Source organism: Eulemur rufifrons, chromosome 15 (genome assembly GCF_041146395.1).
Source record: "Eulemur rufifrons isolate Redbay chromosome 15, OSU_ERuf_1, whole genome shotgun sequence".
Taxonomy (NCBI): Eukaryota; Metazoa; Chordata; class Mammalia; order Primates; family Lemuridae; genus Eulemur; species Eulemur rufifrons.
In genome coordinates, this window is record NC_090997.1 from 91145270 (window position 1) to 91217358 (window position 72089).

Sequence of the window (72089 nt, forward strand, 5' to 3'; positions counted from 1 at the left end):
CTAATAGCTTCTGAATTCTGGAGGGATCAGGTAGGGAAAAAGTAATTGCTTCATCTTTGTTCACAAAGGTATACTTTATCAAATTGTTGTAAGTTATTGATAGCTTAAGGGAAAAGAAAAAAGATTTTCTTAAATCTGAAAAACAAAACATTAAAGGGCCAGCTATATTTCAAAGAAAAAGGCCATAAAAATTAATCATCTGTTTGTTCAGTCTCATGTAATTAATTCTTGTTCTGCTTGATGTTGGGTTAGCAGTTTTATAAACCTATCAATTCCTTCATTAAAATTCTGAAAATTCTTATCCATTCCAATGGTATTATCTTAAAGTTATAAACCTGTACTTGTCAGATTATTTTTCATAAATTTCCTTGAAGATGAAACACTTTAGGACTATAGTTCCTTACAAAGGCTTTTAGAACATCAGAGGAAAACAATTAACTGGGTGACAAGGCTTAAAATGGCCACAGTTAAAGATCTGATGAGAGTTCATTACACTAATAATAAAAATGACAAGAAAATTTGGTTATTTCTATAGTATGCAACATTTTAACACAAAACCAAAATTATGACTGATAACATCAGTACATATCAGATTTTTTTCCATACAATTTCTGAGACAATAACATATCCATATCAATATAATCCAAATGAGGTTAAACATCATTTCTTATTGACGAGGCTTCCCATGCAAATGTAATATATCAAATTAAATGATTCTAATTAGTTTAATATCCTTTTTTTATAAGGAGTGAGAATAAACTTTTTGGTATATTCCAGGAGCTCTGTGAAACTCTCAAAGTTAGTTCAAGGTCAAAAAGATTTAATTTAGGATTTGATTTTAAAGTTTGTCAAAAATATCATAGGTTTAGACAATTGGATCAAAAGAAAATCACAGGTCACTGTGAAACAATAGACATTCATTTAAGCAGAGTGATAATTGAAAGACGTCAAAGGCAAATACAGAAAGTTACATAGTTTTAGAGAAAAAAAATCCTTAGTTCTTTTAATAAAGTGGATTCAGTTTTCTTAAGTATTTAAGGACATAATAACTTGAAGTATAGGAAATTATTTTGATAAAACACAGGAATTTTTTGTCGTAGGTGAGTTACTAGAAAGGTTAAGGAAAGTCTTTCATAATCAGTTTAAAAGGGAAGACCAGATTCTAAGTTTTGCATCAGTGGACCTTTGACAGTAAGGCTCACTATTTTAAAAAATAAGTTGTAAGCTTGACCACACATAAAATTCCTTTTCTAATATTCTTCTTCCAAAAACCTTATACTTCTACAAGTTTCTTATATTCATTCAGGTTTGTTCTATACTCTTCCTCTTTCCCATTGTGGAACAACCAGTCATTCATCAGTTCCACTTATACGTGGGTTTTTTTTCAATGAAACACAGATAAAAAATACAATATTTGTAGGATGTGAAACCTGTGTATATGGAGGGCTGACTTTTGCGGGTTCCACTGGGAGGACTTTGGGATTTGAGTGTGTGTGGATTTAGATGTACATGGGGGTGAGGCTTGGGGTGGGGGAGTGGGAAGGTAGGGGGGTGGGTGGTGATGGTGGTGGAAGCAATCCCTCAGGTACACGGAGGGATGACTGTAGTTCTCCTTTTCTTCTGATGAATCATGTACCCTAAGTTTGCATTTCCAGAGGGATGGTTCTTAGGTAAGACAATGCATAAAATTTACATCTCAAATGCACAGAGCTTAGAACTTGGCCTTAAACATCATTAGTTTTGGAAATAAAGAACTATGTAGGTAAAGGTCTAATTAAGATATGATGGATATGATATCCAGGAAAAGCACCTTAAACAAAGGTAGGGTTTGTTACGCAGATTTCAGCTGATGCCTTTCCATTGTAGTTTCTAGTGACTTAGCCCTTCTCTTTCTGTTGCAAAGCATGAGACACCATTATAAATGCAGATTTCTTTTATGGATTCAAATTTTTCTTACAAAAGAGTCTCAAAATGACTGACTGAAAATAGTCCTCATGCCAGAAAGTCATACTTTGGAGACCAATTCAGCTAGATAGGCTACTTCTTAACTCAGCTTGTGTTTCTTTAACTAGATTACTGAGTTCAGAGCAGAAGCCATTAATGAACAGGGCAAATGAAGCATTTTCTATGCCTGGACTCAGCATAGATAGACTAGAATGTTTTATAAACATTACTTTTAATCTTGCCTTAAAGTCAGAAACTGGTTCATCCCTTTTCTTTTCACAAGATTGAATGACAGACCAGTCAGTTTTGTTTTGTTTTTGAGGAGATACTTTAGGAATGGATTCTAAGAAATTGTTTATTATTTTCTTTCCCCTCTCCCTTTTTGTCCATCCTGAAAGATCAGCTAGTTGGGTCTTTGATACTTTTCTCAGGTATCTCCCATTTGGCTTCAGCCACCTATTTTCAGGGTTTACCAGGTCCTAGCATCATGTGAATAAATTGGTAAAAATGAAAGAGTCTTGAGCGATGTGTTCTGATAAGAATTCTAAACTTCTTGGCAAATATCTGGAGGTTTTCTTTGGGACAAGGAAACATTTCACTCTTTCTCTGATCTCAAGATTTTGATCAACCTGTAACGATGATCAAAGAAGCAGTCCTAACTGTTTTGAAAGCTTAACTTCATAAGGCATTTGTTTAGCTTTATTTTTATCTTTTGGGTGGGAAGGTAACTAATCTATAAGATTAATAGATTCAGAGTAGGCATAGAAGGAGAGAGAGAGAGAGAGAGAAAATGCAGTTGGAGTTAAGTCTGTCGATGTACAATTATTTCTAATCAATTAGTTGCATAAAAATTTCATTTGCCTTTTGTAAGGAATTTTTTAGAGATGTTATTTTTGATATGCTTAGTCATTTAGAAGTCTCTACATGCTAATGAAACACACATTTCATTGTTTCTGAGGTATTTGGTATCCCTTTTTATTCTGTTATGCCTTCCAAGTGGACAATTTTATCTAGGTTAAAGCTTTCACACTGTGTTGACTATAACTCTAAAGTTACATTTGGTAAGGTCCACCAATTCCTCTAGAAAAGTACAGGTTCTGGGTCCACAGTTCTTATACAAGTTCTAGACTTCTTAGATGCAGATGAACACATGATTCCCTGTCTTCTTGTACATTAACCTACAAGAGACCTCCCTGCTGGACTGAGTCTAGTTTCTGTCTGACCCTGTCAGACACCTGAGGCCTTCCTCCTGGACTCAGTTCAGTTTCTGCTGCATCTGTTAAATCTAGTCCAGATAAAATATGCTTGAATAAATTTAGACAACTGGACACAAGTTGTGGAGCTTTTATCTGAGAGGTATGTATTGGTGGTGATCTCTACATGTGCAGCTAGAAGTAGTGAGTGCAAGAGTCTCAGCAGGTTACCTATGCCTGTTTACTTGTTGTTCCTGGGAGTCATCACTGGGGGAGGGCTCCTCCGGATCCCACTTCTGACACCAGAACTGTAAAAAAAAATACTTTAGACAATATAAATTTAACAGAGTTTAAGCAAAGAATACTTTGTGAATCACTCAGAACCAGAAGCATTTCAGAGAATTCTACTGTAGCAGCAGGGGCAGCAAGGTTTTATAGGCCAACACATAAGTAAGATGAAGAAAGTATATTTGATTGCTTAGAGCAGAAGGAGTTTAGGTAGAGGTTAGTCGGCAGTTTCTGATTAGTAAAGACTCTAGTTTCATTTTACTGTTGTGTTGGACTTTAGTTTGTTTATGCAGGAACTTAAAGCTCTAGAGCCACCTCAGCCTAATGGCCTCCCAATTAAAAAAAATTTCAACAGTGGGAAAATGGTTATATAAAATGTGATTGCCTTTGAAACTTGTGCTTGTTGCTCACTGTGTTGCCTTCTAAGTTAGAGGGACAATTAGAAAAAAGTAAGGCTGGTTTACTTACATTCACTTGAAACAAACAAAAACCCTCAAAACATACGTTTGAATTAACATTTTGCCCTGATGATCCTGTTTAGTATGTGAAGAAGGAAAAATACTGAGTTAAAGTCAACATATTGTTTATTAGTAACTCTCTACTATGTAGAAACGTATTTGTTTTCTTTATCTCTTGTCCTGATAAAGGCAGAGGAGAAATTAAAAGCTAATCAAAGATCAAAAGAGTAAAGGACTGAATAAAAGCATAACAAAACTAGATCATAATATTTTGATCTAGTTAATTTTTCTACTTTTGCCATTTGGGGAAACAATGGTATTGCAGAAATCAAAAAGGCAGCACATTGTAGACTGATTTTTCTGGTAAGAAGAAACCCCAACTCTTTTTTTATAGAGAAGCAACATAAACTAAGCACCCCCCCCCCACCACCACCACTACAAATAGCTGTTCTCATCTGTATGTCAGAAAAAAAATCTACACTTCATAGTAATTGGGAAATGTGGGCTTTGAAAGACATTTGTATAGGTCCTTTCTCTGAATAAGAAAGAATGCTCATGCCTCTGCTGTCTCCTCTGTATGGCTGATCTCCTATTTTTTATCAGCTTTAATTTTAATAGGCAATTTTTAAACTCTAACAGAAATTTATTTTAAGGTTTTCCTTGTTTTGTATACTAAACCTATTAGGGAAAGAATGTTCTTCAAATTTTATAGACACATAACTGAGGTACAGGGAGATGAAAGTGTCCATTAATATTAGAAGAAGCTGGTAAGGTGAGCTGTGTAATGAATTTGTCAGCTGTTGGTATCTTTGTAGATGTTTGGGTCTATTTTTGGTGTTTCCTCTGTCTGCTGGAATTCACCAAAATGTTAGAAGTTTACAGACCATGGAGGGGAGGACCCAAGAGAAGCCTATGAAGTAGACAGAAGTATCCACAGACAGGTAGATGTTCCTTGAAGAAGTGAATTGGATTCTGGGGCCCATCTCACTTTGTCAGCTAGTAGAAACTACCCTTAAATATCACAAATAGATAAGGGACTTCTTCTACATTCACTTGATAAGAAGCCTAGTGTTTTGTGCCATCAAGTTAAATGGTTTGTGTGTGCGAAAATTAACTTCAGTCAGAATTAGCTTTTGGATACAGAGAAATTTAAGGTATATGAAGGATATATACCTTGTTTCCACAGCAACAGGATCTGTTCCCCTTGAGGTTAGTCCCTAAATGTCAATTTGATGCTTTCACTCTAAATCTTAAAATCATCTTAGCTAATGCTAATACCATTTATAACTTCAGAATTCTAACAGACATAAACAACCCCAGACCTCAGTGTAGTGAAAAAATAAATGATTAACACTTCAGCCAATTTTGGAAGATATAACTTAAGATAAAAATAAAGAGCTAAAAGATATTTCATTGTTGTTGTTTTCCTTTTAGACCTTCTTTATGCTTCCTCAGAGGCGTAACAGGGCACTTGAATAAAAAATATGGTAGGGTAGAAATGTGCCTAAAAGATAAAATAATCAAGACATTTCTTATGTGTTAGTAATCTCCCAGTCCCTGAGGACTTTGAATCCAGTCACATGTTTTCCTGGGTTGGATAATTTCTAGTAAAATCTCAAATCTAATAACGTGCTGTGTTTAGGACCCTTTAAAAATATGAGTGTTAAAATAGCTCTCCTTATTTTAAAATAACACTCTGTATTTTTTTAAAATATTAAATTTTGGCCCCAAATTGTGCAGACAACTGTTTTTAAAAGTTTTCAGGGAATTTTGCTGTCATTTATACTTGATAATCAAAACCTTAAAATGCCTTTTTTTCCCCCTAAATTCTACAAGATGATGGTGGTAAGGAGGCACTATCTTTTATAATATTACTTCTTGAATATCAAGAGAAGAACAATAACAGTCTTGAAAAGCAAGACAATAAAGATATACCTTCCTTAATTGTACAAATACAGTCATCTGAAGCATAATGATATGTCGATCAATGATGGACAGCATATATGACAGAGGTCCAATAGGATTATAATACAGTATTTTTATTGTGCCTTTTCTATGTTCAGATATGTTTAGATACACAAATACTTACCACTGGTTACAGTTGCCTACAATATTCAGTACAATGACATGCTGTACAGGTGTGTTGTGTAGGAGCAATAGGTTATACCATATAGCCTGGGTGTGTAGTAAGCTATTCCATCTAGATTTGTGTGTGTACACTCTATGATGATTGCACAATGACAAAATCACCTAACAACTCATTTATCAGAGTGTATCCCTATCATTAAGCAACACATGACTATACCAAACTACCAAGGATGGGACTATGTATGGTCTATAGCTCTCCATAGAAATTTCTGTAAACAATTGAAAATGCTACAATATTGAGGCCTGGAGCTCTGAAAACAGCATGTAGCTAATGGCTCCATTCAAGGGAATTGTCACTTCTCTGTTGTCCTTTTCATTAGTCACTGCCATTCTCCTGTTTTGCCAGTTTCATTTTTCCTCCAGGCAAACATCCTGTAAGGCATTAAAAAGAAGGGTGGGAGACTAATTAGTGTGTCAAGGGGAACTAGAGGTTTGGTGAGAAATTCAGAATCTCATTTTCCTTTCCCCCCTTAGAATTGATTTTGCTGTCACCATTTAAAAAATAACAAATGGATGTGCTTCCATTATTTGATGGAGATAAAGTACTTCTTCCTCTCCAAGTATAATTTGTTGCAAATTCCATTAACCAAATATACATTTCATAACCAAAATTATTAAAAATTTTGAATACGTCTTAAATAGTCTAATTATTTGTGACTATGAAATGGATCAATTTGCCTTTGTTTATATGTGTAATTAGGATAAATCCAAATAGAAGTGAGATAAAAGATATATAATCAGATTAGAGTGCTTGCCAGGAAAGTAATGATTTTTTTAAAAGCTATGCATCATGTAGAAAATTTTACAATCTTCTATTTAAAGAGTTCTATTTATATAGTTTATTTAGTTGCAGATTGAATCAGAGATAAGATGTTGCTGTTGTTGTCTTTTAATCCACCTCTAGACTTCTGTCCTTCCAGGTAGAAAGTCTTCTTTATAGTGTGGTTTGTGAATGTTGACAGGAAGGTTTCACAGGTTAACTCTTCTTAATACTATTTTTTTTTTTTTTTTTGAGGAAGAAAGTGGAAAGGCAACAGTTCTCTCCATAGATGCTTTATATTTGATACTGAGAAGAAGGTGAATTTTGATTCTTTCTATTGTTATCTTTTTTTGATTGATATTGACATCCTTCCCATTTGTGCCTCAGTGATATGGAAAAGTTAGACTCTTGCCAGGGGTGTCATCAATCTAAGGCGTTGCGTATTGAGGACCTGACGGTTAACCCTACACTGCAGTTTCACTAGTTTGTAAGCTTTGCTGGTTTCTGCTCTTTTCTCTTGTCCCGTTTTCCAAGTGATCAATTTCTGTCAGCCCTGTTTATTTCCAACTGAATTGCTTTTTTTATACAGTTTTATTCCAAGAGATTGATTTATTCCCCCCCCCCCCCCCCGTCCTTCCTCTGGAATGATATCCTGATCTTATTTTACTATATTATTTTATATTTATTTATTTATTTCAGTAATTTGGTGACAAATAATTCATCATATTCTTCTGAGGATTTATTCCCCACCCCAACACCCAGCTTTCTTGTAGAAAGTTATTTTAATGATAATATGATGTGATTGGTTAACAGCAAACTTATAGGATACATGAAAGAAGATGTTCTATTCTACTTTCTATTGGGAAGTTAGTCTGTCCTTCCTTCCCTCCTTCCTTTCTTTATTCCTTTCTTTTTTTGTCCTATTATATGACCATTTGTTACAGGAAAACAATTTTTAATTCTTTATAATGGGGCCAGGGAACGTGCCAGTGGGTGGGGGAGCATTGGTTAGGAATCAGAGCGAATTCCTACACCCATAAACTAAAAAAGATCAGGTAGTCCTAAAGAAAATCAAGCAGTTGTCCCTTAAGGAATGAGTATAATTTTCCTGAAGTCCCTTCAAGTTCTGGTTTTCATGACCACCTGTGGAAAGAGGGACAAACAAGTCTTTGTCTTCTCATGGGGATTTCAACAACTTGGTTGGAAACCAATGGACTTTATCAATTAAAAATAATTGTCTTCTCCTAAGGAAGAAGTGAAGCGAAATTGTTAGGTGTTAGAAAATAGAAGAAAGACTGCTAAGTACCAAGTGAAGAACCATGGCAGGCAGAGCAAGATTTGGGGGAGAAACTAAGGGCCTTTCCCTGGGGTCAACTTCATCTGAGCTTCACCTGGCTATGTTACTTTGAGCACATTCCGCAAACTTTTTGACTCCCAGTTTTCTTTATTTGTGAATAGAAAAATAATATGCATTTCCTGGGGTTATTGTGAGGATTAAAAGAGTTAGCTTTTTCCATGGACTGTGTCTCCTTGAGGGCAGGAATCTTGTCTTTTGCACTTTCTATGTCCCAGAATCTAATACAGTGCCTGGCACATAATAGGTGCTCAGTAAACATCTAGCTGAAAGGAAGGAAAGGGCAAGGAACCTAAAAGAGCAGATATTAAAGAAGTAGGTCAGGAAGATAAGCAGGAAAACAAAGGAAGAAAAATGGAAAGAATACAAGAGAATAGGTGAAGGATGGAGAGCTGTTTGGCCGTGATGTGCCCTGGAGCTGCCTTCCCATGTCTCCTGGGGCTGGGGGCTCTTTCACTGTTTTTTTCTAAATCCATCAAAGTGGACATTGGAAATATAAGATAAAAGTATGGGGTGTTAGTGCACTGGGGGTAAGGTTTCTTTGTAAGTTTATAAGCCAGACCCCACTTCCCTACTCCGTCAAATGTGATGGTAATTTGTTCAGTATTCCTATTTCAACCTACCTATTCATGAGAACTGCAAGGTCATTGCCACCACTCATACTGATCCACATGTGGCAACCTCTAAAATTATCCAATGTCATTGTCTCATTCAGGCTAGCAAGCACTGAGAAGGAGTGGTGAGTCTTGCTCCTTGTTTTCTCAGTGATTTTTATTAATCTGCATTTGACACTCTGATAAATGCTCATGAGTTGTAGATGGCCAGTTCACGAAGGTCACCTAATGCCAGCTCAGCCCATGGTGCATTGCAAATGAATCCCAACTACAATGCAGTGGCATTTTGGTGCTTTACTTATCATAAGTTTTGAGTGGTTTTCTCACACTTCACCGGTATAAAATACATCATGTCATAGTGGATTTGGGGGACCGCTCTTCTCTGTTCACATCAAGATCAAGAACTTGATGTTATCAGGGCATTTCCTATGAAGATCCACTTTTGGTATTTATTCATGCCTCAGAACTCAAAATAATAAAATCATATATGCTAATCAGAAAACGAAGGCACAGAGATGGACATTTCATAATCATCAATACATGAGAAGGCATCTAATTCAAATACAGCTAAACAAAACAACAGCAAAATTGTCAAAATAAAGTCAAGGTATATATTTTAAAAAGCCGATACTGTAAACTAAATGAAAGACCTGGGCACCTATTGGGAAGAGTATAGTTAAATGAGAAAAAGAACCTTCAGATCCAGCTCAGAGGCACTTGCCTCCCATATTTTGGGGCCATCACCACAGCAGGCTCCCAGCCATCACTGAGCACTGGTTGGTCAGGGACCGTGACCTCGGGGCTCTGACAAGTGATGGCAGCTGCACTGTTTTCTGGTCATTCTTTTAGATCCATGGGAGTAGCTCTTCCATGTGACGCTGAAGCACAGGAGTGATTAAGTGATCCAGTTTGCGGCTTTCCTTTCCATAACACAGATAATGTCTATGTTCAAGTCTATCAATTCCATGCCCTTTGTACATATTAAATTTTCAGAAGATTTCTAGTGTGTGAAGCTTTTTTCAAATGAGCAATAAAATTTAGTCTTTCAGAAGGGACATTTAACACAAGAAGATGGTCAACAAGAGAGGCATAAGACAGGCTTAGTAACAATGAGTTTTAATTGAACACCTACTATGTTCCAGCACTGTGCTGGGCATTATAAAACAGAACAGGGAACATGGTAGCCGCAGAAGGTTGACACATATTTCTGTATCCTGGTCATTGTCAAGGGGATGGTGAGTTAGTCCTACAGTAAACCATGTTGACATAGCACTTCAGACAGCAGGGCCTTTCTTACTTGTTTTCAGTCTTGTGCATTTTGTAGCCTCCTAGAGACGTCAGTGTGATGTTCCATCTTGAAGAATAATTCACTTAGTCTATTAGAGTGATAAGTGGCAGGCCTTTGCTAACACAGAGAGAGCATACTGTCCTTGGCTTCTCCCATTACTCATATTCTTGTGACACTGTGTTTCCTCTGCCTTATAAAACGGCCTTTCCTCATGCTGTTGTAAGAGCTGAAAGGTCATGTAGCCTTTGGTTTATTATTCAGAGCTCTCAGTACAGAGCTTAATATTTTTTAACAGCATTTCCTCCCTACTACATCAGAAGCATGTCAGATTGGAAAAATCAGGCTAGGATGGACTAAAGTGTTTCTTTACTTGTGATGGGAAGCACATTTCCCAATACTACAAACCTTGCAAAACTTGTTAGTTGGAATATTTTCTCTGAAAGATACTGTGTTCTCAAATATCCTTCTATCTGTCCTCACGGCAGCCCTGAGAGGTAGGAGAATGGGGCAAATATTCCTGTTCCCTTCATACAGATGTGACAACTGAGGCTAGGAAAGGTTAAATTTCTTGCTCAAGGTCATTCAAGGGTTTATTTGTTAAGTCTATAAATATTTGTTAGTCATAGAGTAATTGGCAGAGGCAAAAATATAATTTGATTTTTCAGCTCCATGTTTTCCCATTAACGTAGGTTTCCACTACCTTATAAATAACCAGATTCAAAATATTTCTTTGTAAAAACCTGATTGTATGGAGTCTTAAACACAAATATGTGTAAAGTGAAAGAGAATTGTCCCTGATTCAAAACTTACTTTCCTAGATGTTAAAAGCTGAAGCCCCTTCCTTTGGAAACCCATTTCAATAATTTTTAAAAATATTTATTACTTGTCACATGTGGAAATCAATAATGAAATGATAATGTATAAATATACTTGGCTTATATACAAACAACCTCAGAAAATATTTCTTTTGTTTCTTGCATTATTCTAGGTCTTCAGCTTATAAATCTTAGAGAGAGTCCCCCCCCCCGCCCCCACCTCCAATAAGCTTTGTAGATGTCAGCTCATTACTTGTGACAGTTATGGACTCCATGGCTAATCTCAACCTTGGTTCAGCAGCAATGCAGAACTTTCTCATGGTAGGTGATCATCCTTGGAAAGATGTATCTGGGTCAGTGAGTGTAGGTAGATGTGTTCAACTAACGGAATGGCAGCGTACCAAACGGAGAGACTTCTCCTCCTCTGCGTCCGATGCAAGCACCTGTTCATCAAATCTGTTCATGTCTCCTTACTTTAGGAAGTTAACGTAAGGGACCAGGGACAAAACAAGAATGACTATATGTTTTTGAAGAACATTCCTGTTAGTAACTGTGCTTAAATATGTTGTTTGCTTTAAGGGTTTCTATCATCTTGCTCTAGAGAGAACATTGTTTTAATAACTATCCTCTGCTAAGCACCCTGCTAGATGCCTCTACCCATGTGGACAGAGTAAGAGTGAAAAGAATTGGGCGGGAACTGAGGTTAAAAGGAATTCAAACACAGGAGACTTCAAGTACTCAGTAAGCATTTCTATCATCGTTTCTAATAAGTAGAAACTAATATTTGTATAGTGCTTTTCATTTTACAAAAGATTTTCTCACTTGGAATGGTCTTATTATGTTATTCTAATGTTACTCCCTTTTGATTGATGGGAAAACTGAGGCTTGGAGATGTTAAGTGCATTGTCTTAATTCACCTAGCAGGGAAATACCCTGCCTTGATCATTACACATTCTGTGCATGTAACAAAAACTCACACGTACCCCATAAATATGTAAAATATTTTGTACAAATTAAAAAACAGTGGATGGCCGGGTGCGGTGGCTCACGCCTGTAATCCTAGCACTCTGGGAGGCCGAGGTGGGCGGATCGTTTGAGCTCAGGAGTTCGAGACCAGCCTGAGCAAGAGCGAGACCCCATCTCTACTAAAAATAGAAAGAAATTATATGGACAGCTAAAAATATATATAGAAAAAATTAGCCGGACATGGTGGCGCATGCCTGTAGTCCCAGCAACTCGGGAGGCTGAGACAGGAGGATCCCTTGAGCTCAGGAGGTTGAGGTTGCTGTGAGCTAGGCTGACGCCACGGCACTCTAGCCTGGGCAACAGAGTGAGAATCTGTCTCAAAAAAAAAAAAAATAATAAAAAACAGTGGAGTAGAGCCTCTATTTGGTTCTTATTTCTCAGCCACACTTTCCTGCACTCTCCCTTGTCCCTTTCATTAGCATTGGAGCCCCCCCCCCCCCCAGGGCAAAGGCTGTGTCTTCAATATTGTGACTTTCCCTCCCAGAGAATTTGGCAGCCTTTGCACACGGTGGTAAACCAGTAAGTGCTGTCATCTGTCTGGTGGGGAATAATCTTCTGTGAGTTAGCGAAATGGTGTTTTTCCTTCTCAGCGTAGGGTAGCCGGGCAATCGCATCTGCTATCTGCACTGCCTGCTGTCATCACGGCGCCAGGCCCCAGCTAGAGGGCCAGTACTTGTTCAGAGAACCATCTTTCAGTCTCCCAGATACATGTGGCTTTCAACAGAACTGCTGACTTTCCAGCATTGTAGAGGAAGATGAGATTTCCTATCTACAAAAACAAGACAGCAAGTGCTCTGGCAAGCAGACGTCGTAATCCGGCTAAGTTTAGTCTTTATGATGATGAATCATCTAGAGGCTGTTACTTGCTCTGGGTCGTTGGCTGTTTTATTTTTAGAAAATCTGAATTTTAGTTAAATCCATTTGGTGGTATATAATCAGAGTGGATCCAGTCCAAACCAGGTAATTATGGGTCAGCTGTAGGTGATTATCTCCTAGCCCGGGGGTTAGAAGATCTATGCCAGACTTTTAAACCAACATTTTCTTCCTTGTGATCAATTTAGTATAAATGAAGCTCTTTAAGGACATTTCTTGCATCATCTTAACTTGGTTTGTTGTCTTTTTGCCTTTTCTTGGAGAAAATAAATCTTCTGGCCAAAATTTTGTCTGAAACAGTGAGAAAAAGAGATTGTGATTGTGCCGAGCTGATACCCACAAGCATGTCTGCTGCAGCCAGGCCACCTTCATTCATTCTAGGTGTCCTTTTCTGGGATTATTTTGCAAAGTTTTCCAGAGCAACTTCAACCCAACACCTCCAAGATCAGAGATGATATTTCATGGGGATACTCTTTCTCTTTAAATTTTGTAGCTCTCAAAGGAAGTTCTAAAGGAGGATTGGCAATGCACTTTATAGGAAAAAGCCAGTGTGACTACATTAAATGGCTTCATTCTGCTGGGCTGATTTGTGTCTCTAATAGGTAGGAGGAGGCTTGATGTGACAACTAGAATTTTTCCACCCGGCAGGCACCTTTCCCTGTGTTCCAGTTGTTTCTCTGCTGTTGAGCAGCTGTACCTCCCTCATCTGGTTGACTCTAAACTGGGTTTCTGCTTCCTGTGCATCTCGCCTCACTGCCTTGTGATGAAGTCCAAGAGGTCCTAATAAATGTGTCACCAACATCACACGCTTTAGATCTGGTTTTCACCACCCCCTTAGGGGGCTTAGTTGGAAAAAGCAGAAGTGTCTATCATTTAGTCTCTGCCAGAAATAAGTACAAGTTTTCCCAGTAGTGGTTATATATTATTTCAGAAAAAAATGTTTGAAAACTCTTGTGATGACCAGTGTAAGCTCTATGGCCTCCTTCACTGATGCGGCAGACAATTTCTGGTTCATATAACCTAGAAATACAATTTCTATGTCTCTTTCTTCTATTTTTCTCTCTTGCATCCAAATTGCAACAAATGCCATATATTTGTGCCACAGAAAAACGTCATGCTATGGTGAAAGGAAAATAATTTTAAGTTAAGAAGAATATGGTTGAACAAATGGAATAGTCGTCCACTGAGTAATCTGGGCATGTTTCTTTAATCTCTCTGAGTCTCTGTTGCTTCATTTAGGTAATGGGGATAATAAAATGTACTCATAGGACTGTGGAAATCATTAGATATGGTTTATAAGCCAACAAATATTCTGAACTTAATAATTTTTAGACTACCACAAATGTATGCATTACTATGGTTTAATTTTGCCACATATTTGTGGCAGAATTTGGTATTTTGTACTTGTATGTGGCTTAGACTTCTGAGGTGTGTGAGCACAGTGTGTGTGACCATTTCTAATACCAGCAGAGTGACGAATGTGGCTAGCAATTGAAGATATGCCATCTGAGTATGGAGTAGATGAACTAACAACTGAGAAAAAGAAACCTAAAAAACACAAACAACAGCAACAACAAAAAAAAAACCCCAAAACACTCATGGAGTTCTAGAATCATACAGCAGAAAATGACCCTGAAGATGTTGTAATATTTGCCAATTTATGAAAAAGTAAGATCCACAGACATTATAGGACCAGCTCAAGGTCCTCCCACCCCAGCTATTTAGTTGGAGGCCCACAGGCCTGGATCTGGCCCCAATTCTTCTGACCTGACCCCTCAGCCCTTACCCTGCCCTGCACACTGCAACTCTACCATGCTCTTCTTAAGCTCTGCATGCAAGCACGTGGGGCAAACATGAAAAGTTACCAGTTGGAAGAGAGGGATAACCTAGAATCCAAGGTATTTTTGCCACATGGACAAAATATAATGGAACATTACAGTGCCCATCATTCCTGTCCTGCCCCTACCTTCCCCCAAGAGAGGCTGGGTTAACCCATGTTGCTTTCTCCATCCTGTGCCTCTGTCTTTCTGAGATCTCAGATACATTCTTGACTCTGTGAGATGGAAGGAAATACTCTTTTTTAAATTTTCCAATCTGTTGGGAAATGTGCAACATCCAGAATCAGATTTCTGATACTCATTCTAAGAATTTTGAACTCTGGCTTTACAATATACCCACATTTGACTTGGTAAACTAGAGTGAATGGTCAGTAACATGAGGGCCAGATAAACTTGTAGATTGAAGTGAAACAGTTGACTCATTTAGTAACAAAAATAGAGTTCATCCTGTTGTAACCAAACCAACACCCCTTTAGAGATACAGACCATTTCCCAAGGTCTAAATTAATTCCCAAAACATATTTTGAGGAGAAAAACAGGTGCTGGCAAATAACCAAATTAATCTTTTGGGGCCTCAATTTGCTCTGAAAAACAGAGATAATAATCTATCAACAGTGCTGAAGAGGATCCAATGAGATAATGAATTTAATGTACTTAGCTCAGTGCCTGACACATGGTAATTACTTAAAAAAGAAAACATATTTTTTTCAAAACTAGCAGAATTTGAATAAGGGGAAAAAAAATCTCATTTTGCAATAAAGACAAAGAAGGGAATATTTGAAGGGTATATTTGATAGGCTACCGGCATGACTTTCTACCATGTGCACCGTTTTGGACACAAAGAGGACACAGAGAATGGGAAGGTTCCGGACCAGTTCACTGGTTTATCTTGAACTGTGTAGAGTGCCAGCTTTAGATGTCTGAACTACTTTACGTAGGAAGAAGCTGTACAATTAGATCATGTTTCATAGGTGGCGAATATTAAAAACATTTTGATTTCTTAAATTTTTAGTTAGATTAGTTTATGTACTTCTTAAACAGATATTCAAATTCAGGTAACACAGCCTGAATCCAAATGCCTTTACCTCCTGTCCCTTGAATAGCTGAGGTTCTTGTTTCTGAATTATCACTAACTGACTTTTAGTATGGTCTAGCTCAGTGTGGCCTTGGCATTGGACAATGGCAAAAAGAAAATATATAGAAAATCTATAAAAAGACTTCATTTCCTTTATTAGCATGTGTCCTAATACTGTTTCAATTTTAACAGATATAGTGCTTATAGAAACATAATTGATTATATAGAATGGACATTTGAAAAGAATAAGCTATTAAAGAAATAGTATAAATTTTCATTATTTATCAAATTTTTATAAACTGCCTTTTCTGATTTCATTATTTTATTCACATTCATTTTGTCTGACTCATTTTAAACTGGTAGGCATTATTATTTAAAAAGCAAAACCAAAAACCCAGACTTATTCATTAAGGAGCCTGAATTCATAGTTGTTTGAAAATATAGGAAAATGGAAATATATTTTAATTAAGCCAATTTTAGTATAACAAGAGTTACAGACTTGTAGCACCTCAAAAGATGACTGTGTTCTTTTAAGATTATGTTAATTTGAGAGGAGATGGAAGAGAAGTGATAAATTTGAGATAACTTTTTAAACAGTCTGAAAAAATTAAGAAATTGATTTGTTTCTTCCTACTTCTCCCATAGCATGGCTCTTCTTTCTCTCTTTCAAGATTTCGTGATGCTAAAGATGCTCATTTCAGGTTTTAAGCTATTTCCCTTCGGTTTCTGCTCTATTAATAAACACTTGATTTTTTTTTTCTGCTGGCTAATCATCTTGTCCACGTATTTTATTTCTTCATTTAAATTATAAATAATAGGTAATACATCATCTATCTATTTGCTCAACAAAAAGTTATCGAGTGCTTGCTGTTTCCCTTTATTAGGAAGACATAAATTTGAGTGAGACCTATCCCTGTAGTCACAGAGCTCATTTACCTTTAATCACCTGTCATTGTCCAAGTCATTCCAGGGACACATCTCTAGCACATTCAGAATGTCCCAGTAGTCACCGTTTCCAGCTACAATAACTGTTGATTTTCTTTTGTCTTCATCACTATGATCTTTGACTCTTGCTGGTGACATGTTGGTGCCTTCTTTGATTTACTTGACTAAAGATTACTAAATTAACCAGATTTTATTCTTAACAAAGCTGAGACCCCACTCACTGGGAATACGATAGGCAGTATTCCCCCAGAGATAACTCTGGACTTGCAACATTTCCTCCTCATTCTGCTACTATTAATAATTTTTTGTATAACCCCATCAATTTCTTCCACTGCAAAATTTTATTCATAAGTCTGCTGAGAGCTGTTTGATGATTTGCCAAAACTAAGAACAGCCATAAAATGTTCAGCTTTTGAACAAAGTAACACAACTAGGCTTTTTATAGTAGGGTGACTTTCCATTTCCTTCAAATTGTCTGATACAAAAACTCCATTTTCTAAAAATCTAATCAATTTCTAATTCATTGGCAAATCATATGCAAAAAGATCTCAGCATATGATACTCTCATTTTTACATTAGGGGGTGCCTTGATTTTATGTAATGAAATATATTTCCAGTAACAAATCACTTATTTTCCTTGTCATATACAGGAATATGCTCCCAGAAGGAAAGACAAAATATGACAATGCCACCCTCAACACGTGACATATGACCTGTTAACAAGCATTTAATTTTACTTGTTTTTAGAATATTTAAATGATTTACCTTTTTTCAACTACAAACTGTGTCCATGTAATCCCTCTATAATGCCTTTTTCAGTAAGGTAGTCAAACGGCTAAACTGTTGAAATGAAATTTGCAAAGTCATTTAGCACAGGGCATATGTTTAAATGGAGCACAGAATTCCCCTATCCTCAGGAGCCGTCACTGACCCTGGCTTTGAATATTTAGGCAGTCATTCTGGTTATGCCGTTGCTTCATTTAGTAGACCACACTAATTATATAAAACCACTGGAGATGGGATTTAATCAGTTTGCCCATAGCAAATGTTCTATAAAGAATGTGCGATCTATTTAAAAAGACTAGACTTCTAAAATTAGATTAGCTATCCCAATCTTCTACAAGAATCCTTTTTAAGAGAACTTTGAAAGATGGTCCTCCAGCCACTGTTTGTGCATGTTCAAGGAGGGAATGACCCACTACTAGTTTATGGGGTATTCCATGCCAGTGTTGGATAGTGCAAAGTCCCTCACAAGTCTGCTTCCTCTTTCTCAAGGCTGCTCTTAAATATTTAAAGATAGCTATAGGGGTGGAACCAAGCTCCTGGCCTATTATTATCTCCATCTAGACTTTTCCAGTATTTGCATCAGCTGTTCAGAAATTCTGGTTGAAAGAGGTTTCCAAGCCAGTTTACAATGAGGTAAGGGCAAGGTAGAAGGCAAGAACGTGTGGTAGCAGACCTGATTGGTCATTGTTAAAGCAGGCACCTGGTCAAGTGTAGAAAGGTACAAGCCTAATAGAAGAAAGGGTTTAGGAAGCAAAAGATTAACACGGTAGAACCAGAAAGCCCTGGAAGTAGCTGCTCCTACAGCTCCCTGAAAGTATCTGAACCTTGACTAAGAAAAAGAAGCTAGTGGTCAACGATGCTGGTGCTGTGGTCTAAATGTTTATGTCCCCCCACCCAAATTCATGTGGGGAAATCCTCACTCTCCAAGTGATGGTATTAGGAATTGGGGCCTCTGGGAGGTGCGTAGGTCATGCAGTCAGAGCTCTCATGAACAGGATTAGTGCTCTTATAAAAGATGCCTTAGAGAGAGACTCCTTGTCTTTTATAAAAAGGATGAGAAGAGGCTGCCTATGAGGAAGTGAGCCCTTGCCACCAGACACCGAATCTGCTGGGGTGCCTTGATTTTGGACTTCCCAGACTCCAGAACTGTGAAAGATATATTTCTGTTGTTTATAAGCCATTCATTCTATCATATTTTGTTATAACAACCTGAATCAACTAAGACAGTTGAGGAAATCCTGGACTCAACAAAATAAAACAGGTTTCTTTATTGCAGGACCTGTCATTCTTTAACTTACTGTGGTAGATCGTCATTCTCCAATAGAAGGCTGTAGTATGCAGTGTTTCAAAACATTGTTAATCCTGAAATTCCTTTTTAGAAGCATTTTGAGTCTATTGGTTCATCTTCATTCTCGATTGCCAGCTTCTCTGGGCTTAAGAGTCCTTAATAATTTCTCAAACAATTAAAATTATCTGAGGTTGAAAGGAGAATTAGAGTTATTCTACCCCAACTCCCTATGGGAGGTATGAATTTGTAATATCCACAATAGTTGTTATCAAAGCTAGTTGTACATCACAATCACCAAGGAAACTATTTGATAAAATATCTGGGCTCCATCCCAGAGTCAGAATCTCCAGTATGAAGACCTGGGATCTGTATGTTTAGTAAGTTTCCAGGTGACATCTATTCAGCCATACTGTCACTATTGTCTGTTACCTGCTATGTGGCCTTGGATAAACATTGTAACCTTTTCTAAACTTTGACTTCACCTACATAATGATCATTTTAATAATACTTTCCTCGTAGTGTTTTTCTGAGGATAAATTTTTTTAAAAACTATGTAAAGTATTCATGGCACATGCTAAATTCTTACACAATACCTGGGAGCCATTGTTATTATTTTCTTTCGCAACTATGGAATAATTAATTAAATGTAGCTGAAGATAATAAATTCCTTAACATAACTTCAAAGTGTTTTTAGTTAAAAGTAAGGTAGGCCTCCTGCAAGCCAGATCTCTCCTCCTTCCTTTAATATCTGCAGCTCAAAATAGGAAATAATAAAATGTTCTAGACGGTTGACTCGAGGCTTTGTTTCCTTTTCTTTAGAAGTTAGGCTTTGGCTCTGGCAATGGTACAGGTTTAACACAATTTGAAAAATTTCTGCAAATTATGGGATGTGTCATTTAGCAAAAACTAAAAAGTGTATTTATAAATGTGTTTCAAGGATCCTAAGGACACTCTTTGCCACATCCCAATTAAAGTTTTAGGAACTCTGCCCAAGTCAGTATTTACTTGATTATTTCCATTGTATACATGGTTAGGAGCTCACCAGCTTACCAGTTTCATGGTACAAATGGCAATAAATACCATTTCTGGAAAATACCAGTTGGAAGAAAACTCTCTCTTACATTGGGGATCCTAGGTAGCCAGGGCTCTGGAAGAGTTTCCTTCCACCATAGCAGAGACAAACTTCTCTCTGAATTGATGGGCAGTGTTTTTTTCTAGCCATTTTTTAATTCAAGGAATAGCCCTTTTAAGTTTCTGCTTCACGTGAATGGTTCTGTTCCAAACTCCCTGGCTCTCTGGAGCCCAAGATGTAAAAATCTGTGATTGCCTCAGTGTTAAAGCCATTGGCCATCAGGGCCAATTTGTGGATCTAACACTCTTCTTCATCCCATCTCAACCTCACCTGAGCTGACATTCTTTTCCTCTTCATTTCTGGCCCATAGAGAGTTTTCTTTCTTCTTGTAAGCTCAGCTATAAGTTTAACTTATTTTTCAGTTACATTTTGTGTCAAATTTCTACTTGTTTATAGTAGAAGCAGTGACTTGTTATCTCAGTTTTTGACGTTGTAAGAACTGAGAGTGAAAGGTCTACTTTGTATTGAACTAATATCAGCCTCACTGCAATTTCTACCTGCTGGTCTTTCTGCGATGTTCTGATATTACCCAAAAGGTCTTACCCCTTTTTCATGTAACAGCCCTTTATATATTTCCAGATAGTTATGTCATTCCTTTTCCTTTCCACAGATTTAAAATTCACAATAATCCACTCTTTCTATGCTTTTTAGTTTTTCAATTTATCTTAGGCCCAATGCCTAATGCCTCAGGTGTGTTTCAACCAATGGAAATGGCCTAGACTAATGTTGTTCTGTTAATGCAACCTGTGAAGGCACTGGTCATGGTGACAGCCCTGGAATCTGTTGACTCAGATTAAGTTTAGTCAAAGGAAGTTCTTCCATGTGCCACTGTAATACAGGGTAGGACTGATGTTTAATTTTGATGACTGTTTTCAGTCAGTTTAAGGAAATTGAAGATATGTGTTAATTACATTGATTTTTGGAAGACTCAGTGGTTTCTGTAATCTATTTGAAGTGTTTTGGTTAGACTATTGGAGAAACAAAAATATCCACAAGTAAAATCTTTGAGATTAATTCAAAGACACCATAACTTAGTAAGCCTAGAAAGGCAAAACTTTACTAAAATATATTCAACATGTGGCTGACGTGGCCTTTTCCCTGTTATTGACTCAATTTATAGATTTTTTTTACAAAGGTCAGTGTTTAGTATTTTCTATTTCAGTTCTTTTTTTTAAATTTTCTCTTTGCCATTGGTCTTGTGACTATACCTTTAATTTAACGTGCAAAATATTCAACCTACTTTTTTCTGCAAGCTATTCCTCCCATCAGTGAAAACTTAACCCTACAAAATACTTGCAGATAAATTTGGTGTAATTCAGCAGGTTGTTGTCATTTTTAAAAGAATAGGTGGTGCATTTACTGCCATCTGGTGGAGCATTTTAGAGGAAAGAGAAATAGAAACTAGTTAAAAAACAATGAAAATACCTAACATAGTAACATTTCTTCACTAAATCAGTATACTAGTTTAACTGGAGCCATGTGAAATTAATCTGGGCCCATATGAAACTTAAATGAATCTGAACCAAAGAAAAAAGTAGTCTCCAATGGTATTCCCTTCTTCTAGTTATTAATTTATTGCCCTAACATAGATGGCAATGTTTATCTAATTATAATCCAAATTTTGTTGCTTAGACATGGAGGCAAAAGTTGGAAAATCTAAACTAAAAAGTTTCTAGCTTAGGTTTTCTTAATTTTTTATTCTATATATTAATATTGTTTGTTCATATTCCTTAGTAAATTAGCCTGATTTTGGCTTTTTTCCCCTCTCATCTGTGTTGTACAGTTTGATCTATATAACATTCCAACAATGGAAAATAAATCATGTAAAATTTATCTTGATGTTCCTCACCCAAGCTTCTCTATCTTCCCAAGTATTCTTCATTATTCTTCTTTTTTGTTCATGAACAAATTGTGAAGAATCTGGTCCCAATTCTGTTATTTCCCTGCTAAACATCTTGGACAAATAGCTTTACCTTTCATTCTCAGACTACAGATCTGTATAATGATAGGGACCGACTTGTTTATGTTAGATGGTTTCTTATAATTTCAAAACTCTACGAAGTCATGAATAAATTAATTTAAATTTAGATTTATTTGACCAGTTAAATCATACAGAAATTTTTTTTATTTTAGCATATTACGGGGTACAGATGTTTAGGTTACATATATTTCTTTGCTCCACCAGAGTCAGAACTTAAAGCGTGTCCATCCCCCAGACAGTGCACACCACACCCATTAGGTATGAATATACCCATCCCTTCCTCCCCCCTCCCACCTGCCTGACACCCGATGAATGTTACTACCATATGTGCACATAAGTGTTGATCAGTTAATAGCAATTTGATGGTGAGTACGTGTGGTGCTTATTTTTCCATTCTTGGAATACTTCACTTAGTAGAATGGGCTTTAGCTCTATCTGGGATAATACAAGAGGTGCTAGATCACCATCATTTTTTGTGGCTGAGTAGAACTCGATGGTATACATATACCACATTTTATTAATCCACTCATGTATTGACAATTTATTCAGGGCACCAAAAGCTGGTGGATTTGCCCAGACTTGATATTAGATTGAATTATTTCCATTCCCTCAAATCATGCCACATTGGCAGCTGCCTGGTTTATTATTTAAAATTTATACCTTATTTATTATTTCTTTATTTATCAACATTTATTGAATCTATGTTAGGTCTTGGTGATGTAGCCATAAACAAGCAAATAAGCAAACAACATTAGGAAGACAGAAATAAACAAATGATTGCAACATACCTTAATGTTTCATCTGTTTGAATATTCATAAAAATCGCTGGTGATACTTGATAAAATTATGGGCTCTATTAATCCTAATTCAGCAGGTCTGAAATTATAATTTAATTGGTCTGGGGTAAAACCATCAATCTGTACTTTCAGAAGCATTTTAGATAATCCTGATACAAGTGGTAAAACATACCACACTAGAATAAAATTTGACGTGGGAAATGAATGTGCCATAATAAAATAGGTAAGCATAAAGTATAAAGAAATAGAAAGAAGGAGTGTTTAATGCAATTAGAAGGATTCACGGAAGCTAATTAGAAGTAAATTATGAGAAGGAATGAATCCCAAAAGAAATCTAGAATAAGTCTAAAGTTCCAAACAAAAGAATGAAAATTCCTAATGGGAGAACTTGGCAGTTTCAGGTATAACAATAGTTCAGTATTTTGGAAAGGTACAATTTGAGGATAAAAATGACCACTTATTATAGCCAACTGATCTTTGACAAAGCAGACAACAACACACACTGGGGAAAAGAAGCCCTATTCAATAAATGGTGCTGGGAAAATTGGATAGCTAAATGCGGAAGAATGAAACAGGACCCATATCTCTCATCACTCACAAAAATTAATTCTAGATGGATAAATGACTTAAATGTAAGGAATGAAACCTTAAGAATTCAAGAAGAAAATGTTGGAAAAACTCTTCTAGATATTGGCCTAGGCAAAGAATTTATGAAGAAGGCCCCCAAAGTAATCACAGCAGCAACAAAAATAAATAAATGGGACTTGATTAAATTAAAAAGCTTCTGCAGAGCAATGGAAATAATCAACGGAGCAAATAGACAACCTACAGAATGGGAGAAATATTTGCAAGCTATACATTCATAAAGGGCCAATAATCAGAACCTACAAAGAACTCAAGCAAATCAGTAAGAAAAAATCAAACAACCCCATCAAGAAGTGGGCAAAAGACAGGAACAGAAGATTTTCAAAAGAAGATAGACAAATGTCCAAGAAACCTATGAAAAAATGCTCAACATTACTAATCATCAGGGAAATGCAAATTAAAACCACAATGAGACATCATTTTACCCCTGTTAGAATGGCTTTTATTAAAAAGTCCAAAAATAACAGATGCTGGCATGGATGCAGAGAGAAAGGAATGCTTATACATTGTTGGTGAAACTGCAAATTATTACAACCTCTATGACAACAGGTATGGATATTCCTCAAAGAACTAAAAGTAGACCTACCATTTGATTTAGCACTTCCAGTACTGGGTATTTACCCAAAGGAAAATAAGTCATTTTATCAAAAAGACACTGGCACTGGAATGTTTATTGCAGCACAATTCACAATTGCAAAGATGTGGAATCAACCCAAGTGCCTATCAATTCATGAGTGGATTAACAAAATGTGCTATAGGTATATTGCGGAATACTATCCGGCCATGAGGAAGGATGACTTAATGTCAGAACTGGAGGCCACTATCCTAAGTGAAGTATCTAAAGAATGGAAAAACAAATACCACATGTACTCACTATTAAATTGTAACTAACTGATGGGCACACACGTGCCTAGAGGGAAGTAAAACTTAATGAAAATCAAGCAGGGGGGAGTAGGGAGGTGGGGATGGGCAAAAACCTACCAATGAGTACAATGAACACTATCTGGGTGATGGGCACACTTATAACCATGACTCAAGCATTATAAAAATGACCCATGTAACCAAGAATATTTGTACCCCCTATAATACTTTGAAATAAAATAAAATATTTGTGTGCCTCCCCCAAAATGAAAACATATTCAGATGTAAAGCAAGTGTCAATAAATTTAAAAGAACTAGTATAATTTGGACAAAATTTTCTGATCACAATTAATTTAGAAATCAGTAACTTATTTTACTACTACATATGAGTAGAAATGTAAAACTCAGATATTTAAATAACTTACAGGTCAAAGAAGAAATCATTAGAAAAATTTAAAAATGACAGAACTGAAATCTAATGAAAATGCTACACATTAGAACTAGTGGGGAAAAGTTCAAATGATATTTAGAGGAAAAATTAGAGTCTTAAAATATATATTAAAAAATAGAAATGTCAAAAATTAAATAAAGTGGAGGGACATAATTAAAATATAAGCTACCAAAAGTAAAATGCAAATACAACAGAACAAAACCAGAATTATTTTATCAGTTTATAATGTTTTCAGTAATTAAAACATGTACACATGTGTGTATGTATTGAATATTTTGATCTCTGAATTATTTAAACATGTGAGTTCTTAATAATTTGAACTTTGAATTGAACCTATGAACTGTTTGAACATGCAGGTTTTGAATGTCATACATGTGAAGTTTAAAAAATAAGGTTTATATTTTTTTTATTGATTTCTAAATCAAGTATACCACTATAATCCACCATAGTGTGATTCCAGCTATATCCAAGAACATATATATTCTTTTTCAAAATGAATTTTTGTGGGATAAGTTATCAGACAAATGAATTCATTGTTAGTTAAGATGCAGATCTCAGTATGATACGTGAGATGACTCTTAACAATTTTCCTATCTGTAATCAGTGAGAGAGAGAGAGAGAGAGAGAATGTATTACTATCAAGGCTATGGAAAAAGATCTAATCCTATATGTATGTATCATGGAAGTATATTTCTTCATTGTGTGTCAATAATATAAAGAAAAAATGCATTCTTGAAGTAGTTGATCTTTATAAGTAAATGAATGAAAGTGTTATTTTTGTCTAAATCTTCAATCTCAGATGATTAGCATAATACCATTTTCATTTCTAATAGGAATTATAAAAGCAAACATGTTCTGAGTATTAATACAATTGAAATAGAAAGAGACTGCCTAACCAAAATATTCTTTGTGACTACCAAGTATGATCCTATTGCGGTAGGCCTTATCTTTCTTAAAATCTTACCCCTAACGCAGTGATACAGTAAAAAACATATCTGCAGTAACTTGTGGTTCATAAACACGTTGTATTAGTCTGGAATTATAATGAAAAAACAGTGTTGACAAGCCTGGACACTATACCTTTTTTTCCCTTTTCATTGCCTGCTATTAGGAATCTTACTTGCACTGTAGCTGTTGGGAGTTTTGGAGAATTTTGAACAAGTCAGGAAAGCCTTGAAAAGCTAATTTAAAAGCTCAGGGAATGTGACTATACAGAAAAGAATTAACACAGTAGCCAGGGCAATTAAAGAAGAAAAGGAAAAAGCATATAGACTGTTAAAGAATTAAAAGTATCTTTATTTACAAACAACATGGTCCTATACAAAGAAAATTCTGTGTGTACAAAAAAGAGACCTACAAACAAAACTACTGAGTTTAGCCATGTTGCAGAATATGTGACCAATATACAAAAATCAATTGTATTTTTATTTCACAAAAATATAGAAATTGATACTTTAAAACAATACTATATAAAATAGGAAGACAAATAACCCAGTAAAAAATAGGGCTGAAAAATTTGAACAAGCACTTCGTTAAAGATATACAAATGAAAAAATTTTCAACAACATTAATTTCAAATAATGAGATGGCACTAGCATTGCTAATATTAAAAAGACTGACAATAAATGTCTATAGAAAGTTGACAACTGAAATGAAAATTTGAGATTTGTGCATTTTATTACATATAAATTATACCTTAATTTAAAAATGTCTTCATAAAAACTTTTATAATCACTAAGATGTTGTTGGGAAAAGTTGCTTTAGTAACTCATATTTGAAATGAGAACTTTCACCCTTACCATTTAAGTACATTCCAGTGTTTCTATACATTACTAATGTTAATATATTAATAGTAGTAGTAGTAGTTACATATAGTAAAGAGAGGGTGCTGTGGTTACATATAAAATATGTCCTGCAAACTTTCTTGCTGATTTAATCAGTTCTGTTGCTGGATAAGTGAATTATTCTTACTTTAATTTGAGTTGTGGACATTTCCAGGGTAGGTATGGTCTGCACAGGAATCTTTATGCTGCTGATAAATTAAAATGTCTACTCCTATCATAAAATGACTTCACAAGGAAGAAGCAATGATAATTTTCAATTTTCCTCTTTGCAGGGTAAATAAGGTTGCCATTCAAAAGACAAAGAATTAAGTTCAGTGTATGTAACAGAAAACCCAAATTACTGTGACTGATCCAATTAGAGCTTTGAAATTGCTTTTGTTTTTGTTTGTCTCCTAGAGTAAGAATTGCATGAGATAAAAAGTCTAGAACTGGTAAAGTGAATTCATGATACTCCAGTGACCCTGGCTTTTTCTACCTTTCCACTCAGCCTGTAGGTTAGACTCTTCACTCATGTCTCAAGGGTGAAAAATGGCTGCTCCACCTCTAGCGTCACATCAGTGTTCCAGCCAGGAAGAATGGAAAGGGCCAAGGGCTTCTGAGAAGCCACACACAATGCCCTCCACTTACATTTCTTTAGTTAGAAGGGTATCACTGGCCATGCCCACCTGCAAGGGGGTCTGGAACTTTGTCTTATGATCTGGAAACACTGATATTACAGCTACCATGGGGATTCCAATGGTAAGGAATAAAGGGAAGTGGATATTTAGTAGGCAACGGAGTGTCTGTCACATGCTTTCCTTCCTATGATCAAGGGAGGGTTTTTGCTGACCAGCTGTCTCACAGTGAAGACATTGGATATGCATACAAAGGTTAACTTAGATTTCAGATCTTCATGGACCTAGAGAATAATCTAGCCATTTCTACTTCAACTTCTGCTTTTCTTTGATGTAAACTTTGAAGAAAGTGTGAAGGAGTGATTATCTGAGGTTGTAAGATGCCTCTCTGCATCTAGCATGCAGATTGTGTTCCTTCAGAGTCACCCAGTATTGACCCATGAAACATTAAAGAGAGGGTTTTCTTTTTTTCAAGAAACATGTGGATTACCCCTACCTAAGGCTTTTAGATATATGTCTGAATTGTGCCTCCTCAAAATGCTAATTCATCAAGAACTGCACTAGCACCAATGGTAGAATATTACTTTTATAAGCATGTGGGTGCCTGGAAAGTACCATCCCAGGATGTTCATCAATGAGGGAATTTCAATTTAACATGATTGCTCACGTTAGCTCAAAAAAAAAAAAAAAAAAAAAAAATAACTAATTTGTCAGTCAATGAACTGTGAAGTAATTCATTTCCTTTAAAGATACTATTTTTCAAAGCAACTGTGATTATTGAGGAAAAATATAGATATATTTAGAAACAATGGAGAATACAGAAGCATTGTTGCTGAATGAATGAAGCAATAAAAAAGAAAGGTCCAGTAAATCTGGATTTTGTTACTTATTCCTCTATTTTGATTTTCTAACACTTGCAGAATTTTACTTTGATTGACTCTACATGTTGTCAAAAACATCCAGATGTAAATTTAAAAAGGTTTTGAAATCTTTTAGACATAGCTTTCATCTACCTGTACTTCAATTTTTCTACACCAGGAGAAGGAATGCCTGTTTCTTACCCACTGTGAAGAGATTTTTCTTTAAAGTTTGAACGAGCCCAATTGATTTCATTGCATGGAAGATAGATTATACAATTTCACCATAAGAAAAAAAGCATTTTATTGACATCATTTTAGACTCCCTTTTCTGTTCAAAAACAAAAACAACTCCCCAACTGAAATAAGGTTGGAGCCATTATAATTAATAGAAGTTTAACTTGTAATTGATGAAAAGAAAAACAAAACAAAACAAAATGAATACTTATTGAATATGCTAGTCATATGCTAGGGCCCGTTCATGTGTCTCATATAGGGAATGCTGTCTTAGGAGTTGGAAGACCTAGTTTCCAGACCTAGTTATGTCATTAACTAGGTTTCAGATGTTAGACAAACACAATTGATGCCTCAACCTCACATTTCTCAGTTACAAAATGATGCAATACAATTAATAGCTTAATTCAAAGATGTAGGATGGGTTCATTGTTCAATAAGTCTGTTTTTTTCAAAGAGGAATGTGGAGATGACACTAAGTCAAAATAATTCCCTTTGTGGTGTATTAGATTTATGAAAATGATCTATATTCTTCAGGAAGAATCTGACTGGGCTTCTCAAAGCAAGGTATTACTTTGGGGTTGACACTAACACGTAGCTGAACTGAATTCCTTGATTGACATATGACATCTAAATTCTGGAAAAACTCTATGGACTTCTTGACCAGCTTAAGAGGCTTAAGGAAAGATCAGGCTTGAATAATTCACCTACCAGAGACAGTACTTTTGCCAGTTGACTAAATAATAATACTGTTTACTATTTACTTAGCATGTACTTTTTGGTAGGCACTGGAATTTTTCTGTATTATTTAGAATCTGCAAAACAAAGCCTCAAAGTGGGCATTAATGATACCATTAGCACAAACTAATTCTCATAGACATTAAGTAATTGTCCATGGCAAAACAATTATTAAATGCTAGAGATAAGATTCAAACCCAGATCTGCTGAACTTCAAAGCCTGTGCTCTTTCTTTCTCACATCCAAGCCTAAGTCAGTTCCTAAGCTTGAAAGGGTGTTGGATTCCTTACAGTTCCTACCCCCAGCACCATTGCCTTTGGGAGCACTGGAATTCCCTAGCATTTCCCAAGTGGTATAGAATTTTTTGGAGAGCTCTGGGACTGTACTAAAATACACAATAATATAAAGTTGTTCAAAAAAACTACAAAGCTCCCTCAAATGGGAGTCACAGGCAAAGAATTATGAATAAGTTAACATTTGATCTCAGCCTGGAGGAAAAGTAGGGTTTTAACAGATGGGATGAAAAGTAGAGGGAGATGGGAAATACTGAACGTGTTGGGGAAACACCGAAATGTCCCTACACATAGAAGTGCAGAGGGAGTCCTAGCTGAGTTGGGCAGTAATATCCAAGGAAAGAAAGGCAAAACAAGACTTAATATGCACCAATTATGCCTCAAACACTGTGCTGGATTCTTTATAGATAACATTTCAGGGCCCTTTGGGTAGGGATGGGGGGTATCAAGACAAAGAGTGTGTGTTCGAATTATTTGACAATGAGTATTCATTGAAGTCTTTTGAACAGGGTGTAATCAGATTAGTGCCTGGTTTTAGTGAGATTACACTGTCAGTTGTCTGCTAAACATATTAATCGTATAGGAGAAAAGTTGAATGCAGGAGACATGTTAAAGCCAAACGGAGCCCTAATCCACGGACTCGTACAAATACCTTGGATACACAAATGCCTTTCTCTGCCCTACCTCCAAAGGAGTAATTTACATTTTCTCACTTTATGGTAATTAATGATAATTTTAATGAATAATAGTAATGTTGTCTTTTTTTGTCATTTTCTTTTTTTTTTTTTTACTTTATTTTTCCCATTTTTAAATTTTAAATAGATTTAGGGAGAACAAGTGGTTTTTGGTTACATGGCTAAATTCCATAGTGGAGAAGTCAAGGTTTTTAACATTCTTGTCACCTGAATAGTGTACATTGTATCCAGTAGGTAAAGTTTCACTCTGTAGCCGGCTCCTACTCTTCCCACTCTGAGTCTCTGATGTCCATTAAGTCACTCTGTAGGACCATGTATACACATTGCTTAGTTCCCACTTTAAGTGAGAACATGTAGTATTTGTTTCTTTGTTCCTGGGTTACTTCACTTAGGATAATGGCCTCCAGTTCCATCCATGTTGCTGCAGAAGACACTATTTCATTCTTTTAGATGGCTGAGTAGTATTCTATGGCTGCGGTCTGCTGTCTGATACCAGTCTGTGGCCTGGTTAGGGACCAGGCTGCAGAGCTCTCCTATCCCTGTCCTCCCCCCATGGAAAAACTGTCTTCCATGAAACTTAGAAACGCAGGGGTGGAGGGCTGGGGGGTGGGGCACACAGCAAGAGGTGAGTGGCGGGGTGAGTGATAAAGTGATATCTCATTGAGGTTTTACTTTGCATTTCCCTAATGATGAGTGATGTTGAGCGTTTTTCATATGTTTGTTGGCTAGCTGTTTCTCTTCTTTTGAAAAATGCCTGTTCATGTCTTTTGCCGACTTTTTAATTGGGTTATTTGTCTTTTCTTCCTGATTTGTTTGAGTTCCTTATAGATTGTGGATATTAGTCCTTTGTCAGATGTGTAGCTTGTGAATATTTTCTCCCATTCTGTAGGTTGTCTATTTAGCCTATTGATTAAATCCTTTGCTATACAGAAACGTTTTAGTTTAATTAAGTCCCATTTATTTATTTTTGTTTTCGCTATATTTGCTTTTGAGGCCTTAGTCATAAATTCTTTATGTAGGCCAATGGCGAGGATAGGTTTTCCTAGGTTATTCTTCTAGAATTTTTGTGGTTTTAGGTCTTATAGTTAAGTCTTTAATCCATCTTGAGTTAATTTTTTATATTGTGAAAGATAGAGATTCAGTTTCATTCTTCTGCATGAGGCTATCCAATTCTCCCAGCATTATTTATTGAACAGGGGTCCTTTTCCCACTGTATGTTTTTGTCCACTTTGTCAAAGATAAATTGGTTGTAGGTATTTGGCTTTATTTCTGCATTCTGTATTCTGTTCCATTGGTCTATGTGTCCACCTTTATACTAGCACCATGCTATTTTAGTTGCTATTGCTTTATAGTATGATTTGAAGTTCGGTAATACAATGCTTCCAGATTTTTTCTTTTTGCTTGGGATTACTTTGGCAATTTGTGGTTTTTTTGGTTCCATATGAATTTTAGGGTTGTTTTTTCTAATTCTGTGAAAAATGACATTGGTATTTTGATAAAAATGGCATTGAATCTGTAGATTACTTTGAGCAGTATGGACATTTTGACAATATTGATTCTTCCAATACATGGGCATTGGATGCTTTTCAATTTGTTTGTGTCATCTATGATTTCTTTCATCAGTGTTTTTTAGTTCTCCTTGTAGAGCTCTTTGACTTCCTTAGATAAATATACTCCAAGGGACTTAATTTTTTTTTGCGACTGTTGTAAAAGTGATTGAGTTCTTGATTTGATTCTCTGCGTGGTCATTATTAGAGTATAGAAATGCTACTGCTTTGTGTACACTGATTTAGTAACCTGAGACTTTACTGAATTCCTTTATCAATTCTAGTAGTCTTTCCAAAGAGTCTTTAGGGTTTTCTAAGTATAAGATCATATAATCAGCAAATAAGGATAATTTGACTTCCTCTCTTCCAATTTGGATGTCGTTTATTTCTTTCTCTTACCTGATTGCTGTGACTAGGACTTTCAGGACTACATTGAATAGAAGTGGTAACAGTGGGCATCTTTGTTTTGTTCCAGTTCTTAGGGGGAATGCTTTCATCTTTAGCCATTTAGCATGATGTTGGCTGTGGGTTGTGTCACCCACACTTAACTTGTGTCACCATTGTCATTCAAGTGAAAACTTTTTTTCATTTCCATCTTGATTTTGTCATTGACCCAAAGATTGTTCAGCAGCAGGCTGTTTAATTTCCATGTATTTGTATAGTTTTTAGAGTTCCACTTAGAATTGATTTCTAATTTTATTCCAGTGTGGTCTGAGAAAATATATGGTATGATTTTGATATTTTAAAGTTTGCTGAGGATTATATTGTGGCCTAACATATAATCTATCTTGGAAAATGTTCCATGTGCCGATGAGAAGAATGTGTATTTTGTAGTTTTGGGGAAGAATGTTCTGTAAATGTCTGTTAAGTCCATTTGTTCTACAGCCACATTTAAGTTCAGTGTTTCTTTGTTGATTTTCTGCCTTGATGATCTGTCTAGTTCTGTCACTGGAGTGTTAAAGTCCCCCAGTATTATCATGTTGTTGTTTATTTCATTTCTTAGGTCTAGTAGTATTTGTTTTATGAATCTGGGAGCTTCGGTTTTAGATGCATATGTATTCAGGGTTGTTATATCTTCTTGTTCAATTGATCCCTTTATCATCATATAACAACGATCTTTTTATTTATTTTATTTTATTTTTATTTTTTTTTTTTTTTTGAGACAGAGTCTCACTCTGTTGCCCAGGCTAGAGTGAGTGCCGTGGCGTCAGCCTAGCTCACAGCAACCTCAAACTCCTGAGCTCAAGCGATCCTCCTGTCTCAGCCTCCCGAGTAGCTGGGACTACAGGCATGCGCCACCATGCCCGGCTAATTTTTTCTATATATATTTTTAGCTGTCCATATAATTTCTTTCTATTTTTGGTAGAGATGGGGTCTCGCTCTTGCTCAGGCTGGTCTCGAACTCCTGAGCTCAAACGATCCGCCCACCTCGGCCTCCCAGAGTGCTAGGATTACAGGCGTGAGCCACCGCGCCCGGCCTATTTATTTTTTTACTGTTGTTGATTTAAAGTCTGTCTTATCTGATATTAGAATAGCTACTTCTGCTCGTTTTGGTTTCCATTTGCATGAAATATTTTTTTCCCGCCCCTTTACCTTTTGTATATGCAACTCTTTATGAGTTAAATGGATTTCTTGGAGACAAGAGATATTTAGGTTTTGTTTTTGATCCATTCTGTGAATCCAGATCTTTTAAGTAGGGCATTTAAACCATTTACATTCAATATTAGTATTGATGAGTGAGATACTTTTCTAGTCATTAGACTGATTGTTACCTGGTTGCTTTGTGTTCTTCCTTATGTTACTGTTTTTACCAGAGCCTATTCCAAGTGCCTAAAATGCATTTTGTTAATTAGTTATTACAAGATAGATTCAGTTGTTCTTATTGATAGAAATGGAAACTGAGGTTTAGACAGATTAGGAAATTTGTCCAAGACCACACAGCTGGTAAGTGCTGGTGCTGGCATTTTTACTCAGCTGTAAATCCAGAGATTGTCTTCCTAACCATGGTGGTACTAAAAGAACAAGCCAAGTAAAGAGATGCTTTGCAATTTGGGGGAAAATTTTCTTCCTTTTTAGTGAAATTGAAACATTGGCTTGAGAGGCCTGGATGGTAAATTAGCTAAAGCATAATGTTAAGAACATTCCCAACATTAGTCAGAATGCTGGAGATAACTCTCTAGGTAGAGAGCCAATAAAACAGGCCCATTAAGAAGGAGGAAATTTTCAAAGTTCTATTTAAAGGGGACCCAGTGAGAATTGCATTGAAAATAAGAAGCAGGGCCAAATGTATCAGTCACGCACATAAAATATCCATTGTGCTTCCAAAATCAGAATCTAACTGAAAAAGCTAAGGAGAATTATGAAAGTATCTCAGTGCTAGCAGCTGCGTACTGCAGTATGGCAAGGTAAGGTGAGAATGCGTTAGAAGGACTGACTCACATAATTCCCTGGTGCAGCTACCTGAGGTTAAAGATAAGGTTTAATCACTGAACTCAATTTGCTGTAAAACTGACTTGCCCAGAGTTGAGGATAATTGCAACTGAATCTTAAGTCTCAGTGCTAACTAGTCTCTTAAGTAGCATCATCCACAGGGTCTGTGGCTATGTGGATACTTGTGGAGGCAAAACCGTTTCTGTTGTAGTTCCCCTATCTGGAAGACTAACAGGGTTGTTTCAGGTGGACTTATGGAGGGGGTTGACATTTTGGTAAATTCACCATTCGTCTAGTTTTTGGATCTATAATACTGAGGACCAATTTATCATTAAGATAAATCTCAGTGGAATTTATTCATGATACCCAAATGCACAGGAGGTTTATTTATAAACCAGAATTCAGTTATTAATTTTTAAAGCCTCAAATTCTTTTGGAATTATTCAGAATATAAATAATGAGAGGCTTGGTTGCCATGTGGAGAGAACATATCCAGATTTAGACAAAACTGTTTCTGAGAACCTCATTTAGATAGATAACCTTGAGCAACTTCTTAACAGCTCTAAGCCACGGTTTCCTCTGAGAGACAGAGATGATGCTATGTCATAAGATTAGTCTGACTCTGGAATACTCGGCTCAAGGGCAAGGTGCACTGATTGGGAAAAACATCACAGGCTACTAAGGCTGGCTGTAGCAATTACAGCTAAATGATCCAAGATGCAGGGTCCCAGAGAACTAGATGTCCATTTATGGGTCAGGTTAGGAGTCCCAATTTAGTGGTTGGTTCAGAGCACTATCAGGAAAGACTCCCCATTGTAGAAAATACTAGAATGTAGTTTCTATCACCCCAAAGTATGTAACTGTCAAGACATCAAAACATAGCTCTGATGAAATGGCATTGGGTTCCAGGTTTGGCTCCCATGACAGAAAAAGAGTGGCAACATGGGACAGGGTAGCCAGGGTAATTTCAGATGGAGTTGTGTGCACTGAGCCATCTTTTATTAGGGGAGGGGAGTCCCTGGTACATTTGATCCAAGCCCTAACAGGTAATTCCAATTCTTGCCATGTGATGGAAAATAAAGTTGTTATCTTTCCTTTCCATCAGTTTGGCTAACTTTGGGCAACTGTCAAAGACCAAGGAAGGAAGGCAAGGCAGAGTCTATCAGCATCAGAGCAAGAGACACTGAATAATACTGAAGTTCTGGAGAAGTTTAGGAAACTACCTCAACCTCATAAAGAGCATCTCTTCCTAGTGCCAGTGAGGTATCCTCAGGGGCCACCTATATCTGGAGACCTAAGTAACAGTGGCCCAGCACCAGCTCCCAATTTCTCAGCCTATGCAAGTCACACCCCAGGATTTTTCTGAATTCGTTTCTCTACTTTCAAAGGGATCCTCTGTTCCCTTCCTCTCCCTTCCCTTTCCTCCTTCCCTTTTCTCTCTCTCTTTTCATGTTGTCAGCCTCTATTATGCACTTTGGTGACCAAGGTATGAAATTCAGTCTCTTAGTTAAGTTTAATGCCCATCCATTCACCCACACAGAAACTCTCCAAGTGATCATGACTCTGGTAGACTCTATTAATGATTTTTGGAAATGAGTGAGAGAAGAAGATCACATTGGGAAAAACACGTGTAATGGATACTTTAGGCCACCTATCCCAGGAGATTTCTTTACTCCTTTCTTGCTCCTGTTTCTCACTCCTTTTTACTGATCTTTCCCATTTCCTTTTGGGCACAAATCCCACAAATTACTCTTCTTTTCTAAGGAAAATCAATTATCATGTTCTTTGCTGATATACATACCCTCTGCTGTTTTACCTTTAAGAGAACATAAGGTAGTTTTTTGATGATCATTTCCTCCTAAAGAGAAATTCTTAAGTGATCAGTATAGACCATAAAAAAAATAAAAATTGGTGATCAGAATACTGGTACTTCAATGATTCAGAATCTTTCTTGAATGGATGCTAAGTAAATACTTACTAGGATTCACTTAGCGAACTCATTTCTTTTTATCATTCTAGCAAAAGGCTCTATTAGTACAATATTACCTAATGACAGGTTTCAAACTGTCAATTTTAGCTTTCCTTATATTCATTGCATGGAAGTCTTAGCACAGGGTTTTTAGAAGATACTGTATACTCATCAGCAATACTATTAAAATAAAATGTCTATTAGAATAAAATCCTTTCTAGAAATAATTCCACAGGAGACCGGCATCCATTTTATCTTGTTTTTGTTAGGTTTAGTTTCTGAGGATGACTCTTTAACCTTCTCCTTTGAGAGTGACCTTCATATAATGATGGTCATACCCTGTGCTCTGGCCATTTCTTCCAAGAAGTACTTGGTTGAGTACCTTGTTGCTGTCAGTCTAAATGGAAGTACAATTGACAGGGATTCAGAAATAATCACTTCTGAATTTGTTGTGCAGTAAATATTGACTACTTTAACCAAAATTCCTGACTGGACTCAGTGAGAAATATTCTGTTACTCTGTGACAGGAAAGTTGACCCTATTGTGATAGTGGCCTGTGGTATTTTTTAGACAAAAAGTTATTTTATATGGCTGCATTAACAACAAAAATATTTTATAACTGATTTAGTATTGAGATATTAAAAACTATAAAAAATAAGGGAAAGAGTAAGTAAAATAGCCAGTAGTATAGAATAAAAGTAAAGTATAATATATTGTATAAGTACAATATTTTATATTATATATCGTCAATCGAAGTTTGACAGCGTAAATTTCAGCGTAAAACTGAAATTTTTTGGAAGCTTTATAGAAGAAGTTTGTAGAAGATTTTTGAATTTTTATAGAGATCTTTTTGGGGATTTCAAATATCTCAAATAATCTGCATGTAGTTTTACAGGGTATTTGGAGACTTGTGTAAAGTTGATGAAATATCACAAAGAAAAGATGAATATAAAACTAAAAATTGTTCAAGTACATGGGTGACACATGGAACTCCTTTATCCAGTGTCCTAATAATTTTGCTAGGGCAAAAGGAATCCTTTCTTCTTGTCACTTTGGTTTGAATGACCAATTCTCTTCTGTTTCATTTAGTGCTCATAGAAATATGTAGTAAATTTTTGGCTATGAAAAAACTCTTTAAAAAAGTTATAAATAGTTGAAAAGTTTGAATTTCTATTTGAAATTTGAGGAATCTGAAATATTGGTCCATATTTTTAAAAGAAAACCCATAGGGACATAAAAATTATTATTCTCTTAAAGAGAAAATTTTTTATTATAGAATTATATTAAAAAAACCAATGGGAACTGTTGAAAAAATTAGTTGGGAGGCTGTTGGGTTGAGATGGTTCTGGCACCTAGGGTTCCTACATGAACAAACCGATGCCCAGCTCAAAGTAATCAGTAAAGAAAAGTAACTAACTAGGGCATTGCAAAGAAACTTACGTGACCAAAGCAGTTGTACCCCTGTAATATTCTGAAATTTTAAAAAATTAAAATAAAAAAAAAAACGCACAAATGTAACCAATCAGAAACCACCAAACTAACATCCAACTAGGGACTTTCCACTTTAACCAATCAGTTATATTTTCTTTGTTTTGCTTCTGCAAACAAATTATAAAAGTTTTCCTCTTACACTCCCTCAGTGGAGCCCAACCACTTGCTGTCTGGTGTTGCCCAATTCATGAATCACTGTATTTTCAAATAAACGCTTTAAAGTTTTAATGTGCTGGAGTTTATCTTTTAACAGAACCCAAGGAGCACTGAAGGAGATGACCCCTACTTTTATTTCATTCAATGCCCAAGGGATAAACGCACAACTGCTAAGAAAAAAGCAACTGCATAACAGCCGCTGAATCAGTGCCACAGCTAAGAACTAAGCATGTCAACATAGATTTTCTGTGAGCACACGATTTAAGCCTAGTATGTAGTATTTTATATATATAAACAATTAGATAGATAGATAAACAATTGAGAGAGCTGGGTTTTTTTTTTTCCAGGCAAAATTGGAATATTGAACATCACAACTGGTGATTAGAAGAGCCTGTGAGGAGAGGGTAAGAATAAACCAGAAAAGAAATAAAGTAGGAGAGGTCAGAAGGGCCTTCTTTTCACAGATAGTGATTTTCTTCTTCTTTTTTTTTTAATGTACTTAGTCCAGGCTATTCTCAGCTCAGTGTGACCACGCATCTTTGAACCAAGGGGTGGCACACCTGGAAATTCTAGTGGCTGTTTCAAAGGGAGGCAAGGTCTCCTGACATGGTCCAGATGGCACAACTTGGCTCTGTTTATACGGCCCACACCTCCCTCTGACCTTGACCTCCAGCGCCCACCTGTCACCCCTTGCCCTTCTGCACTCCTTTTGCCAGCAGCTGCATTTTGGCTTGAACTGCCCTTGTGATCTGCATCCAGTTCTAAGGTTCTGTCCGCTGACTTGTTCCATGACTTCAGCTTCAAAAAAAGACCTTGATGACTGCCTGATTTCCTGCATCTTCCAGGTCAAAAGCCCAGTTTAACTGGTTTTTCCTGGCGTGAGGTTCTCTTTCTACCTCTGCTCATGTAACCCGATAAACTGTTTGAAGGACACTGAATTAACCTTTGAAGTTGGATACTAGTCTAGCTATATGCTTGGGAGAGTATGCCTTTGCTCTAAAGGAGTTGAGAAGTTAAAACATATACTGGAAAAAAAATTTCAGCTCAGTTGAATTAAGGACCAATTCATTTCCTTAATCATTTAGTCCAGCGCTGTCCAATATAACTTTTTCCGAAGATGGGAATGTTTCATTTCTGTACTGGCCAATTCAATAGCCGCTAGCCACATGTGGTTATTGAGCACTTGAAATGCAGCTAGTGTGACTGAGGATCTGGAGTTTTAATTTAATTGTAATTAGTATACATTTAAATTTAAATAGCAACCTATGCCTAGTGGCTACTGGATTGGAAGCACAGGTCTACTCTATTCCTTTATATTCTTTGACAGAACCACAATTAAACCATCAGAAGCATATAAGCAAATTGAATTCATTTGTTACTGTAAGAACTTTGTAGGATCTTAAGGAGAAAAGAAAAAAAGGTGATGAACTTTTGTGAATTTTGAAACAGGAGTCTGACCATACAGCTCCAGGACAATATGAGTGAGGCTCCTCATTTATGTGCTGTTGGAGAATGACATTTCCATCTTTCTATTCATAGCCCCAAGTGCACTTCAAGAGCTATGGAAAATCTGACAAAGGTGAGAATGTTGGAAGTAGATTCAGCTGAATTTTCCAGAAGCCTGGGAAGATCCTGGAGAAGGCTGAGGACCCAGCCTTTCCTGGTGAGTACTTTAGTCACTTGATGAAATTGCTTGGCTCTCACTTTAAGCTATTGCAGCAGTAAGAGATAGATTAAGGAATTATCTTGGCATTTTGAAATTGTCTTTCTTAATTTCTCTGAGTCCAATTTAGCGTTTTCTTCAAATAAATTGCTTCATTAGCATTGATGTGCAAAATGTTATTCAAACTTTAAAAATAGAAGATGTCAAAGTTGAGGTAATGTATCTGACTGAGAGATTATTTTACTCCTAAATTGGAAATCCAAGGAAGCAAAGAAAAAGAGGAAAAATAGAGCAGTTAAACAGAGGTATATTATTGACTCCAGGGAGTGCTTCCATTGTAAGACCTGGGGGAAAATATTGTCTTATGGCACACAAAGATGGGTGACTTTATGGAGAATGTCAATCAGTTTGATTCAACTTTAAGATGTAGGGCTCTGGCTTCTATATGCCTCTGTGGTCATGAAGGAATCCTTTCACAGAAACAGTTTTGATTAAATGTAGTTAAATCTGGAATTAGTGTCATTTACCTTCCTATCTGATGAAATGATTCTAGGGAAGATGTAGCTGTACGGAGTAGACAGAGAACATGAAATGGGTGAGTTGAGAAATAATTTCACAACATAGAAATTATAATATTCAAACACAATTGAAAATAAGCTGATATAGTCACAAAACCCTCAGTCTTCTTCCTTGCCAGATTCTCCCTCAAGGACCAAGTAATCTCCAGTTTGTGTGGTTTTGAATGTCTATATATTTAAATAATGGCTTTCCAGTTGTTCCCCAAATAATTTCTTTAGAATGTACTTGTAATTTCCTCACTTTCATTAGACAGAAATTGGCTCAACTGAAACGTAAATTTGGGCCACTTGCTTTATTAAACAGAACACTGAGTCTTTGTGTCCATGTAGCAAAGGAAACAAGTCCGTCTCTTCCTTCCTTCTTTCCTTCCTCCCTTCCTCTCTTCCTCCTTTTCTTCCTCCTTTCCTTCCTTCCTTCCTTCCTTCCTTCCTCCCTCCCTTCCCTTCCTCCTTTCCTCCTTTCCTTCCTTCCTTCCTGTAATGTTGCTTGTTGGAAGTGGGTGGCAATTATAAGAAGACTGACTGAGGAAATACAGCATTGTAATATTTTGGCTTTTATAATAATTGTGAAACTTTCCATCTCTGAGCCAGGCTTGAGTAAGAGCATTGCCTGATTTCCGTGGTGAGCTGGAGGTTATGAAACGCCCCTCCCAACTAACTGCCCCTCATCTGCATCTCTCAGAGACATAATGTTTTTCTTTTTACTCTCAAATACTTCTTTTATTTATCTTATTAAGTCCTTTATTTTTGCATAGAGATGAGGAGATGTTTTACTGTTCATATCACTGTCACTTGCCAGGCAACTGATTTATCATATGTGACACTAGAAAAAATAAAACACTAATTTATATTCATGAAATTTTCATTTATGCTTTCTAAACAGATATAATACTATCTGTCTAACTTCTCCAGGAAGTTCTAGAGCTCTGTCATTTTGTGACACTGTCTCTTCAATATAAGCAGGAGAAAAACAGTATATGAAAGGTAAAAAAAAAAAATTACAAATAAAATGGAATCAATATTTTTCAAATAAATGACAGTTAGAAAGAATTAACAAGTGGTGTTTTAATTTCTAAACTTAATTTTACAATACTTCAGAAGATGGAACAGAAAACTTTGGCTTGAAATTTGGGGATTATCATATTGTCTCACATGTACACATGAATATCTACATTGGTAAACAAACAAACAAAAACCAAAAGATACTCGTAGTAACTGGGCACATTCAGTTTCAGAAACCTGTACAAGGAGCCTCACCTGTGAATTTACAACATGCCAAATCTTTCCCTTTTTTCTTATATAGTCTATAAATTTTTAACATATCATGTATCTCAACCAAACTAAACAGAAAACATTATCTTTTTTCTAATCTTGTTAAGGCTTCATTCTTTCTATGATGCCATAATATTCAAGATCTCGTGGTGAAGACAAAGAAGATCAAATAGTTTCTTTCATGGCTTGGTTTGAAGATCATTTTCGTAGAATGAGTGCCATTAAGCTTCCAGGCTTGGCTAGGGGTCCCCCTGTTAGGTACTTTTGCAGCCCCCTGTATTTCCTCTCCACAGAAGTTTGTACAATTGTAATGTAGGCAATTACTTTAAAAATTTTGTTTCATGACTGCTCATTGGTAGACTCAGCTCCATAATGAAAACACTGCGTTGATGCTGTTTTCCATGTTACCCAGGGCTGAACACCGACCTCTCTGGTGTACATACTGCACTTGCTCAAAAACACATTGAATTAATGTTATGATTTTTAAAATCATCTTTAAAGTTTTTAAAGTATTTAAAGTTTGCACAAGAACTGCCGTGGGTTGGATTTCTCCCTTTAGAGGGAATTGGTTTTGGGGTAAACCTACAGAGCTGGCCTAGTTCATCACAACATTGGATTCTGTTAACCGTCCAGAGATGAGTGTTCCTTTGTATTTGTGAAATGAAAACAGTGAGTAATGTGTGGTTAAGGTATTTATGTTCGTGAGCCCAAAATTAGGTTTACTCTGTGACTCAGCTATTTCCTCCAGTAGAAGCTAAAGCTGAGAAAAATAACATCGGTGTCTGAAATGGAGATAAGAGTCATCGTTTTGGCCAGAGAGGTGGGCAGGCGTAGGAAGCCTCGGAGCTGGAATCCAATTCTAAACAATTTCCCATCTCAGCAGGGCAGAACCAAACAAATTGAAACAGAGTAAGAAACTTTTGTGAAGAGTGAGGTTGGAAAACAACTTGTTGGAAAAAATACCAACTATGTCCATGATCAGTCTGGTGTTTTGGAGTATTAATGAGGGCTCCCTGGAAAATACCATTAAAACATCTGATGATAAGACAAAGCTGAGCTTATTGCTCACAAAGTCAAGGAGAGGAGAGGGGAAAGTCAGGATATTCATGAAGCTTTTGGATCTGGTTTAAGGGTTAAGATTAAGTAAGAATTATGATATAATAGTATAAAATTGATGGGTACAGCAAGGCAAGGGTTTTGTGATGAGTTTTCCCAGAATCTTGAAGAGTTAACAGTCATTCGATGCTATCTATTGAAAAGGCCAACGGTCTGATATTGGCTTAAATGGGATTTTGAAGAAGTTTCTGATGAACGAGGAAGTTATCTGCAACTTTTTTCTTTGTGAGCAAGAGTTTTCTGGAATTGTAAAGCCCCATTGATGAAATCAGTGGAATAATAAGGTCTTACTAAAAGCACACAGTAACCTGCATGGGTGTGGATGGTTTCAAATCTCTGTACTCTTTTTCTTCTGCATCATTGTTCTATTTGAGCAAAAGGAGACCCCTTGGGTAAAGGTTGGGGAAACAATGGCTCCCTTAGCACAGAATTGTAAAAGTCAGCATTGGGAAAGAGGTATGATATCTTTCAATCTCCCTATTCTGTCATGAGTACGGCTTATCCCTTAACCTCTACTTCAGTGTGGCTATTGGAACACACGAATTTAAATCCTCTCACTCCTAGATTCCTAATGAAATAAATTCCTAAATTCCATTAATCTTCTGGAGCAAGAAAAGAAAGGAAAATGGCAGATGCTATTAATACTTGTTTAATTCATTTGCTTAGAGATTTCCAAAATATTTGGTGGGAGAAACTATTTGTGGTGAGGACAAACAACATAAATTTATAAGGTTAGTTATTGATGCATTATGCATCATACAATAATAGTATAAGCAGTATAATATTTCTGATAGGTATGTGGGGAAATGCTATTAAGTGAACCAGCCATAATTTGTTTTGTGTTATTATATGCTTGGTTAAAAATATCCACTCTTATAATCAACTGAATACCAAATGAAGCAAATGTTGTGATGCAATTTTAAAATGTGAAAAATGTCTCTAATAAAATGCTTATTTAATTTTCTGGAAAAAATATTGCAACATGACAAAATGCATGAAAATGTTTGCCAAGGACCCTCCGTAGAATGAAAAGCTAGCAAATCCTTCTGACCTGGCTGAGGACACAAGGAAAACATGTTAGAACTCTAATGATTCCAAACTACAGCAACACACACCTGACCAACAGGGCTGAGGCAATAGCCACAGCATCTCCATTGTTCTAAGTCACCCAGCAAGAGCTGGGTTTACTAGGATACTGGTGCTGTAGTCCCTTTTCTTGGTCTTCATGAGACTCTACTACATCCCCAAATACTTAATACTTCCCTCTGAGGTGATGGTAATGAATCCATGTAAAGCAGGAGTCACAAACTCAAATGCCTGCAGAGAATGAAACTTACTATCAGATAGTGACGTGGGCCAGAGTAACACTGTGGGGAGCACTAAGGAATGGTGGGGATTGTGGTGAATTAGAAAGAACAGCAACTACTCAGATCTTGTTGATTTTTACTATACAGGAATATATACCTAATCTGGCCAGAGGTTTCAATGTTTTAAGAGATAACTGGCTATTCAAATTTTTATATGGTAATTTCCTATTCATAATGTTTTAATCCCCCCCCCCAAAATCCACACATGGATAGGCTGAATTTTGCCCGTGCCCATCATCTTTTTTAATAGCCGAATTCCAATGACCTAATAGCCAACACATACTCCTCTTTTCCCCTTGTCCCTCTCATTTTGTCAGAAGATCACTAGTGCTGTTTAATTTGAGGAGGAAACCTTCACTCCACTGAGAAGCATCCTCTACTGCCTGAGGCAGGATCTGAATTTTCATCACTAGCAGTTATTTTTCTTTTGGGATAGAGGGTCCTTTAGTTCCCTGTCACACATTAAAATATCCCTGGTTGTCACCTTATTGAGGTAAGAAAATAGATCTAATTAATTAGAAACTTTTTCTAAAACTATCAACTAATAGAGGATGGAAAGAAAGCAAATCACCATGGAAATGATACTACTGTGTAAAAGAATCATTTGTTCAAAATACGGATTCAGGTTCCCCGGCTGGAACTCTAGAGATCTGAATTCTCAGAATCTAGGGGAGAGGCCAACGACCTGCTCAGGAAGTATTCCTGGGTGGTTCTCATGTCGTTAGTTGTTTGGATACAGAAAACAAACAAATGAACAAAAACAAACACCTAAGCAGTGGTTCTCAAACCTTAATGTGCAGCAGAATTACTTGGAGGGCTTTTATAGCATAAATTACTGGGCCTCACTCCTATTGTTTCTGATTCAGTGGGTCTGGAGTGGGGTTGAGAATTGTTATTTCTAACAAGTTCCCAGGGATGCTATCGCAGCTGCTGTTGGGACCACACTTTGAGAACCACTGCTCTAGAGGAATGGGATATAGGCCAGGTGCCCAGAGTGATCCTGGTAAGCACATGCAGGAGCTGAAAGAGGGGATGGAAGAGGCTGGAATAACTTCAACTGCTTCATAATGTGTTCTTGGATCTGGGGCTGGAGCCCAACACCTCATAGCATTGCAGACTTTGCCTCTGGTTCATTCACTCCTCAAATATTTATTGACACTAGCCATGTGCCAGACACCATACTAGGCATATACTCATAAATTAATTAGCTTATTAAATCACCATGTCATTCATCTGACAAATATTTATTGAGCATCACTATTTGCCAGGCCATGGGCTTGGTTGCTAGTAAGAGACAGGTCTCAGCTGCCATGAATCAGCAGCCTTGAGTCTTGGCTTCTCTACTGTCATTCATATTCAGAAGATGGCTTGAAGGAAATCTTGGTTCTTTCTGCGTAAGCTAAATAGAACACAATAGAGATAGTTGCCTGTGTTATCCTGGGGGAATGATGTTTTGCACAGATCCCTGAAGCCTGAAGGAAGAGGCACTGCTGTCTGAACCATGCTGACAGCTCTGGTCCTGTGGGCCCAGTAAGGACAGTGAATACTTTCCTCTTATGAGCAAGTAGGCTTCCCAGGGTCGCCCCTGTGCTTGGCAGCAGGAACCCAGACACACTTTTTCTAGAAATGGTGCCTTTCCAGGAAAGAAAAGAAATGCACGTAAGGCAGGCCATCAAAACCTGCCCCAGCGCAGCCCTCCTGCAATGTTTCATGGAAAACATCCTTTTTGCTCCATGGGAGGCCTGCCCTTTCTCTGTGTCTGCAGACGGTGGGTAATGGAGGCTGTAGGAGTCAGAAACACAAGCATTTCTCTGGTTATACAGGCTGCCCCATATTCCACCTCATGACAAATAATTCATTTGTTTTTTAAATGGAAAAGCCAGGGCTGGAGGAGAACTGGGAGTCTCCTAGTAGCTCTACAATGCTTTCTTAGATTCAGACCTCTTTTTACAAATATGATACAATACTGAAGACAAAAAGAGCTCTTGATCTAATCTGTTTTTTGTTCTCTTTGTTTCCTGAGTCTCCATATTTTAGAAAGCCTAAAAAATAAATTATTATCTATGGAACAAATATCAACAATTCTGAATGTGTTTAAATGGAATGGTTACTTAGCTTCAATGTAAAGATCAAGAAATCATCTCCTGCCTTCCAGGGCCACGCTCACCTCGCTATATCTGCCAGATCCCCACCGACTCTTAATGATGAGTAGAGTTGAGATTTGAAGAGTCCAAGGCAAAGTGAGCCAAACCCAGAAAAGTAAATATTTTAATATGAAAAATTTAAATAAAAATATCTTTATCAGAATGTAGGTTTTTTTTTTTTCTCTCAGGGGACAAGTATCAGGGGAAAATTTAATAAAAATTCTAATTTATAATCCTAGACTCAGGTAAAGATCTTCGTTAAAAACTCCAAAATCCGTTAAGGCAGTTTTGGGGAAACATATGCACACCTTTCACGGCAGTTATTTTAATGGACTCAATAAATTGAGTTGACCAGTAGGGGGTAAAATCTCTGTTTGGCTGGAAGGAGAAATATTTGATTTCCAGGTCTGCTCAGGAAACTAATATTTAAACTTATATTCTTACCCTTGCTGCTGGATAATAAGGATTATTTGACACGAGTGAATGTGGACACTTAATTAGTTCTGATAATTCTCTGTGTTTATCTCCTGCACGCTGCTCTCAGTGCACAGACCACTCAGCCTCTCTCGGCCTCTGAAACACTCCCAACCTGGCCTTCTCCATTTCTTTTGACCATAGCTCAGCGCTCATGCTCTCCCTCCTTTCTTCCACACTGCTGTCAGTTATCATTCTGGAACACAAGACAGATTATGTCGTTTCCTAACACCCTAGAACAGCTCCCTACTGCCGAGAGAGTGAAGCCCTACACTTACAGCAAAATGCTCAGGGTCGCCTACAGGTCTGCTCCGACCATTTTTTTTTTTTTTAAACAAAAATTGGCCACCGTTTATTTTTTTTTCGCACCATCTCATGACTCTAGCTATTTCACTGTGGCTTTCTTTCACATTTTAAAGGAAATCCCTATTCCAATGCTATTTTCCTTGTACTACATTCCAACCATTCTTTCGAGACTCATCGTTAAGCACCTCCCTTCACACAGACTCTGCCAGCCACGCTAGACTCCTCCTGTGGCCTCTGCAAACTGTAAACGAGAAAGGTGGTAGAGTGCAGCTGCTAAGGGCAGGCGCTCTGGACTCACACGGCCTGGGCTCAAAAGCCAGCTCTGCCATGAACTTGGTGACCTTGAGTAAGTTACATCACTTCTCTGAGTCTGAATTTCTCATCTGTGAAATGAGTAATGATAGCCCTCCCTCGTGGGGCCATCAAGAGTTGAACTTGAGATGACACCTGCGCTGTGCTTAGAGCAAAGCTCCAGCATGAGGTTCTGGCAGCGGGTTGGCCGTCACGGTCGCTCACGGTGCTGCTCACGATCCACTCTGGATCTCGGTGGGGATCACACCCTGCAGGGAACTGTTTACTCACTGCCTTGGAAACCGACAAAGTGTTTTTCTGGACGTGTGCAGCACTTTGTTTGTCCTTTTCTTGTTGTGCTATTAGGTGTTATACTGTCTTGTATCCCCCTCAAGATGATGACATCTTCGATAGCAGGAAGCTTGTCTGACTCCTCTTTCCATCTGCTTGGCCAGCTCAGCGCTCAGCACCTGGCAAGTGCTTGATAAACAGTTTAGGGAAGTAGAAGAAACTTATCTGTGAGTCATTCAAAGCACTTTGTGTTTAAATGCACACATCCAGGAAAATAAATCTGATTTGAGACTACTACCCATTTACCCCTATGTAAAAGTGAATTTCACTCACTCTACAATTATTTATTGTGTTTCTATTATTGTCAGTCACTGTTCTAGGCACTGGGGATACAAGTAAAAAAAAAAAAAGATACATTTTCTCCCCTCAAGGAGCTTTGATTCTGGAGAATGAAAACAGTTAACAGAGAAGATTAAGAACATGGTAAGTGCAATGGGTAAAAAGTAAGCAAGGAAGAAGGATAGATGAAGGGGTGCTATTTTGTATATGGATAGTCCAGATAGACTTCTTTGAGAGGGTGACATTTAAGCACAGCCCTGGGGTACATGTGCAGCTACCCAGAGAGAGAGAGTTTCCCAAGCAGGGGAATGGCCAGTGCCAAGGCTATGAGGTAGAGATTTCCAGGAGCGTGTGGGGACCTCACGGTGTGGCTGGAGCAGTGTGATCCCAGGACAGAGTGGTAAACAGAACTTGTAAATGTGTATGTGTGAGTGTACACACATTTGGTAGGACATTATAGACACTGTCCTGCATCTGACTTCTCATTTCACACTATAAAATTTGGAGATTGTTCCACATTAGTGCATATGGGTCTGTTTCATTATTTTTCACGGCAGTATAGTATTCCTTCATCTGCTTGCATCAGCCTTCATTTTATTGCTCCCCAGCAGATGGATCTTTGGCTGTCACAGATGAGTCTTTCATGAGAACCTTTCTATTTCATCATTTCTCACAAGCACTAGTTGCCTGTAGGATATTCCTAGAAGTAGAATTGCTGATTTGAAGTATATGAACATCTTAAATTTTGAAAACTATCTTACATTTAGGTAAATGTCACCAAATTACCGTGTACAAAGGTATTCCAATTTCTACTTCCACTAGCAATGAGGTGCCTGTTTATCCACTAAGTGAAAAATGGCATTTCACTAGTGTTAATTTGCATTTCTCTGATTATGAGTAAGGTTGACCATCTTTTCATATATTTATGAACTATTTGTGTTTATTTTTCTATGAGCAATCTGTTCATATTGGAGTCTATTTTGGACTCTGCTGAATTGTCAGATGTTTGGAGTCAAAACTGTTTTAGTTAATATTTCTGCCCCATTTTGTTCCCTAATGAAACAATGTTATTGCCTCTGTCATCCTGCTGCTTATTTACCAAACAGCGCTATCTAAATATTTTGCCTACACACTCCCCTGGTGAATACTTGTGCATTGCAGATGTGAGCTGGGGGAGATCCGGGGTGGATGGTAGTGTTTTCCCAGGACAGCTGGTTAGATTTAGCTCAGTTCCTCAGTTTGATAGCACATGAGAGTCCAAAACCTCTTCTTCTCCCACAAGTTCTCATAGCTGAGAATGAGGGGAATCCTACACTCATGTGTCTCACTCTCTCTGCCTGTATCTTTGTGTGATGTCTTTGTTTCTACCCATCCCATCATACAGGCAACAAACGCATCCCCTTTTGTCTCTCCCAAGCCATTCCACGGTGAAAGCTGTGATGTCACATCTTCAAGCACACTTGCTTGCTTTTTCTCGTTCTCTCTCATATTCTATCTCTCTTTCTTTACTTAACTCTGTTACCCACTTCTTTCTCAGGCATAAAGTAAATTTCTCTCTTTATAGAGATCACCTTTGAGTGAACACAGTCTGTGAATTCTACATGACCTTGGGATCTCGCCCTCTGTACAAAAGGGCATATCCAAGTTTTTCTTCTGAGCAATGCAGTGCTCCTGCTAAGCGGAATTCTGCCAAACAAAATCTCTTCCATACATGTAGATCTGGAAATCTCTGTAATTTTGGTATGTATCTTATCTACTAGTGCTGGATATAGAGATAGACTCAAGGGCTAGGATGTTGACTTAAGTGACACGTGATGCTGATAGTTTAGGAGAAAGAATTTACAAGGCTGCTCCAAAGAAAAGCATTTTGAGTCACGTGCAAAGGTCCCAGTGATAAGAAGGAAAGGACTTTTCTTTGTCTTATCTAAATTAGTTTAGAGTGGTCATTCATGCCTAACTTCTGATGCTGCTGTAGACTCATGACGTCAATATAAGATATCACATGGTAGATCAACCCTCAGTTTCTGTTAAGGTCCATGTCCTTTGGAAAAGGGGTTCTGGAACTTGCAACCATACCTCATCTCCCTCTTGTTTTCTACTTTCGTCAGACTTCCCCCTGGACTATTATTCCCTGACATGTTTATGAACCACTTATTATATGACCTTTTTTTCTGCCTTACTGAGAAAATTGAAGTCATTGGGCATAATGTTTATTATTCAACTTTCTGTATCCACTAACAGATGTATCTACATCCACTCAATCTTCCCCTACTTCCAACAGTCTCAGTGGATGAGATGTTCCTCTTCCTTCCCACGGCCGACACGTTCCTTTGTACCCTTCACCCCAACCACGTCAAACTCCTCCTGGCACTTTACCCTTTCAGTTTTTCCTCATTTCCTCTCTACTAGTTTCTATGCTTTAAACCATAAACCTTCTCAGATCTAGCTAAATTCCTCTCTCTCCTACCAAAACACACACATCTCCCTCCAAAGCTCTTGACCTTAAACCATATCTAGCAATCCACTGTTCTTTCTTCTCTACTTCTTGTCAAAATTTCAGAAAGTGCCTGCATCTGTCCCCACCGATCTACTGATTTCACCAAGTCACCCCTGATTACCTAATTTCCAAATTAAATGGAACGTGATTTGCAATTTTATCTAATTGGGCCACTCATCTGCCTCTCTTGGTGTTGTTCTCTCCCCAGTTCTTGAAAAATCTCTTTCTTCTTGCCTTCTGCAGTACCACCTCTTTTGGTTCTCTGTGTACTGTCAAGATTGATCCTTACCTGCATGTTTTCTTGTGTGCTTCTTTTCCTCAGTGCATCCTTAAAATGTCCCTTTCCCGGGCTCTGTCACTGCCCCTTGCCCACTTAATCCTTTTGCTGCTTCTACTTTCAAGATCCCTGTATTTTGTGTGCAAGCTTCTCTCTTTTCAGCTCTCCTTGAACTATCTCACAAAACTCCTTGGTTTTATCTAATACTAATATATTAATACTAAAGACTTTGAGATCTCTATTCCAGCTCAAATCTCTCTACAAGCTCCAAATTTTTAAGGACAGAAACCCATTGAGAATTTTACCCCAATCTCATCCTACGGACTGAAACTGAGTTCATCTCTTTTCTGGTAGGTCAGCTTCTCTTCATGCTTTCTTTATCTTTGTAGGGGACAGGAGGTGTGAGCATTTATTCCCCCAATATTTTAAGCTAACATTCTGAGGATTATTTTTAATTTCTTTCTGTACCTCATCCTCATTGCAAATCAATTTTGCAAGTTGAATTTCCTAAATATTTTTCAACTTTTCCCCTCTCACTGCAACTCTGGTGCACTACACTGGTTAGGGACCATTTTCTCTCTTATTTATAATATTTCAGCAGCCTCCCAGCAAGCCTGCTAGCCTTTCTAGTCTTATCTGTCTCAAATAATTCAGTAGATGCTAAAGTCATGTCTCTATAATGGAAACGTGACATTTCATTTATCTTTAAATCCTCTCTGTCTTTCTAACTCATTTCTTACCACGCCCTTCATCACGACACCGTGCCTCTTATCTGTCATGATGTTTCTTGTTCAGACTTCGCTATATCAAATACTCTCCCACTCATCACTTCCCAACTAGCGAGCTACTTGGTAAAAGCAAAGCACTACTTAGTTTTTAGGATTCAGTTAAGGTGTCACCACCTTCAGGAAGCTTTCTCTGACATATCTTTCTACCCATGTCTGGTTTAGGGTCTTCATTCCTGCGTTCTGCTGCAACCCTGAACTTGCCATGTATTAGCTTAACACACTTTGCTAGGGTCGTCTGTTTACACAACTGTGTCTCCCACTGATTTGAATAGTTGAAGTCAAAAACTGTTCCTTAAACACTGTACGTACTTCTAATGACAAGGACAGTGCTTGTCACATAGTATATGCTTAATAATGTTATTGATAAATGTATGAGAGAATGGTCTAGATTAAAATCATGCAATGGATATCTCAAAGTTGCACTGAATACCGGGCCAATATAATCGTTTTACTTTTCTTAGTTTTATTCTCCTTATTGTAAAATGGGTACAATAATAGTAATCACTTTATAGGGTTTTTGTGAGGATTAAATGTGATAATATTACACAGAGCCCTTTGGCATAGTGCCTGACATAGTAGTTGCTCACTAAATACGACCATGTGACACTGACAATCAGCTCTGCTCCTTCTGCTAGTAACGCTGTTGGTCAGCGCCATCAGGAGAGCAATTCGTGAAGTCTGTTCTTTTCCCTCTCCAGTGTTATTAGCTTTAACAGTGAGGAAATTGGCCTTATGGTGGCTCATTTTCTCAATAAGTGAGCTCAGGGATCATGCTGGCTTTATTACTATTTTTTAATTACAAAGCTATTTTACTTTATTTTCTCAATTAGAAAACAGTGAATGGAAGGCACAGCTATAAATTGCTCATAGCCCCACCATCCAACTGCAACCACTGTTGGCATACATATTTTCCCCCTGAGGGCCCTTGTTCTATGCACACATTCTTGGGGGTGGTGGTTGTTGTTAGTGGGGGTGACCTGATATTAAATCTGCTTAGTGCAGGGATCACAGGCACTGAGAAAGTGTAAACTTGAAGGATTTGCAAGGAAAGGAGACAAGTTTAACCTGAGTTCAGAGCTGAATAAGAGCCCCAAGTTGAAGACAAGAATGAGACCCCCTGTTAGTGTCAGATCTTTCAGGGGGCCCAGAAACAAACATTTGTTTATTTCAAAACTCCAGGACTTAGGGTTGCTGATGCCTGTAAATAACAACAGTAACTTACTATGTCCTCAGCTAATTAGGATTTCAGCAACACCTAACTTTCAAAATATCTTATTTTCTTATATTATGATTTCTCAGCATATTACAGTTATTGTTTTATCAACAGCCATATGTTCTCCCCTCTAGGAGCGAGCACCTGTCACTCTTAAATAGATGTCACAAATTCACCATCTATTTAGCAACGGATATTAAGCAATAGCAGTGGACGTTGTTTTCAGTTTATTAAATCATGCTAAGACTAAACTTGAAATAAAAGAAATCATTGCCTGACTGCTATGTGCTAAGCATAGTCCTGAGCTCTGGTTAAACTACAGTGAACAAAACTGACATGGTTAATGCCTTCAAGGTATTCCAGCTAGCCAGGAAACCCCTAGCAAACAAGGAGACAGTCCAATAAATGAAAAGTTTAGGATTGAGGTAAGTGTATTGAAAGAAAGAACATGCATTGCTGAAATAGAATGATGGTTGGAGGAAAAGGGGTGGGACACCATTCAGTAGTTGAGGAAGACCTCTTTGCAGAGGCAACATTTCAGTTGAGACTTAATGGAATATAAAGCTCACCCAGGCATGAACTTTGTAGGAGAGCCTTGGTGGCTAGAAGGCTTGCTTCCGGCGGGGACGGGAAGAACACTAGTGTGGATGGAGTGTGGAGGTGAGCAGAGCAAGAGGTCCAGATGCGGCTGGACTGGCCAGGCCTGATCCCACAGGGCCTCACAGGCCATGCTCAAGAGTTTGGGTGTTCCAGACCTTCTATTTGCAAACTCATGGTTTCTCCTTAGACGCTCTGCTCTAGATGATCTCTGCAATCATTATCTGTCGAGCATACCTGTGCATAATGTTGCCTTGGTGCCTTAGTGCACACTCGTATTCCTTCAGCCTGGAATGGAAATAGTATCAACTTGAATTATAATGTCTGCCCAGAGACCTGCAAGCAATATAATCCTGGGCAAGGTTTGAGACCTATTGGGCCTCATGTCTTATAAAATTATGAAGAAGCATATCTCAACACTTTGATGTGAGAAATAGATAAAATAATATATGTGTAATCCTCCAGCCTGGGGCCTGATGAAAGCCAGCTGTAATAAATGTTAGTTTCCCTGCAAACTCCACTTAGGCAGTTTCTGTCCATCCCCATTCCATTGCCCTCTTCTAAGCCAATAAAGGGTTTTTGGTTCTGTACCACCTATTTGCCCTTATTTAATATTTAATTTTAAACTCACACTTCGTGTGTCTGCCTTACTTCTCCCGACAGATTAGGATAGAGACTGTGTCCAAACCTCACAGTAATGAGTAACCTTGGGCACAAAGGTGATGTTCAGTTAGTCTGCTGTGTTTGCATCTTTATGATCCAGTAAGGCAAAGGAAATCTTGACTGGCAAAGCTGAGGAGGATGCAGGTAACAAAATGGAAAATGAAAATGGATTTCATGATTGCAGGGGAGCTAAGGAGAACCTGCTGAGGGAGCATGTGGTGAAGAGGAGAGAATGCTATTACAGCAGGAAAGAAGAGTCCTTTATGTAATGATGGACCATTTAGAGATACCTGTGGTTATGCCCGTAATCCCAAGCTATGTGGTGATCTGAGTGGTGAATTAAACAGACATTATTTGGACTCCCCATTAACTTACTAATTCAACATTTATTTAATGTCTACTACTTATGATGTCATGCCTTAGGCTAGATATTGGGCAAATATCTGAAATGAATAACTTAATTTTGGACAGGCTGAATATTGTTATGTGGGTGATTTTAAAGTAGTGAGTTGAGGCATAGATTTATTACATTGTATTTTTCTATATTAAATATTATGGGTCTTAAATTAACATAGGTTATAAAATATATTTATTTCTTGTGGATTAAATTAAACCATAAGATTTCTTAATTGCAAAACATGATGAGATATATGCCTTTATAAATAAAAGAACAATAGTATTTCATAATTTTTCTTTGAGCATTACTTGTATAGGTACAATTGCTGAAAGTTTTGATGAGTTTCGATACAAATATATAATCTATGAAACATAAATAATGTTTCCACATTCCTATGTAGAACAGAGATCAGCAGAGTTTGTGGGTTACATTACAGTTATTATTTTACAATTCTAATTTTAGGATCATTTTTAAAGCATATCTATCTTTTAACTATTCAGAGCATTTTTGCTGTCTTTATTTTTAACTTTTCTTTCAACTTTTTTAAAGGTAAACACTTTAAAAGCAGAGTGATTTATAAAATGGAGTATCCCTTGAATATTTTCATTTCCCATTTTGGGGACTTCTTTATCCTCTTAACCTCCCCAATTAATATTTCTTTGTTCTTCCCAATAGGCAAATTTCTCAGATACATAATCATTTGATTTAGAGATTTAACACTAATAAGTTTATGCCTTGAAATAGAATAAAGACTTTTATTATATTAGTCTGGGTATTTCTTCCAGGTGTTAAATTTATCTTCAGCCCAGTGGTCCAAGTTCCAAGGGATGCCTGTGATTAGATGTAATTACATGTCATATTAATCAACCAGTGGTATTTCAGGTCACAGTTCTGCTACTCTCCTCCTTACATCTTTCCCATATTCTCTTTCCACCTCCCTTTTCAGCACCTCCCTTGTGTTCCCCACCAAGGAAACGTCTCTAAATTACATCCTACGTCTACAACTGTCTGGGAACCAGTTCCCACGAGAGCCTATAATCAAGAGTAATAAGAGGGAGAACAACATTGTTATAATGTCCATTTGTCCCCGAGGAACATATCTTTAATTTGCAACTTTAAATCTCTGTTTAAGAGCCCCTCAGAAAAGGTAGCTGTGGTTGGCCTGACAGTCTTGCTGGGAAGCAGCTTCCTCTGCTTTCGGGCTTGCCTATGTCTCAGTGTGCAAGATATGATTTTTCTGATTTATTTTTTCTTGCAGTTCCTTGGAGTGTAGCAGCCAAAATAACAGTATGGTTTCTTGCAGCTGTCCAAGGCACATTTTCTGGCCTCCTTTGCTTTTCCAGGATTTGGCCAAAAAAAAAAAAAATAATACCAACTCCAGCCCAGGCAGACTCTGAGTGGGGTGTGAGGTCCAAGCAACGGTCAGGGGGTGCAAGTCTACTGGAGATTCGTCTGCATTCTGCACCCAGGGTCCTGGGATTCTTCAGAGACCTCCTACTGAGGGATTAGGTGGGGGCACGAGTATTAGAAAGTCTATCTGTCATTTCACCTTCTTGCTTGCTATAGATTTTTGCTTTTCCTTTCTGTTTTCCAACATCGCATTTCTTCCCTTGTGGATTGTTTTGAGCTGCTCAAATGAACCAACGGATAAATACTATAAATAGCGGTTTGTTAACCCAGTTAGCATGGAAATTACAATCCCCCCATTCTCCTCCCCGCAATCCACTAAGCTTTCCTTAGCTTTACTGAGTGGACCCAATCTGGTAGCTTCCTGGTATCACACTAAAGGATGGGCAGATATGCGGTTGCCATGGAAACAAGGTAATTGCTCAGAAGCTTCATCCTGCATGGGTAATATGGAACTAACTGCTGTACAGTTTCCCATTTATTACAAAACATTTACAAGGAAAATATGATGTGTTTCATAATGTCAAAGTGTTTGCCTCTTTTGAAGAAGCTAAGTAAAAATTTCTTATTAGAATAAATGCTAAGTTGGAGAGAAACTCTTCATTGAAAAGTGAGTTTAAAATACTCAGAGGTTATCGATGACACAGAAAATCCATTGGTAGGCCACAGGCCCTGACTGGGTAGAGGATGTCAGTGTTTCTATCTGTCACATTGAGCGGGATTGCCATTTGGCTTCCCTTGCCTAATAGTGCATTGCCGAAACACAAGTTCTCTGCCGTGCAGTTTGGACACCATTTTGTATTCTTTTCTTTTTGACTTCCCCCACGGCACAGAATGACCTGATCATCTTCTGCTGTTCCAACTTCTTTCCCTTTGTCTAATTTTCCATACACTTGCCCACAAAACTTTTTTTAAAAAGAAAAGCAAGTTTTTCTCCTCACTGTCCTTGGGCAGAATTGTTTTCACCACATATTTTAATCCCAATCTGTAAAATTCCTCCTTGCTCTGTAGTCAGAGCTCAATCGATTTTCACTGAACATGCCTCCTGACAAGACATTTATTCTTCTTTGGCTCCAGTCCCCCTATCCACAAAAACCAAGATCTAAATCAGTGTTTCTTAGCTTCACTTTCTCAACTCACAAGTGGCTTCATAGAGATCATGCCTTCTGGTTAGGTGTAATTTTCTTTTCTAGCTCAAGTGCAATGCCACTGCATTCTTTAGTTTCAGAAAGCCCATAATATACCTTCTAAGAAGTACACATCTCCTCACACAGTTCTCACTCATACCCGGTTTGACATTGAGACTCATGGTACTAGAAGTAGATAACCTGCAAATTCACATTCTGTTCTGACACTCTGCAATTCGGTGATGCTAGTTTCTAGTCACTTCACTGAGAAAACCTGATCTGACCAGGTTGCTTTGGCATACTTTTTAGGAGCTCCCATGCATACTGTTATTGTTGCCCTCGCCGCACTTTATTGAGTTTAGTCATCTGTCCTTCTCTGGAAGACTTGAACTCCTTGACGATGAGTTTCTTTCTTATCTAGAATTGTTTGCATGTAGCCTCACTCAGGGGTTAAGAGCAAACCTTCAGTAAATATTTAGTGAACACAACAGTTGGTTGATGAATTTGATGTAGTTATAGTGCCCAGATTACAACTTTATCAGTGCATTAAAAGCAGATCTCAAGTAGGGAGTCTTCGTAACTCTTTCACTACTGTGGCTACTGTATCTCCCAAAATATATTCAAGTTCTAAAGCTCCACAAGGACTAAGAAGGGCTGAGAGACCAGTTGGGTTGTTTTGTAGCTATGCTCCAAGAACCTGATTTGGGGGTTTGTTTGTGTTCGTAGTTGTATATCATTCATGCCAAGTTTGATTGCCTTGCTTGAATGGTGTAGTATTAACATCCCTGCTTTTCAAATGCCTAACTAATTGTTTATTCATGGTGCTATTAATTGGATGGCTATTTTGTCGCTTGGTTTTAAAGGCCACAGGATGGAGCCAAATCATGACACCTCCATTTCCACCTGAGGTGTTACAAAATCTGATTTCAGTTTCACTAAAATAAATAAAAATAAAATATATGCATTTATATGAAATGTCAACTAAAATCAATAGCAATCTATTTCTCTCAGAGTGAGAGCGGGACTCGCACAATCAATTAGCAGTAAGCTTGTCAAAATGCACAGGGCGGAGGTTTCTAGGCGCTTCATCATTATTTTATTTGCCCAGAGCATTTGAATAAATGAAGTGAAATGTTGCCACAAGTCTCTGAATCTTTGATAGATAATTTCTGGACCTCCTGCTGAAATACTGTTGGGTAATTTTCTGCAGTAAATTTTCTCAGTGATTGTCACAGCCTGTAGTAATAAATGACTTTTTCTCCCATATGTTACTATGCCTGAGTGCAGAGAGATGACACACAGGCTGCGTGTATGTCTGTGAGAATGCAGCTGTGTGTGCATTTTTTTTATGAAGAAAAATAGCTTTCTCCAGAGATTTTGCTGAAAATCCCATTCTTCCTCCCAAATAGCAGGCTTTCAATAAATATTCATTGGATTGCATTCCATTTTTGTGCTATCTCTTGGTATTCTCTGCCTCTGCAGGATTTAGGGAACAGAGTGGAATGGGTGATAACTGTAGGAAGAAAAGTTTAATATGGGACTGCACCAATGTAGTCATAGTTAGAGGTCCAAATTGGCAATTAGACTCACAAGATGCAAGTAAGCTTTACTACTATGTTTTCTTAGCTTCATAGAAGGATACAGGGCAGGAACTTTAGCAAGTACAGCATCATCCCATGGGAGCCCCAGCAGCTATTCAGGTACACAACTCTTTTTGTCTTCTCCCCTGCTAAGAGTGTACACAGCTGCCCCAGACAGAAGAGAGCCAAGCTTCTCTCATATCTTTTATACTATTCTAGTCACATGGGTCTAAGACCTGCCAGTTTTCAGCTCCCACAGCCCAAGTGTAGCCCCACAGATCAGGCACAAATACAACAAAACAGAGATAACATTCCAAGTTTATCTTAATGCTGCAGTTTCCAAGGAAGCAGGGCTGTGGGAAGGCAGACTCTATCCTGCATCAACCCAAGCCTGATGGAAACCCTTAACATAGGTATTAATTTCCTTATCACTTGAATTGCAAAATATACACAAAAAGTGACTTTAAAAAAAGAAAATTTTACCTTCCGCTGACTTTCATTGTCCAGTTGGTAAGGTGCTCATGGGGGAAATCACTCCATCAGAGTGAAAGGAAAACTTTAATCCTTAAGGGCTTACAATGCTGATTAGTCCCATAGAAGAATGACTGGCTGGTGCACCCAACAGGGAAGACCTGCTGGATGTTTGAATTAAAATCCAAGATGTTCCCTCTTTGTAGTGTTTTTCAACTCTCTTCTTGGTTCTGTACAGCCCAGTAACTCTTTCAGTCTCAGCATTTTTTTTTTCCTGCCTAGAAACTCACTTACTCTAAATTTCTTTAATAATTTTGCACTTTTTCTAGTTTGAAAGAGAATCTAAGACATGTCTGTAGGCACCAACCTACAACTGGGTTGAAAATCTAAGAGCAAGGCTTCATTCAAAAATTGCATTTTACTTAATGGATTATATAAAATCAAAATTCCTAGTTCAATTTACCTAAGTTGGGTATAATTTGAAGTCTTTCACTTCTTTGGAAAGAAAAGCATTCTACAAATGCAATAAGGACAAATCCAAGTTAAATCTAAATATAAAAAAATGAATAAACCTATAATAATTAAGTTCACAAATTTTCCAGGACTAAGAATTCTAAGCCACTTGCACCCTGATAATCAGAACAAATATTAATTCCAAAGATGAGTCTGAATCATGCTTTGCCTCAACATAGGACAAAACTATATATCATATTTTTATAGTTAGTATCTCCTTTGAGAGTGAACCAGTTTGCTCTCACTTGACTTCCTATTTCTCTTGTTAATTACTTCAAATGGAGAATAACTTAAATACAACTATGTTTATGAAATCAAGCATAGTTCATGAGAAATAGATAATAAATGTAATGTCCGTATACATCAAAGTTTTAGACCCAATGCAGAGTGGAAAAAATGATTGAAATTGTTTAAAAATGTATCTCAGCTTATGCCCAAATTTATGTTGTTCACATTTTTATATACTTTATGTACAGAAGTCCCCAGTGGATTTCTGTAACTGATATAATTAATTACCTTTTAGTGGAAAGCTTAATTTGGGTGCATTACTGACATAGTTCAAATGATTTGACCTATGGCTACTCAGGGGAAAATCACTAAAATATTAGTGATTTAACATTAGGATAGAAAAAAACAGAAAATAAGAATTAATTTGTGTGATGTTACTAAGATTTTTTAATAATGCAAAACTTAGCATGATTTCCCAAAAATCTCTGGTTAAAAATACTAGTGAAGATAAATTATCATGATTCTATATGTCTACTTTTGCTTTATGTATGTAAAGTACCATTTATATTAATAGTTCTTCTTTATCTAATGCTCGAGTTCCCTGTCATTCAGTTTTTAAAAATTTGATAATAATGTTCCTATCATTTCTTCAGTTTTCTCCATCTAGAGACATTACATAAATTCATAGCTAACCTATATCAACATAGGTCACTAGAGTCTCCATTCAAATAAAAATTTTCTTTCAGTTGAATTATTCAGTAAATTTTGGCACCTTTGTGTGTATGTGTGTGTTTAATGAATTGATTGTTTTGTTTGGCACATATTACCAAATAAACTAGTTATTTTGACATCATCAATAAATTCTTAAATTCATCAAACTTGCTGCAAAGCGGAAAAGTACAGCGTACTTCTGAGGTCACAGGAGGATAATAATTAGAAGATAATATCTACATACAGGACCACCTAGTCACATTCTTGCCAAATTCCCCTACAAATTACCTCAGTGTCCTTCCTTTCTAATGGAGAAAAATAGACTTTCTTCCAGGTAGCTACTGACCAATGTGCTTCAGGAAAAATCAACAACATACTTGATACCACAAGATGCACTTTCTGCTTTCATACTCTGTGGTCACCCTCAGGAAATGAATCGAGACGTTTCCAGTGAGTTCCAATTTTTGTTGACTTATAAAAGAGGGACACAAGCCAGTTATTCTGTCCCCTTTTTGACACGGGAAATAGGTGGAAATAAAAAATGTGTGTCTCAGAAGCTTCAAGCGTACATTGTACATTCATAAATGTTTCTCGCTTAATCAGCAGGTTACAGTTTGGTTCATATCTCCCGACTAACCTTTTTCACTTGAGGGGCTCTGACTCAGCAGGCTTTGAAGAGGAGAGATACAACTTAAAGGTGCCAAATTCTGTCGCAACTAATTTGTTAATATTTATGGCCTCAATCCACAAGATGAGTTATGTGAGCACTCTGCCATTTCCAGTAGAACATTTATGAGCATGTGAGATTTGGAGTAGGAAAAGATAGCTTTGGGAAAAAAAGGGAAATCGCAGATCACAAAATTTTAAGATCACTGTAAGTGATCTTAAAGTAATATGATAGTTATTTTGCATAACAAATAAAAATTGGAAACATGCACACACATCCATTGAACTCAGACACTCATAAATATTTATTGTCATTTTACATCACTTTACTATGGCACACTAAGGTTCTAGAAACCTAATAACCGTGGCCCGATTCTACTTTTGTAATTAGAACATGAAAAAGAAAATAAAATGGTTTATTTCTATCCAACATGCTCTTTAACTTGGTTTGTACAGCGTCAAGGAAAATTGCTGTTGTTGTTTGAGATGCATGGAGTCTGTACATCTCTAGCCATCACACTATCATGGGCTGCCCCTGAGAGAATGAAATAACAAAGTGTGGGAATACATATATTAAATAGAGAAGTGTTTACATATACATTTATCGTAAAGCCGTTAGAAATCTCCTTCTGGTAGTGCAGGTTTGAAAGTCCACACACCTTAGGGGCACGTCCTCAAAGAACAGTTCAGGAAGGTGATAAAACTGACAACTGAATCAAGGAAAGAGTTTATCATTTAGGAAAACCAGGAAATTTCACATGTAATTGCAACCCAGAGGACTTGAGAAAAGAAGCACACTTCTGATGAACAGTGTCAGGTTTCTAAATACAACATTAAAAAAAGAAATGTAGAAAGTGAATGTAATCCTTGCTCTGCAACATTGTTTTATAATAGCATTTATATGTCTATAGATAATTTGCTATGTAGTTTCACATTTGGTCAAGTTTAATAAAGGTGAACTTCTTGATTTAAAAACTCTTATATTGTCAATGAAAACAGAAAACTGAGATCTGTCATTGACTCTATGTCCTTTAAATCAAAAGAGTTTAGGACACATATCAAGGTTATGACTTATCCATTATAAAGTAAGGAATAAACCAAAAACCAGCTTTGTGGTATACAGACACAGGGTCAAAAACTACATTTCTAACAAAAACTGTAGTAGAAACAAAAATGATTATTTACAGGGAAAAACACATTTTTTTCTCTCAGAACCAATATCTAAAATGTGTCCCAATTCATCATTAAATAAGTAGTAGAAATTCATCTCCAAGGGTATTTTGCATGAAAGTAAATTATATGTATTAACATTTTTCTTTAAGTCAATACATATTTAAAATTGCATGAAGAAAAAGTGTACTGTTGCCCTCATTTCGTCGTCCTTGGGAGAGGCAATACTACAACAGCATTGCCAATGTTATCATGATTTTACAATCCGCATTTGATTTTCTGGCTGTCTGCAGACTACAGCGTTGGGAACGGCACATCCTCACAGGATGCAGGAGAGATCCATTTTCATCATACACATATAATTATTATATAGATTCCCCTCTGTCTTGATCTGATTAATGAACGTGATAGTCATGCATATCCAATCACAAATAGTTTTTGCGACCTAATTTTACCGATAAATTTGGAAAGATGATCACCAGATAGAGAAGAAAAGCCATAGCAAACCCACCATGTTTGGATGGCACTGAGTCTGAATTTGAAGAGCGAGGCAGTTGAAGTATGGAGCAGATTGAGAGCTGAATACTTCCCACTCCCACTGACGAGTCTGGCCATCCTCCTGGACTGGTCATGGCAGGGAATTTCGGTGCAACTTCTGGTCTCCTTATCCAGTAAATTGCCTACATCTGCTGGCTGAATTTTTATATTTCACTGAATTTCCATGAGAAATGTTTTTAGAACAATAGTATTTCATATCTGAAATTCTTTTACATTTAGAATTATTGAATTTTAGATCAGAAAGCTAGGAGAACACTTATTCCAATCCATCATTTTAAGATGATGGCAATGAAATTCAAAAGGTTAAGTGGCTTTTCTGAAGCCATGAGATTTTATTTTATTTTTTTATTATTTTTTTTTTTTTGTGACAAAGCCTAGACATTCTCAATGTTGGTTCAGAGCTCTTTCATTTCCACTTTAGGATGACTCTTTCTTAAAAAGCTTATAGTATTGAAATTGGTTAAAAGTGTGGTTTCTTTCTATTTAGACTTTTTAGAAAAGTTTTATCTTGAAGAGTTTTTAATTTCATTTATGTAAATTATTCAGTGAAAGGTATAATATAGATAAGTCGAGAAGGGCTTCAAATAGATTAATGCATTTGACATTTCAGAGATTGAGAATTAGTAATTGATTGTGTGCAACAAAAGAAAGTACCTGTTAATACTTCTGAGCGGTTGTGAGCTCAAAGAAAGCAGGAACCATCTCTAATGATGGTGCCTAACAACTTACCTAACATATAGTGAACACTAGGTATAGTTGAATGACTAAAGAAAACATTTTGGTGGTGAGGAATTAGAAGGAATTAAAATATTGTAACATTAAGCTGCAAGAATAGATTCTTGGAAGTCCACATACCTTAGGGGCACATCATCAAAGAACAATTCAGGAAGGTGACAAAACTGACAATTAGATCAAGGAAAGGGTTTATCATTTAGGAAAACTAGGAAACTTTAGGTGTAATTGCAACCCAGAGAACTTGGGAAAAGAAGCCGAGATTCTAAAATAGGAAGAAACAGGGTTAAAGCAAAGACAAAGTAGTGAGGACTGGAGACTCTAAGTGAAGATATGGTGTCAATGATACTTGGCTAGACCTCAATCAAGTCTGGAAAAGACACTCTGGCTTTGTTTTGCTTCCAAAGCTTGTATCTAAGAAACAGAAATCATAGACTCTTTGGACAGAGATAAAACCAGTAGGGATGATAAACCCTTCTACCCAGGGCCTTTTGTCTTGCATGATTTTTATTTTAACTTTATTGCTTATGGAGCAAAACAAAAGAGTTCTTCTTTTCAATCACTTGTATAAAAATATGTATTCTTCTGAAAAATGAAATTGGACCCCAAATTACATGAAGAATAATGAGGTCAAAAGTGAAGGAGAACAATCTTTTTTGAAGAAGTCTCATGCTAGGAATGAGATTAAATATCCACCTAAAATGTAAGCAATGTATGTTTTTTTTAAATTTGGAAATTGAAACTATATTATGCAAGTACATATATTATAGGAAGGAAGGGGCTGTATAACAGCAAATATAAATAGCTTGGTGTTCCTGCAGCGTGAAGAACGTAAGAGGACATGATGGGAGATGTTAGACCCTCACTCTCATTTAGAGGAGAAACAGATTCCCAATCCTCTTACTAGTTATTAGACTTAGTGTTAACAACAGCAACAACAACATAATAAAAGCAAGTGGAAGGAGTTGTATGAGAACCCAGGTGAACATGATATAAGATTTTGGAGGTTTTGGGGGGGGCTGTGCTTTGGGAAACTCACCTCTGAGGCTCTGACCAAAATATGCAGCGCCCCCAAGGCAGTGAAACTCTTTTATACAGTCAATGGCTTAGGGGAGATTAATGATTTTCTCACTTAAAATTGTTGGGATGGCTTCTAGAGATTAGAGAAACCTACATTTTGCCTCAATGTATTTTCCTTTCCCAGATAAGTGCTGACATGCAAAACTTCCTGAAGAAACAGAAAGTCCATGGGAAATAGACTACCTGAGGTCTATGAAACACAAGCTTTTCGTTGTGTTTAGGTGCTGAGTGCAAAAACTAAACAAAGTGGGTGAGATTTTCATGAAATGTAACCTTAGGAAGCCGTGAAATGCTGCAGAAGTTTTTGAGACAGACTCTGAGAGAAAATGCTACAAATATATTGGAACTAAATTAAAAGGAAGGTCAGGACACAGCCACGTCTGAATGGGAGATGTAAAGCCCAGTGAATACAAATTGATAATGCTGAGGTGAGAGATCGTTTATTGCTCTTCCATTTTTCTTTTAGAGAACAAGCAATAAAATTGAAATGAATGAACCAATTTTAGACCTCATTTTCATACAGCATCATTTCTCCTGAAGGTTCACCAAAGATAGAAATCAAAGAGAAAAATAAAGAGAAAATCAACTGACTTCATCTTCAACTCATTTTATTGAAGGGGGAAGGCTTAAAATCTTGCCTGAGGAATACTCTTTTTAAAATACAAATTCTGATCTACAAATGGGTGCTTATTCCTATGTGCCTCCCTATGTTCTTAACTTGTATACTAATGTAGATCTCAGTATCCATACACACACAAATACACACATACACATATATACAATCACAACCCTAAATATGCACTCTATATTCTCTCTGTCTCTATCTATCTACTAATATGGCTGCCTATTTCTCATCATTCATAAGTCATCTAAAATATGGTTTTGGTTCTGTTTTGATAGCTTTTTTTTTTATCACTCATGCTTGTACCTATGTTTTTCTCAGTAACATATATGTGTGCTTTAATTATTCCCTAGTAAATAAAAAGTTGTTGCTTTGAGAGAATCTATAAAGAGATTCTAATTGGCACTAGCTGATCAACACTATGGTGCTCACATGGTGTGTGTGTATATATATATATGTATATATATATATATATAAAAGAGATTCTACATGATGCTATTTTTGGAAGTTGCAGACTGTCAAGAACTGTGAAAGGTCAGAAATTTTACCCTACTAGAAAGGGAGACTGCCACAGCTTCGTGGATGCCAGCAGAAGCCATGAGACTCTTGGATCAGAGACAAAGGACTGTATTACTCATCGCACAGCAAGCCTTATGGGCTTTGTGTTCCCTTTAGTTTCTCTTGACCTCTAGTCCCAAGCAGGCAATGTAGCACAGCCCAGGCTGAAGCACACAGAGTAGGTTTGCAGCCTGGTGCACCTGAGTGGAGGAAACTCATTCTTTTGCAAGGGCTGTCAGCAAACATGCTCAACCTCTGCTCCAGAGAAACATCATCTTTATTATCCTGGACAGCAGGAAAAACATAAAAGCAAAAAACAGATGAGATCGAGTGTGTTCATGGTGGTAGAAACAACCCAAGTACCCATCAATACATGAGTGGATTAATAAAATGTGGTATATGTATACTGTGGAGTTCTACTCAGCCACAAAAAACAATGGTGATATAGCACCTCTTGTATTATTTTGGATAGAGCTGGAACCCATTCTACTAAGTGAAGTATCACAAGAATGGAAAAACAAGCACCATATGTACTCACCATCAAATTAGTATTAACTGATCAACACTTAAGTGCACATATAGTAGTAACATTCATCAGGTGTTTGGGCAGGTGGGAGGTGGGAGGAGGGGATGGGTATATATACACCTAACAGGTGCAGTGTGCACTGTATCAGGGATGGACATGCTTGAAGCTCTGCCTCGGGTGGGGCAAAGGCAATATATGCAATCTAAACATTTGTACCCCCATAATAGCTGAAATTTAAAAAAAATAAATAAAAAAAATATAAAAGTATATTGGTTTTCCAAAAAAAATAAAAAAATTTTTAGAAAGCAAAAAAAAAAAAAAAAATCAAAAACAAAAAACAAAAAGCCCCCCTGCCCTCTGCCCCAGAGGGAGAAACTCTATCTTCCAAAATTATTTGCTTTATAAACATCCTTGAAAAGACAGTCCAGAACAAAATGTTGTCAGTGCCTTTCAGCAGAAACATGAGAGAACTATCACCATTTATCTCCTAATACGACTTGCTACTATAGTTGAGCATGTACGGTCCCAAGTGTTCATTTTATTAACAGCCCAAAAGATAAATGTTTAGTTTACCTGTCAGTTTCCACAGGTTATCCTGTCAGACAATAAGCTTTTATTCTTTCTTCCTTTCTCTTTCTTTCTTTCTTTCTTTCTTTCCAGTCTTGATACAGAGGCCTCAATCTCTTGCTTCAGTGTTTTGTCTTTTAACATCCTCAATAGTTTTTCAAGCATGCCACATTTGGTCCATCCCTTTTTTTCTGTCTTTCCTTGTTTCCTAGGCTGCGGTCCTATGCTATAGGACCTATGTGGTCCTATTGTGTGACCATTGTAGCTCCAGTTTTTATTTTTTGCCAACATTTGCAAGTGATGAGTCAAGTTGTCTGTATTTCTGATGAGATCTCAGTAGATGAGGATTCTAGCAGCATCTGACTGTCACATTCTTGGATATTTTCACATTACATAATGCTCTCCTTCACTTCGTCAAGATCCCTCTGAGTACCCATCACTTCATCTCACATCAGTTTCACACTGACAAAAGATCAGGAAAGCATGTTCCGAGTACCTCTGTGAAAAACACAGGTGCATGTCCAGCTTCTTAAATCTGGGAAAGAAGATTTTTCAAAAAAAATTGTATGTTATAGGTGGGAAATGCTACTAATAAGACAATGAAAGTAATCACAAACATATCCTCAGTTTTGCATTCAGAGGAATTTGGGCACCTTCAAAATAAACTCCGTGGAAATCATAGACTTACCCCAATTTTTCTACTTTTGCTCAGAATGTTTTCAGAATTGGCTTCAGTATCTAACATACAGTTTTTGGATTTTCCTCCACAGTAGCCAACCTTTATCCTTTAATACTAAATTCCACTTTTGGAAATAGTTCAAAGTGATTTAGAGACCAATAAAAAGATAAAGAGCTGGGTTAAAAAAAATAAGCAAATACACATAATGAAACAGATACTCTTATGTGGTTGATAAATTGGCCCTGAACCAATTCTGGTAGAGGAATTCCAAATGTTTTGGGTTTTCACAGCTTTGGGGGACATTAAAAGTAGCTCTTCTTCTTCAAAGGATTGGGAGCTCCTTCGCTGAAAGCATAAATTATAAAGATTGGTAAAGTGTACTCTTTTCTTTAATAAGAATCATTTTTAAGCTAAAGATATTATATCAAAACAGAGGGATTTTGTCAGTGGATATGGTCAGGTCATTGCGAGGGCCCATGAATTACCTGATGTGTGGCGTCTATTGTTAGCAAAACGACTCCGTTAATTTCCTCTTCTTTTGTATACATCCCACACTCCTTTGCTTTATTTTGATTTTGAAAAATACTAAAAATACTTTATTTTGATTGATTAGAAATGATGGACATCTGTGAGTAAATTTTATCATTCACATGGCACTAAGTTAAGTTTAGGCAAGTTAGTTAACCAGTCGGCCCTAAGTTTACTCAAATATAAAAATGGGAATATTAATACCTGTTTTGCAGGATGGTTTTTAGACTGAGATATTTTTAAATGAATGGAAAAATTGAACGGGAGTTTGCTGAACAATTCTCTCTCTACCCTCCCTTTATGTTTCTGCTTGCCCTGGTCAAGATTGTCTTTTATATATCTATTTAATATTTCCTTTAGAACAGAGGAAATGGGTTTAATTTCTAAGTTTATGGTGGCTGAACTGCCAGCTTCAATTTAATGTCAAAATGCGTGCCTACTCAAGACAAAGAGGCAAGATAGAGGAGGAGCCTGCCCCCACTAGCACCTCCCAGTGTAGAATGAAGGTGGATCTAGGAACACGATGGGACTATAGAGGGAACCCTCCTCAAGCCACTGGGCTGGGCTTTGATCCTATAATGTTAGCCACAGAAACTGTTGAAAAACTGTTTCCCCCAACACGTAACCTTCATCAGGGAACCATCAGGAAAGACATAAGGCCACTCTTCAGTAGGGTGAGAGGAGCTAAGGGTGGCAGTGGAGTCTTCTACAGGAGACTAAAGGAGTTAAGTTCTCCTTCTCGGGCTTCTCCACTGGGGTGGTTTCGGGGGACCCTACACCTGAGAGGAGTGGGGCTCCTCAGCTCAGGAGAACACTGGGGACTTGGAGGGTGTGGAATGTGGGAGGGAGTGGACCCCTGGGTAAAAGAGAGTTTTGAAGTTTAGAAGATTCTACTTGTCTACTTTTTTTAGGCTGTGGAAAATATCTGAGGATTTTGTGGAGTAGCGCTAGCATTGCACAGACAGTGCCCTTTTGACTGGATCTTTGCCTGAATCCTCTCTCCCGGGAATCTGGAAGACACTGCTGGAAGGATCCGAATCCAGCAGCGGCAAACAAAGTGGCATCCTAACAATATAAAATCCCAAATGCGGTCCTGCCTTCGTGATTCTCACTTTCTGCTCTTGAACTTCCAGAGTTCTTTTCAGCTGTGGGGTGGGGACGGGGAGTTTAAATACCAGTTTAAATATTGTGTTCTCCATTTAGTCTTGAAACTGTGGAAAAGGAAAAGATAAATTGGGTGCTGTTTTGGTTTGCTTTTGCCTTTGTTGTTCTGTTCACGCATCAGTATTCTGAGACTTGTTGGCAGTACAGCTCTAGTCCCGTGGGAGAAACTGTGAAGGTCTCAGTGGAAAGGAAAAAACTGTATGTACAATTGGGAGGGGAAAAAGAAGAAATCTGGGGATCAAGGAGGGACCATCTAATCTATATCTAGTCCTCACTATAAAAATTTACCTTTTTCCCCAAAATATCTAATATCTTTGGACATTTGCAATTTTTATTTAAAAAACATCTCTGTTCATCAAAATAATCAATAACCCTTTTCACTGGCAGAAGTGAGTACAAGAAAAGCATCCTAGTACCCTTCTACTGATAAGGCTCCTGGTAGCTGCTGAACGGTCAAAACAAGAACACGTAACTACTGAAGCTCAGTCAAAAAGAGAATAAAAATCAGGGGTGCTATAGGGAAGAAATTAGCAAGAGAACCTGGAGCAAAGTTGAAGAATTAGGCCCTCATTAGCATTATTATTACATACTTACAGCTGTAGATAAGGGTACATCTTTCAAGAAAAGCTTTGTGTTGGTCGCTTTGCCTGTCAACCATTGGACTGCAGGGAATGAATCAACTTGATAGTGCATGTGACCTTTTATCTTCAGTGTAGCAGAAATGTGACTCTCAGGTAGGAGTGCATAGGTAGCATACAGTAGGAGTGCACAGGTGGTAGCATACAGTAGGACTACATAGGTAGCATACAGTAGGAGTGCATAGGTAGCATACAGTAGAACTACATAGGTAGCATACAGTAGGAGTGCATAGGTAGCATACAGTAGGAGTGCATAGGTAGCATACAGTAGGAGTACATAGGTAGCATACAGTAGGAGTACATAGGTAGCATACAGTAGGAGTGGACAGGTAGCATACAGTAGGAGTACATAGGTAGCATACAGTAGGAGTGGACAGGTAGCATACAGTAGGAGTGCACATGTAGCATACAGTAGGACTGCACAGATAGCATACAGTAGGAGTGCATAGGTAGCATACAGTTCTTGAACCCCATTATCTTCTGGCCCGGAGCTACAGGCACTGTCTTAGTCTGGCCTCGTGGCAGACCGGTGGTGTTATGCACCCTGGTTGCAAGGGAGCTGCTGGTTTATACCCTCTGTCTGCTCCCGGTGCTTGCAGTGAAGGATTGTTCCAAGGGGAGAGCTGTGAGGAATTCTTAATGCATTATTCCCAAAGCCACCATGAGCGGTACATCATCTTTTCAGGTCATGGCTCTCCCTGGCTTTCCGGCCTGCCTGGCTGATGGGACATAGGAAGGGAGGATGCAATTGTTTTGAAGGCAGTTTCTGAAACTCAGCACATCTTGGGGGATTTCTTCTACCTTTGCCAATTTAAAAGTGGCACTTTAAGATGACTAGGATGCCAGTGAGTAGTTCTCAATGTGCATTATTAAATAATGTGGAGAAGCCATGTTCAGTTTCAGGAGACTGCTTTATGTCACAAGGCTTTCTTGCTGGCTGCTCACAGTTCTGGTACAGACTTTTTATTTTCTATGAAGCTCTGAAAGACCAATTATATTTTGTTGCCTTTTTTATTCTTATCAAATGAAATTCCTTTGGCTGTCAGAACTTTTCTTAACCAATGTTTAAGAGTTTGAGCAACAAAAATATTTGAGACTATTCTTGAATTAGAGATTCAATTTTATTCTAATCAATGTTGATATGCACCATATGTTATGTACCCATCCACCAAGGTGCACAAGGCAGAAATTTAGAGGCATAGTCATCTCCGCCGCACCATATCCAAATCCCCAGAAAATCCTTTCTACTCTATATCTGTATTAGGACTCTCCAGAGAACATGTATGAACATATATATCCTATTGATTTTCCATATATACATATATATATATAGAGAGAGATTGAGATTTATTTTAAGGAATTGACTCACATGATTGTGGAGGCTGGCAAGTCTGAATTTCATAGGATAAATCAAGAGACTAGAAATTCAGGCAGGATTTCTATGTTACAGTCTTGAGGCAGAATTCCTTCTTCTCTAGGTAACCTCAATTTTTTGTTCTTAAGACCATTCATTCACTGACCACATGAGGCCCACCTATGTTATGCAGGATAATCTGCTTTACTTAAAGCCAACCTATTATAGATGTTAATCACATCCACAAATACCTTCACAGTAATATTCAGACAATTATTTGACCAAACAACAGAGCACCATAGCCTAACCAAGTTGACACCTATAATTAACCATCATGATCTGCAAAATATCTCAACTCTCTTTACTTTTCTTTATTGTCACTGCTGCTGTTCTTGTTTAAACAACCAGTTTCTTTCACGTGTATAAATGCAACAGTTTTCTACCTGCTCTGTGTCAGTCAGTAAGCAAGCCTAAAATCTCAGTGGCCTACCTTGGTAGGGGTTTGTTGCTAGAACACTTTACTTGTTGGCTGTGGCTCTATTCCAGGTGTTGTCTTTATTCAAGGACCTATGTTGAAAGAACAATCCCTATTTGAGACGTGTCACTTTCATGGCCTAGGAAAAGCAAATAATAGCAAAACAGCATGATGGCTCTTTGCACCTTGTGGCCCAATCGAGTCACAGAATTCATCCACAAAAAAATTAACCAAATTAAAACAAAGGTGTTCCCAAATTCCCAACACTTGAATCCAAACTCCTCAGCATGACTAATAGGGCCACACATGTCCTGGGCCTCCCATCCTTCCAGTATCACTTCAGGCCAAGCTCCCATGTGCTTGTTCTATCATAGTCACGGTACCATCTGACTTGTCCTGAAACTCACCTAACCCATCGCTGCTGCAATATTTTTATATTCACTGATCTCCTAGGCTGGGATCACTCTGTGCCCACTCCCTAATATTTCACAGGGCATGACTGGATCTTTCCCATTTTCTGACCTCAATTTAAATGCCTCCTCCTTGGAGATACCTCCCTTGATAATCCTAAGTTATCAATGCTTTTCTCATTTCTACTTTATTTCATTAACCCATTATCTCTGGCAAGGTACCTTTTTATTTTTTCCTTGCCATTCCTAATTATCTAAAATTATGCTATTTATTGTATCTCTCCTTATTTTTCTATTTTCTATTTTCCTCACCATCGCCTGTCTGGCCCCCAAACAGTGCATGGCACACTGTAAAGTGTGGGCACTCTGTAAAGATATACTAAGTAAATGAAAAATTGAATAGGCCATGGAAACCCCAGAAATGAAGAAGGAAATTCATTGGTCTTCAATATGATTGCAACTCTATCTAAAGGAAAGATTTTTCCAAATAGAAAATAATTAAGTACATTTATAGTTCTCCATAAAAACACTTTTTAAAAATATTAAGTTAGTTCCAGGAGTTCTTGAGGTTTACTGCTTATTCTTTAGTAATAATGCAAGGCCAGAGAGGTTAGATGACTAGCA